This window comes from Triturus cristatus, chromosome 7 (genome assembly GCF_964204655.1).
Source record: "Triturus cristatus chromosome 7, aTriCri1.1, whole genome shotgun sequence".
NCBI lineage: Eukaryota > Metazoa > Chordata > Amphibia > Caudata > Salamandridae > Triturus > Triturus cristatus.
Genome location: NC_140590.1, coordinates 1,017,284,793 through 1,017,356,881, shown reverse-complemented (window position 1 = coordinate 1,017,356,881; position 72,089 = coordinate 1,017,284,793). Strand labels below are relative to the sequence as shown.

Here is a 72,089-nt window from a genome sequence, read left to right as displayed (position 1 = left end):
GTCAATGATTTGCAGTAAAGCCACTACAGCATCTGGGGGTAACTTGTATTGTCGCATTCGTGGTAGTACCACTCCTGCCTTTAGTGTGACTCGATATGGTGTAATGTTCATGCAACCAACATCTGTAGGGCCTTGTGCCCATAAATGTGTGGGTAAAGTCTGCAGTCGGGAATCCATGTCTCGGGACACATAGTGCCCTTTGAAATCACGTAAAAACAATCTTACTCCTTCCGGAGAACAACATATTATAGCTCCTAGAGCTTTCAAAGTTTTTATACCTAACAAGTTTTCTGGGCATGATTTAGTAAGCAATAAATCTGTAGTTCGCGTTAAAGGACCAATCGTAAGGGGAAGAGGCTGTGATACTTCGTTAACGATAGGTTTTCCTGAAAACCCAAGGGAAATATTCTGTGAGCCTGAGAGGGGTGCCCCTGGAACTTCACTACGTTTTATGGTTGTTCGGCTTGCCCCTGTATCAAGTAAAAATTTTCTATCTTGGCCTAATAGTTCACTGTGTACATAAGGTCCTTCTTGATCTACAGGGACCTCAATAAGGGGTAAGCCAACTTCCCTCTCTAGGCTGTTTCATGAGTATCGTTGATAATCAGGATAGTCATACTGTGCGGTCTGGTACATCTGTCGTGTCGTTGTTTGTGTGGCAGCAATAGGCTGCTGTGGTAGAGCTGGCATGGACTGTTGCGGAGCTGGCATGGACTGTGCATGCTGCGGGGCTCCTTGTGTGTTCTGATCCTGTCTAGGTGGCCGTGGTCTTTCTTTAGTATTACCTATGGCGATATTATGTTTTAAAACTGGACAATCGTGTACATAATGACCTGGCTGTTTACAATAGTTGCACGTCCCTTTTACAGGACCTGTTGAAACACTGGACTGTGTCATACCCTTTTTATGACCGTCAGCTGGAACTGTCTGGGAAACTAGCATTTTCATTTTCGTGTCTTTCATACGTCTTTGTTCATGTTCTTGTTCCTCTCTAATTCTATTGTGATGGTACTGTAGCATTTGTAACATTTGTGACGGAGTGTTACCTTGCCAGGTACTCTCGAATTTCAATACTCTATTCTTAACTTGGGGCAAAGAATTTTCATCTAACTTTGTCACAAACAGATGTGGATACGACTCGCTACTTGCTTTTATTCCACTATTTATACCAAAACATTTTTCGAATCGGGCGTAGAAATCACTAGTGTCTTCATCTTGCTTTTGTTTACAGGCTGAGATTGCACCCCAGTCTTCCTTTTTCGTAGTTAATAAACGTGGCAGTACCTGTACTAGTAAACCTGGTAGTGTTTTGGTCTTCTCCCCAAGCCCTGCACCTGGACCTCGAGCTTTTTCCTCGTTTTCTAATGCTGTCCAATCTATCTTTTGGTCTCCCACTTCCCAATCTTTTTCCTTGAGTTTTTCGTAAATGCCCGCAGGCATTAATACCTTCAATATCGTCATAATGTCTGGATAGGTATACTCTCCCATGAGCAACATGTCTTTAATTTCACGGTGGAAACCCGCTGGGTCTTTGTCATGACTGGGTACCACCTTCTTCATTTCCAATAGTTCTATTTTAGATATGGGTGTGTATACAAACACACGTTTAAACTGATTGTCCTCACCTTTTATCGGGTGCACTTCACGTAAGGGATTCTGTCTATCCATATAGTACGTCGTTCTTTCCTTGATAGGCAGTGAAACATGTTCGGGACATACAAAAAGAATGTACTGCTTTCTGGATTCTAGTATTTCTCTAATTAACTCAGTACCTGAACCTCTCCATTTATTCGTGAGTAATTTAGTCAATATATCAGGTAATGGACCAGGATCGGAGTGTTGGCCTTTATATAATATAAGGAGTTGTTGAATCATATAGGTACCAGCTAAACGCTGTTCATCTGGAGCGAGGTTCAAAAACGTGTGTGCTAATGTATCATCACTATATTTTCCGGGACTGTCAACCCAATGAACGGCTGACCTGGCTAATTCTTGTTCGTCCATAGAATCGAGTATATGATAACCCCTTCGTTCTCGGAGTAGGTTGTCAGCGGCTTGGAACGAATGTTCGGGGGACCTTATATTTATTATAGGAGTTTGGAAATGTCTGCTATTATCTGGACGTACCGGACGTATCGGATCAGTGAAGCATCTAGTATTATTGCAAGATCTTCCTCTACCTACATAGGCCATGGTTTCTAACTGTCCTGTGGGCAGTTCTAATTCCTCCTCCTCCTCGGTTTGTTCAGGTTCGTCTACTGCTAATCTTTCTTCGTGTATTCGTTCTATTTCTTTGCGGATTTTTCGGCACATAGCTACTATACATGATCGTTTATCATGTCTCCCCTCTGATATATTCTGACTCCATGTGGTAAGAATTTGCATTTCTTTCGGATTTACCCCTGGTCGGTCTTGATTTCTAATCACACAATTTATGAGGAAACGTAACAGTTCCCCCTCTATTTCCACTTTTTGGTACTCCATGGCTCTGTCAATACTTTCGGAATCTCGTCCTGACTGGACAAAGTGATATATATTTTCTAAGTGCGTAGTCATTCCTGGTAGCTTCCCTAAATATATAGCAGCTCGTCGGATACGTAATGATGCTAGCATCATTTCGTCCCCTTTTCCGGGCACCGGGTCATATCTACAATCTATTAGAAGTTCCTTGAGCGTGTTGGGAGTTACTAGTTTGGGCGTACGTTGGTGAGCTAATTCTTGAAAGGAAAGTTTATTTACTCTGGGTGGCGTGGAAAAAATGTTTGATGCACCTCCGGTAGCCCCACCTGGGGTGCTGGAGGTGAAAGGATTCATCGAACGTGATATAGCACCTATAGGTGTGGATACAGATGTCGAAGCAGATGTGCTTGCCTGAACTTGTGTCGGAGTTTGCTGTTGCGGAGGTACAGACGGAAGAGGGTCTTGGCGTTGAACCCCCTCTGCAGGCGGTCTATGTGGCGCAGCATTAGCATACTCGGGAGCTGCGTCGTCTAAATACGAGGAAAGAAAAACATCTTCTGCGGTTCTGGGATGTCCTTTGGGATGTACCTTTATCGGAAACAATGGGGTGGCAAGTCTTTTGGTATCTCCGGCGTAGCCTTAGGTAATCCTTCGGCCAGGAGAGGATACATACCATTCATAAGGGTATTTCGTTGTCTGTCTACTTGTTCTGATTTTACTCGAATACCTTCTTCAATTAATATATTTTCTCGAACTTTATTTAAATTCTCCTTACTCTTCTCTTCCTGTCTACGTGCTTTTTCTGTACGTCTATACGATTCTTTACGCCATAATTCAATGGCGTCTTTCTGTGATTGTCTAGCTTTCTTTTTCCATAATTCTTCCTCTACTTTCAGGATGCACTCTGCATCCCAGGTCCCAGCTGCGGGCCACCTCTGACTTTCTGGTAATTCCTTGGTGTAGTCTACCCATAAATCAAGAAATAATATGGCGTCTAGGCCATGTTTATGATACATAAAGTACCCTGGAGTGTCCCTAGGAGGAATGGGAACAGCTTCTTCGAGTAACCCTTTTCTAGTTTTGATCTGTCTTAATTTCGAAAAGAGCGGCATTTTGAGAACTGATCTGATCTGATACCTAATTTTGAACACGTTTAATACAACGAAACACAATAATGAACAGTCATTCACACCACAATATGCAGAACATATTTAAAACATTTAACATTTAATGAACAACAATGATGGCCGTTCACTAAGCATAATACTCGATACTAACTAGATAATTCTGACTTCATATACTAGACATACTTGATATACTGCTAAACAGTACAGATACACTGCTGAAACAGTGCAGACCGGATTTGTGTACCCAAACCCGTCTTGACCGGCACAACCTATGTGCACGTCAGAACGCCTCCCCGACAATGGTACTCACCGGGTAGCTCGGAACGGAAGGCCTCGGAACTGAACTGAACTGGACTCGGACCGGACTGGACTCGACTCGATACTTCGGAACTTCGGAACTTCGGAACTTCGGAACTGGTGGGCCTCTGTATACCTCGGATCTTGCTCTCTCAGCTAGGCTCTGGTCGGGATACTTCGCACTTCTCACCGCCTCGTCTGGGTGTTGATCGCAGCCTCAGTTACCCCCGCTCGGCAGGAGGGAGATACAGGAAATCCTGTGGGTACGCGTTGTTGTCCGTCCAGCTGTGACAGGAGACCGGGCCTGCAACGCACCTCCGGCGCGTGAGATGAGAAAGTGTCCCTATTCGGGCGCCATTCATGTGGTAAATAATTTAATTACCGGGACTTAATTTGATGCGGAAAATCTATAATAATAGCTCAGTAAAATAAGAGGCAGAATCCGTGGTATTAGAGGTTCGGAACGGGCTTTATTCCAGAATCAATTTAAATTGAGGAGCTCCACATTCCATCACCACGAAGGTTCAGGAAGTGAAGGACTCCCTTTATTGACAGATAATCATTTTTATACAATAGGCATTACAGTGAAACAAATGCAGGAGGCGTAACAGTTGATAGTAAAGATAAGAACATACATGCGTCACTAAAGTAGGTGTAACTGGGCGTAGCTTAAAGAACGTCATTGGATATGACGTCATAAATGGGTGGTTCCATGAAAGAATTTCGCAATGTCAGCAGAAATACTTAGCAGAGATGCGCACGCAGCAGCATGACGTGTGACTGACGTGTAACTAGGGAATGAAGGGGACTTGACATTTAGCTCTACATGTGGAGACAGAAGTCTGGGGTTATGTCAACCTAATCCCAAATCATATCTAACATCCTATGTTTAAAGAACTGTGTTATCCAAAAAGAAAGGTCTTCTTAGGATAGAATCTTATTCTATACTGACTATACTGACTGTTAGTGCGTGTACAAGCGTCTAAGTGTCTACACTAGATGCGAGGGCAGAAATCGTCCATAGTAACAGGGCTATGAATTACTTGCATGAAGACAGAGAAGCCGGGCCTTTTGCTCGGTAGCTGAGAGAATGTTTACTTAAACTACTAGACAGGAATGCATTGGATAGGGAGCGGAGCAAAGCAGATAATCTTGAAGGTGAAATACAGTTTTTGGCAAGCAACAGGCTGGAGTCAGGCACCGTTAGCCGCGCAGGGAGTAGGACAAAGTTCATGGGTACAGATGCGAGCTCAGACTGTAGCTTTCAGAGGCAGAAGGCAGAAAAGACTTGATGGCAGAATCAGGGCCTACTTGTCTGAACTGTAAAATGGGATAAGTGAACCATATAAAAGCCGGTGGCCTTTCATACTTAGGAATAGAATATCCGGCCCATTCATGGCGGATCTGAAAGAGGACATGTTGACGGTGGACGCACATGTGTTTGCGTCTTCATAACTGGAACTGGAGGGAACATACATGTACTTGTGATTTATACATGAAACCGTTGGGGTCCAAGATAGGGGACATAACTGACTATAAAAATCCATATTTCCACAGAGCCCTGATATGTTCACATGCCTGCTGCTGAGCAGTGTGAAAGAAAATGCAATGCGCCATCATCCAAGTATCATAGCTTAGCAGGTTCATGTGCTTGCTGCTGTTATTCATGCATAGCTTTCATACCACACAAGACATACAGTTTAATCTTTGAGGTGCTACTTCAAGTTTTCATTGATTTCAATGTGAGTACTAGTGAGTTGGAAAACAAACACCACCAAAAGTGTAAACAATAGTGTGGCCTGAACATCTACTTCTCCACATGCAGAAATGTGTTCTACAACCGCTTTACTGACCCCGAATGATAATTAACGTAAACAAAGACAGAACGTTCATGTTATATGAAGTTTTTCGTAAGAATCCCGCAAGGCCTTTGCAGAATGTTAAAACATGAAGAGATGATCAGTACTTTTCTCTGGGAAGGTTGGCAATGCTAAGCAGAGTCAAGAAACATGAAATTTAAAATATGAGGCCAGCAGGACGGAGTTGTCGCTACTTCGATTTACCTGATTTAAAAGCAGGAAGGGGGAGCACAGGCTCTTGCAGCACCTCGGAGTGCAGTGGTGATGGAAACAGCCTCTGAAGGGCAAGTTATATGCTTTACTAGCACAGCTCTTCAGTTTGGAGTGGAGTCTGGTACACAGAGCTGTACGTGAAAGTAAATTGTAGCTTCAGATCATCCACAGACTAGGGAGGCCAGGCCACATCCACTCCTGAAAGGAAAAGCCCGGGCCTCCTGCCTCACGAAATAGACACATTTCCACTCCTGAAATAAAAACCCAAGTAGGGTCCAGCGAACTGTTTTTATATTCATTTTGAAATACACAATCCAGGCTGAGAGGGTCTAGGTGACCGGCCCGCTTTTACTATTCTTGGAAATCTCCTCACCGTAGCCGGTTCCTCAATAAGTTGCTTGCCGATTTAGGATCAAGCGGCCCGGCACTTCTTTTACTACCATTGGGCCCAGAAGTGAAGCATCCCCTCACAGCTCGATGCAATTATCTCACTAATGGCTATTCTTTGACTAAGGTATTCTCATATATTACCACCACCCCCGCACTGCAGGGCCTTATGTTACACCTATGCATCCAAAAAATGCTGACAAAACGGACCAATGTTTTCTTCTCCCCCTCAGTTAGCTCGGCCCGAATATGCATAATGCCCGGCCCGAGCAGCAGAACTTCTCTTTCCCTCTCAATCTCACGGGAAGTAACCAATCCGCTTCTGCTTCCGTTCTGAGGCGGAGACACTACAGTGGAATGCGAGAGATTGAAAATGAACAATGAAAACATTTAGCGTACCTTAGCGGCCATCAAGCATTGGCAGTCACAACATGTCTTGAGATTCAATAGACCCGGCCCTGTGAAATAGGTGCCGGTGCTGAGCACCGGAAAGCATCAGCACAAATTAAGCACTGGCACCCACAGTCGCCAATGCCAATGCTGACAGAACCCTTAGGTTCTAGGTCAGTTCCTCAGCCCTATTATGAAGGGTTAGGAATGGAGGAATATTGGGAGGGGTCACTGGACCCTTTACAAGACCAGCCTTCTCAACATCTGGACTGGTATGAGTAATTGGGTGAAGCCAGTGGACTGAATACCTCTCCTGATTCTGGTCTGCTTTCTCCCCCTCCTCTGGCTATGGAGGAGGAGGGAGCTTCATATGCTATGGTGGTGAGAAGGGCAGCTGAGGTCCTGGACCTTCAGCTCCTTTCTGTGGCAGTCATGTTGAACATCTTGACGAAGGTCTTGCAGCTGGGTGTCTCCTACTCAGAACCCCTCCTACCCTTCAACTACTGGGAACCTGTTCCAAGCCCAGTGCAGGGGTTCCTGTGAATAGGGAAATCGCCTGCGGCCATTGCCCTGCACTGGACAACCCAGATCTCATCACCAACCACCCTACCCCCCGAGAGCTTGGTGGTCCAATCATCTACGTCACAGTGCGTGTGCCCTTCCGCACCCCCGAATAGGGATTCCAAAAGATTAAATAGTTGGGATAAGAAAATGTTTTCTTCTGCCATCCTTGCATTGCGGTCAATGGGCCAAGTCCCTTCAGGAGGCTTATGTTCCGGCAGCCTGGAAGCAGGCCAAAATTCTACCTCTATTAAAAAAAGCCATCACTTGATCCTCTAAGCCCAGGAAGTTATCGTCCGATCTCCCTTTTGCCCAGTGTGGCAAAAGTATGTGAAAAAGTAGACACTAAATAGATGACTGAGTTAATTGAAAGCGGAGGCCTACTACATCCGGCCCAGTCGGGGTTCAGGGCCCCATATAGCACAGAGACGGCGTTAGTGGAAGTTTCCGAGGCAATCCGAAACTGTTTGGATGCTGGCAGGAGGGCAGCCTTGATTTTACTTGACCTCTCGGCGGTATTCGACACTGACCCTCATTCGCTGCTGCTTACCCGACTCGCCGAGATTGGCATATCTGACACTGCTTGGGGCTGGCTCAAATCCTTTTTTGGAGGACAGGATGCAACAGGTATGGCTCCCCCCTTATCGTCTTCACCACAGAGGGTGTCTACGAGGGTCCCACAGGGGTCCTCCTTGAGCCCCCTCCTTTTCAACATTTATGTCACTCCCTTGGTCCAATTGGCGGAGGATTTGGGGGCCAAAATCATTGCCTATGCTGATGACACCCAGCTTCTGTTCACATGGTGGGAAAATGAGTGCTCCCCCTCCTCCGTTGAAAACTGTCTGACCAAGGTCTTTCAGTGGATGTCCTCTGCACAACTAAAATGTAATGAGGAGAAATCCGAAATCCTCCTGAATGGAAAGTTTACCCCTCAGTTTAGAGAAACACTCTGGCCGTCGCTATGCCAGCCTCAACGAGGCAACCAGCCAAGAATCTTGGGGTCTGGTTTGGGGAGAATCCCACGTTCGTGACCCATATCAAGAAATTAGATGGGAACTGTTTTGGGCTACTTAAAAGCCTTCGGAAATTCCTTCCACTTCTTCCTAGGCCCGCTAAAGAAACGGTCACCCGAGCCCTGATTTTATCCCGGTTGGATTACGCCAATGCCCTGTATGTTGGCATCTGGGAACATCTGCTTAACAAACTGCAGGTTGTTCAGAATGCGGCAGCCGGGCTTCTTCTCAACGTCCCCACCAGAAGTAGCGTGAGACAACATCTGCTCGCCCTTCACAGGCTGCCCATAGCCGAACGGGTTAAATTTAAGTCCTTAGTTATAGCTCACTGCGCTCTTCATGCCTCAGGCCCTATCTACCTTCAAAAGAGCTTCTCTTTTTATACGCCTGCAAGACATCTGCGCTCTACCACACAACTCTTGGCTCATGTTCCGCGTTTCCGGCTGCAAAGGATGGGTTGCAGTTCCCTTGCCTTGAAAGCCGCTTTAGCCTGGAATTCCTTACTGTTCGTTCTCCAAAGCATTCAGGACCGCATTCTGTTTTTTTTTTAAAACTGAGAACATTTTTCTTTGTTTAATTTCATCCCCGCTTTCATCAAGGCTCTCTCCGGGACACTCCTCGGAGTATCCGTGCGCGCTACAAATATAAATAACATAACATTACTCTCACACCCTGTGGCAAATGGTTGCCAAGTGCTGCCACAGGTGGCCCAGGCCATCCTCTCCCAAGCCGTATCAGAGGAGAGATATAGGGCAAGTTAGCCATTTGTTGTGGTCTTGAAACGACCCACTTGCTGGGTAGAACAATTTTCTCGATGGTGGCTATTCAACGCTATGCCTGGCTGGGAAATTCTGAGTTTTCTGGGGATGTCCAGGCTTCTCTCATGGAAATGCTCTTTGATGGCACCCTCTGTTTAGAGACAAGGCTGACATGGCCCTGGAGAGCTTTAAGAACTCTCAGGCTACATCCAAGTTCTTGGGCCTTTCAGTGACCACATGTGGCTTGTCTGCCTTTCGCCCCTTTCATGACTATGGAAGGGGCTTTCACCCACGCCAACCGTATCCCAGCCACAAGGCTTTAAAAATTCAACAACCTCAGCGCGGCCATGTGCGCAGCTCGTTCTGACCCCATGGGTCGGGCAGCCAGATGTTGGGTCAGTCCACCAGCTCCTGGCAGCCTCTGCCTCCAAACCCTTCTAGTCCGGCCCTTCAAGATCATTGGCAGCCAGTTGGTGTCAGGATCTGCCATCACCTCCACCACTGGCGAAACATCATGTCCGTCAGATGGGTTCTTCAAATAGTCTCAAGGGGCTACTCCCTCCCCTTCGATGCAACCCCTCCCTCATTGCCTACGACTGGCTGACGGAGGATCATCTCACTTTGCTTCAGGTGGAAGTCATGAATATCTTGGCCAAGGAAGCCATAGAGAGACCCTGCATCTCTTGACATGGCTGGAACAGCAGGTCATAAACCTGGTGGTTCAAAACCTGGCAGGTACTCTGTATGCCAGGGCAGACAATCTCAGCCATCGATGCCTAGCAAATTATAAACATGCGTCTCCATCCGGAGGTGATGAAAGGTCTTTTTCAACACAGGGGAGAGCCTTATTTAGATCTGTTTGCCTTTGTCGAGAACGTACAATGTCAGTAGTTTTGTGTGATAAAGTTTCCAAGGTGGGTCATACTGAGACTCTTCATCTCAAGTGGAGCTCAGGCCTTCTATATGCCTTTCCGCCCATACCACTCCTGCTCAGAGTGCTCAAGAAGATTAGGAGTGACTGGGCCCAAGTAATTCTTGTGGCTCTGGACTGGCTACAAAAAGTTTGGTATCCTGAGCTTCTCCAACTGAGCATCAATCCTCCGATCAGGCTGTGCCTTTGGAAGGATCTTCAGTTCCGCAGCAGGGGAGGGTTCTCCACTTGAACCTGTCAACTCTACGTGTTCTTGCGTGGAGATTGAGTGGCGTCGGTTGATAGCATTTGGCCTTCCTCCTGAAGTTTGCAATGTTATTTTGGTGGTCAGGCACCCTCCACCAAAACCGTGTACTCCTGCCACTGGAACACATTTGTAAAATAGTGCACAGAAAGATTTATTGATCCTCTTTCTGCTTCCCTCTGTCAAGTTCTGCTTTTTATTTTGACCCTTGATCAACAAGGCTCTGCTCTAGGCACTCTCAAAGGGTACCATTTGGCCCTGTCTGCCTTTTTGAGGCTGACAGACCAACCCTCATTATTTAAATCCTCTATTGTAAATAGATTCCTTAAGAGGCTTGTACATGTTTGCACCTGCCCCTTTCATCATGCCTCAGTGGGACCTTAATTTGATTCTCACTTTTCTGATGTGTGCTCTGTTCGAACCTCTGCACAGCTGTCTCCTTTGGCTGCTTACCATCAAAACAGACTTTTTTTGTGGCAATAACTTCTGCCAGGAGGGTGAGAGAATTGCAGGCTCTGTCATCCAAGCCGTCTTACCTGACCATCTTCACTGATAAGTTGATGCTTCGCACTAGGGCATCTTTCTTACCAAAAGTGGTACCACCATCCCACGTGGGGCAATCTGTCACCTTGCCCACTTTCCAATCTCCTCCGCACCTCTCTACAGAACAGGAGCAACTCCACCGTCTGGACCCAAAAAAAGCGTTGTCGGTCTACCTTGAAAGCACTAAGGAGTTCCAGTTGGACAGTTGCAGAAGAGGACTATCTCACAATGGTTTATCCTCTGCATCAAAATGTGCTACACTCTGGCCAACGAGCAACCTCTTGAAGGCCTAATGGCTCATTCCACCATAGCTAAGGCTGCTACCATGGCGTTGCAACATGGAGTTCCAGTCCTCGACATTTGTCAGGCATCAACAGGGGCATCCCTGCACACGTTTACCAAGCACTACTGCCTGGACAGGAAAGTTTGCAGGGATTACCTTTTTGACCGCTATGTCCTGCAGGACTTCCTGGACTAACTTCTTCACATTCCTTCTGCTGAGGATGGTATTGCTTGGGTATCTATTCAAAGGGAAGAAATCTGCGGCTAGATGTTTCTATCAGATGGACAAGTTACTTACCTTCGGTAATGCCTTATCTGACATGATCTAGCCACAGATTGCCTACCGAGCCACCCGTCCTCCCCGTACTGCAGGTAGGTTTTTAGAGTCAGGGCTGTTCCCTTTCAGGGCCCAAGTGGTTCAAAACACACCAATGTCGGTGCACTTCATGCCTCCGTGCTTCTGGCTTGGAAAGTCGTGAAAAGTAACGGATGTCAGTGCGCCGCAGTGGCACTTATATAAGTTGAGCGGAAGTCTCAATGGTGTAGATGACGACGTCATGCGGAGCCGGCCAGCGCAACCTATGGGCATGCAGGGGTATTGCTCAAAAAAAATCTTCCGGATCCTGTCTGACGCCTGGGAAATTCAAAGGTAAGGAATCTGCAGCTAGATCATGTCTCTAACAGATAAGGCATGACTGAATGTAAGTAACTTGTCCGTCAGTACACACATTCACAAAGCACTATGCCTTCTCAGCCAGGTTCAACAGGAAAGGTATTTTGCCTGTTAGGTCCTGCTGGACATTTTGGTTTAAGCCATTCCACGGGCCTACTACCTTGGGAGATAGTGCTTTGCTATGTGTTCTAAAGGTGAGGCATCCGCTTTTAGAACTATCCATCGGAAAAACAAGTTACCATCATTAACACTCTTTCTGGTGATTTTCTGTCTTACAGCAGATTGTTCACCAGCCTCTCTCTTCCCCATTCTGTGGATGATTGGTCCTAATTTAGACATCTGTACACTAGTGCCTCTGATTGTTGGGCTCTGTATCCTAGGGCGTGGCCAGAATCAAAACTGATGTTGACACAATGGGGTGGTGCTTATATACGGCTTCATCGCCACTTCAGGGGTGGAAGGACATCAGTGTGGAGCCACATGGCATCACCTATCAGCATGCTGGGGCATTGCTATTTGAAATCTTCCAGATCCAGTCTGGCAACAGGGGATGTTTTAACGGCGTGGAATCTGCGGTAAAATAGAGTATCCGCCAGAGAGAGCATTACGGAAGATAAGTAATTTTTTGTTCTGCTTGTGCATTACAGATACAAGTGTGGTGTTTCGAGTTCAGTCCTGTGTTCTAGCCCAGAGGTTTTTAATGTTTATTGGTCTCGTGGCCTTGTGTATCCTGCTTGTGCAATTATGCCCATAGACATGTGAACACGAGTTCAGCACCGGTGGTGCTTCTTGGACAACCTCCATGACGAGGTAGCCAGGAACCGTCAATTGTGGAGAAAGGATTCTAACCAGACATACAGTAGGGCCTTCTGACTACCTCATCCAGAGCTCACAGTGGTGACTGCTACATCTGCTCTGGGCTGAGGCGGCCACTTGGATAAGGTTGAGATCAGAGACACAATATCAGTCTTCTGGAGCTGTGTGCCTTCCAGCTGGCTTTCAAGGCCTTTCTCCCTTCCAACAAGAGCAGCCCTGTGCAAGTTCCAACTGGCAGCACAAACGGTGTGTGTTACTGCAACTAACTGGGACTGTGGTGATGGGGAAGGTCACTTGTGGTGTGCCAGGAATCTCATTGTCTTTGACTGGATCTTTCTTTAACTATCAACCATCTGGCAGGGTCCCTAAATGTTAAGGCAGATGATCTCAGCAGAGACCATCTGAGCGACACGCGTGGCTTTTGAAGCTGGAGTTAAAGGCATATTTGGCCAGTGAGGTGTTCCTTGGTAAATCTTTTCGCCATCTTTTAGAACACTCATTGCCAAGCTTTTAGCTCTCAAAGGTTTCTGCCTCAAAGTTCACTGGATAATGCATTCTGCCTTCTGTGAGACACTGGTCTCCTTTGTGTTTGAGCATTTGATGCTGTTTTCCAGTGTTATGAAGAAGGGCAGGAGAGGCTGGGCTCAGTACCATCTTCAGTCCATTAGAGCCCCCGAGTGGGCTTGGAGGGTCTAGTGCTCCATCCTTCTGAGTCTGAGCGTCTGCCCCTCGTCTGCCTACATCTTCAGGGGGACCTGCTTTCCCAACAACAGGGCAGGATTCTGCACCCAAACATCCACCGCCTATACTTCAATGCATGGGGATTGACCTGGACCAGCTGAATGCATTCAATCCGCCTGGGGAAGTGCTGGATGTCATCTTGACTGCCCACCGCCCGTCCACGAAGTCAATCTATTCTGGATGCTCAGCAGAGTTTATGGCCTGGTACAAAGACAGCCTGGTCAATCTACTGAGAGCTGAACTGCAAAGCTTCAATGTATCCTGTCTCTGGACCTGCAAGGACTTGCTGCGGACACTATTAATGGTTCTCTGTCAGTCCTCTCGGGCGTTCTAAGATCGCTGATCAACCATCTCGATTTAAGTAACCAATTGTGATGAGTTTTGTTTGAAAGGGCTTGCACATGTTTCCCCCATTGCCTTTTGTAATGATGCAATGGAACCTACATTTGGGTACTAGCTTTTGAATGTGCATGCCTTTCAAGCCAATGCACAGCTTTTCTTTGAGGACACTGGCCCTTAAAACTGTCTCGCTCACGTCGATTACATCAGCGCACCATATCAGTGAACTGCAGGTGCTGTCCGTACAACCACTATATTCAAGTTCCTTCCTGAAGAAGCTGATTGTTTAGACTCTGGCACACTTTTTGCCACATCCCTCTAAGATGGGGAGTAGAGAGTGCAACTTCTTGGACTCCAAGAGAGCCTTTACTTTTTTATAATGAGTGGACTAAGGAATACCGAGTGGATGGCAAACTGTGTGGAGTTCTGTGGTGTTAAGAGGGGAGGGCAGGCCTATTCTTTACATAAAAATGTGCTGTGCCTTGGCAGAATAGGAGCCTCCATAGGGCCTTGGTGTTCATTCTACCAGAGCCAAGGCTTCTACTCCAGCATTGGCCAGGACTGTTCTGGACACCAGTCTGGTTGTTACATGGGTATCTGTCCACACCTTCACCAAGCATTACTGCCCTGACTTTCAAGACAGTATGGAGTGCCATTGTGACCTCTCGTCCTGTGGGATTTTCTTGTTAAAGTTCACTCCTCAAACCCTCTCCCATTAAGTAGGTACTGCTTTGATATAGTATCTAAGGGTGTGAAATGCGTTTAAACGGTCATCGCCATGCAGAGGTGGCACCTATGTACCGCTCCGCACTGTCCTTCAGGAGAAGGGAGGAGGCCACCATGGAGTCGGATGGCAACTCTTATTGACATGCGGGAGAAGCTGAGGACCTGCAGTTAGAGTATCCACCAAAAAGAGCGTTACCTAATGTATGTAACTTATTTGTTAGTCTCTAAATATTTTAAGGGAAAGGGCAGAAGCCAAACGTACTTATGAAGTCTCATGTTATGATGCCATGGCTGTCCAAGAGCGTGAGTCACATTGAGCTCTAAATTAAAGGAAGGGCTGTAAGCAATGTAAATCCGCCAAAAAAACAGGAGCCTAAGTTGTAGGTGACTTAGTTGTTTGTGATTCCCAGAGGGTGCACAATCCAAATAGAAAACATAAAGGCAAAAATAAAAACAGAAATCACTAATCTTAAGGGGTTGGAATGCTAACCTGCTGGCCTCAAAAGTGTTTCCAATAACAAAACATTACATCAGAGATCAAAAATCACTAATGCTGTCAAAAGGAAACGGTCCAAGAGGAGGCCAGGACACATGACTACCTTAAGGCACATCCTAATAGGTTGGGAATATTAACCAGAATTGTTCCCACTAGACAATGACTCATTTACAGAACCCACGAACAGCACAACAGGTAAAGATATATTAAGTTTTGTTCCATAGTGAATAGTGAATAATAAATCACATTAGACAGATGTTTACTAGACATGGTCACTGGGGGATACTGCATCCAGTATAATGCCAATGTACCTACCTCCCTAAAGTAAGAAGGGTAATACATATGCCTCTACTTTCAGAAAACACAACACAAAATAGGTGCATTCTGTAACAAAGAGTCACATAATCTAGCAACAATTTATGATGGCCAAGAAATAACACTTGATAAGTGGGCACGAATAGACGTTTCAAAAGAATAGATTACATTTTGATGATGAGGAAAGACAAATTCATCACTACTCTGCATGTTTCCACATAGAGATACATTAGAGTCACACAAAATATTTTTGGCCTAATTAATTTTAATAGTGAGGGCATTCACACACACATGAATTCACTAGATAAAAAAATTTAAATAATTCAAGGCTAAAGATTCAAAGTACCACACAAGGTGTGCAAAGGAAATGCATCTATTGCTCGTTGGTACAAGATGCACATAAGGTACTTTCTGATGGATTCTCTAACTGAAGGTTCTTCACCTTGTGAGAATCCCCAGGTGCCAGAGTGGATCTGGAAAACTCCGAAGCAGTGCTCCTTTGTGCAGGTAGGTGGTGCTGCATGAATCCGTGTTGACACTTCCGCTCCAGAAGTGACAAGGGGAGCCGCATATAAGCACTACCCAGGTGCACAGTCCTTTTTTGCTGCGCCTTCTGATGAGCACCTGGAGTGCTAGTCCTCTTTTTGTTCACTTTGTGAAGTTTTTTTTTCCTTTAAAATTTCCCAGTTTGCAAGGGAACATGTCTCCCCATACAACTACAGGGTTTACACCTTTTAGGGACCGTCTCAAACAGATGTGTGTGACAGAGCTTCACGAGCTATGTCTCTGGTTTTTGGGTTCGGTACACAATACCAAGGCTTGCGACAACTGAGCCCAGATTAATCCAAAGGCCATCTGCATATTCGAACCTCTACGTGGCAAGACTCCATGCTGGTCCTGCTCCTGTTCGAAGTAGAAAGTATGAATCCATTCCCATGGTAGATAATTTTTGTGATTGAAGTCCTCGAGAAAGTCAAAGAAAATAGAATAAGAAGTCCAAGTGGGACTCAGGCCCTTCCCACCACTCTTGTTATCGGGGGAAGAAGTGTGAGTGCCACCGTGCCCCTAGGTAAAATCAAGGTTTATTCCCTGGAGTCCGTGCAATTGACTGTTTCCATGAAGCACCCATTAAGGATCTTGACAAATTAAGAGTATCTGGGGGTTCACAAATAATGAAGAAGAAGAAGAAGAAAATTCAGTCTGACCAAGGAGAGCATGCAATCATTACTGCATTGCAAAAAGGTCCAACCCTGGTTATCAAGACTTCAGACAAAGGCGGAAATGTGGTGTTGCTCAGAAAAAAGAGCTATATCAGGAGGAGGCACAAACACTACTGGGAGACTCCGAAAGATATGTACGAACCAATAGAGCAACCTACAATGCAAACATCAGATATTTCCATGCCCTGCTAGATGTCTAGCGAGACAGAGGAATCTTGGAAGAAGATGAATACGAGTTTAATAAAGTGAATTATTCTGTGTTACCTATGTTTTACTTTTTGCCGAAAGTCCACAAAGATAAATAGAGACCACCAGGGTGTCCAATCATATCATCAAAAGGGAGTCTCTTAAAGAATGAGTCGATTTATGTGGACTCGTTCCGATTTCTCATGGTTAAAGATCGCAGCTCCTTTATTCAGGACACCACTGATTTTATCCACCTTATACAGGACATTCAATGAGAAGAGGATTTTAGTTTAATTACCATGGATATTGCCAGTCTGTACACTTGTATTCGACATGAGAAAGGGCTTGCCTCACTAGAATATTTCTTGAAAAGTAGACCGCTGGAATTTCTGGAGCATAACCAAATGCTACTTCAAATGGCCGGTTTTTGCCTAACCGTGATCTGTAGTGGCAGAAACAGGGAACGGCCATGGGCACATGCTTCGCTCCCAGCTAAGTGAACTTGTTCGTGGGCTGGTGGGCATACATGGGTATTTCTAAGGTTTTTAAAATTCTGTTTCCTAACTATAACGTCCATGTAACCTCGCTTGCTGCTCCTGCCCCCCTCATCCCTGCTTTTCATTATCCATGAACCTGCTCCCTCATTACAGCTGTGTGCGGCTGTTGTTCTACCCTTGCCCTTCTTGCCTGCCCTAAACAGTTAGCTTGCTGCCATATCCACCTCCTCCCTACCCTCTGCTGTCCAAATCCATGCACCAGCCCCTTTCTCCTGCCCTGCATGGTCTGATGTGCTGCCACTGCCTTCCATTTAGCTCGATGTCCCTGCCCACTCCTCCTTATTCTATGCAGCATCATTGTCCTCCTGCTTAGCCTCTGGGCTTAGTTTGCTGTCCCTACTCTCCTTCCCCCTGCTCTCCGATGTCTGTGTGCATATCCCTGCTCTCTCCTTTATGCCCACCATATTCCATGGACTTGCCAACCTTCTATCTACTCTGAGGGTTGTGTTGAGCTGCCACTGGCCCTCCCACCTGCCTAGCATGGTCAGATGGCTGCTGTCAATCCCTGTCACCTCCACCCTGCCTGTCTGAGTTTCAAGCCCCTATCTCCTCCCACCATGCCTCCATGGTCCAATTTGCTTCCATTCACTTCTGCCCTCCATGCTCTGTTGTGCTGCAACTGCTCCTCCTTATGAGAAGTTAGCCTGGTATGTGCTGTCCACTAATTATAGTGGGCACCCTGTACCAGTCCAAACAACCCTTTATTGATGATAGGTTAAAGACAACCTTTATTGAAAGCTATCCTAGTGGTAGCTATGGAGAGCAGCCTTCAGGCTAAGTCTTGAAGGAATGTAAAGCATCTTGTTTTACCAGTATATAATCTCTTGAATGGCTAAATGAAAGACAACCACACCAGGTATATATATAAAATATATGTATTTATTTCTAAACACACCCTCCTAGTCTCTTTATGAGGCTAGAGGTCAAAACACATACGTTACACTTCAAATAGTACAGTAAAGCACAAATACATGTTAGGCCCTAGGGGCGAGCCACACCATATACTAAAATAGTGGTATAAGAACCACGACTTAACTAGACACAAGGCCTAGAGCCTGTAGAATCGCCGGGACCCCAAGGTAGTGTCACAGGGGAACCCACAGGGGCCGTGTTCAGTGTGAGAATACAGCCGCAAGCTCCCGTTAGCTTCTATGGGGAAAGTCGCGGTTAGATTTTTAAAGATTAGGAACACTTAGAAATGAGTCAGGACCAAACCCTTTGGGACTTAGGAAGTTCTAGGGTCAACACCCACGGGAGCACTGGAGTACTTGTGTTACCTCACCCAGGGAAGCCGGGTGCATAGGGCTCAAATGGTGTTGGGTTGCGTCGTCATTTTCAATGGAAGCTGGCAAAGAAGTGCTGCTGCCGGGAAGATGCGAAGTGTCTGAAGAGATCCAAGCCTGGATCGAAGTCAAGAAGAACCTGAAAGCAGAGGGGACAGAGTCTAGGTTACTTGCCAGTGACCAGGGGCACGATAGGCGAATGCCCGCCGAAGTCGGGCAAACAGGGGTTGCTTTTACTCATTTCAGGTTGGCTTGATTGGTATTTTACCAACTCAAAGCTGTAATACTGTGCCTGGAGTGGTAATTGGCTTTTGTCATTTTACAGCTCGGCAAGGACAGCACTGTGCTAGTCCTATGCTTAAAGACTTTGCTGTACAAATGGCAAAAGACTTTGTCCTTTTCTATCTCGGCGTGGATGGCACTGTGCTAATCCTATGCTTAAAGATTTTGATAGAAAAACAGACATTTGAGGTGAGCAGATCTAGAGTGTCGCTGGTGTTGAGAGTGCTCCATACAGGAGCTGCTTTCCACCTAAACTTGAGAACTACCCAGAGTTCTCTGCTTCTTTTTTGCATAATTTGTCACTCTATGCCTGAAAGGGTATTTCTTTGACTTATACTGGGTGCTCCCTTGTGTCTGGACAAAGCTATACCTCTCTGAAGAGCTCTAATTAGAGCGAAACACTGTGTCAGGGGTTGCTTTTACTCATTTCAGGTTGGCTTGATTGGTATTTTACCAACTCAAAGCTGTAATACTGTGCCTGGAGTGGTAATTGGCTTTTGTCATTTTACAGCTCGGCAAGGACAGCACTGTGCTAGTCCTATGCTTAAAGACTTTGCTGTACAAATGGCAAAAGACTTTGTCCTTTTCTATCTCGGCGTGGATGGCACTGTGCTAATCCTATGCTTAAAGATTTTGATAGAAAAACAGACATTTGAGGTGAGCAGATCTAGAGTGTCGCTGGTGTTGAGAGTGCTCCATACAGGAGCTGCTTTCCACCTAAACTTGAGAACTACCCAGAGTTCTCTGCTTCTTTTTTGCATAATTTATTCGTCACTCTATGCCTGAAAGGGTATTTCTTTATATATATATATATATATATATATTCACTGAAAAAACCATAGGTTTCACACATGTTATAGTTAGCTGGACATTTTACTGATAAAAAACCAATGAAATTCCCCCGTTATAGTTACTGTAGGCAACTATAACTCACGCGACCGCAATCCTCTGCTGATGCTAATACTGTATTTAGACACTTATTTGCCCATATCTTCTTCCATTAAATTTTAGCTATACATATATTACAAATATTTTTTTTTCATAAAGACACATATGTCATCAGCAGAGGATTACGGTCGCGTGAGTTATAGTTGCCTACAGTAACTATAACGGGGGAATTTCATTGGTTTTTTATCAGTAAAATGTCCAGCTAACTATAACATGTGTGAAACCTATGGTTTTTCAGTGAATTAGCAAGGTTTTTTAAATGCTATTTCCTAACTATAACGTGTGTGAAACCTATGGTTTTTTCAGTGAATTTGTACGGTTTTTTAAATGCTAAGTTACTTTACGCCATTTGTGGCGTGCGCGCCCACTTAACGCAGTTCGTTCCATGCACGGTTTTTATCAACTTTAATAAGCCCTGTACATTTGGTGGCCTTCGGCCACCAAAAGCACAGGGGGTGAGGTCAATGTGGATAGTGTTTTTTTTATTTCGATTTTATAATTTCATGTTGCCAAAATTACGTTTTTTTTCTCTATTAATAAGCCCTGCACATTTGGTGGCCTGCGGCCACCAAAAGCACAGGGGGTGGGGTAAGTGTGGATAGTGTTTTTTTTATTTTATTTTTTTTACCGTAAGCGTACGGTAAGCTTACGGTAAGCGTACGGTAAGCGTACGGTAAGCGTACCCCGCGAAATTGCCGAAAAAAAAATAAAACCGTTTTTGCTCTTGGGGGATGTTTGGGGACTCCCTCAACATGACTATGTGGGAGGGAGTTGTCAAAACAGCCCCGTAACATGTTTTTGGCCATCATGTTTGATAAACAACACTCAGTGCGAGAGACAAAATGGCGGACGCCGCTTCCTGGTTTCGGCCGATTCGAATGTTTACTAAGATCTAAGAGCCAATCAGAATCGCGCTCGCGCACGCCACCGTAAGCTTACGGTAAGCGTACGGTAAGCGTACGGTAAGCGTACCGTAAGCGGGCTCAGATATATATATATTGATTTAAAGGCTATTTTCTCAGAATCTACTGAACAGATTTACACCAAACCTACAAAAGGCACTTCCTTGACCTAGGGACTACCTCTCTGCCAAATTTCTAGTAATTCTGTTCAGCCGTTCGGGCTGTAGCTCGTTCTAAAGGTCCTATGGAAAAATGCATGGGAAAAACGCGTTTTGGGACCCCCCTTTTATCTCAGCCCCCGCTTGACGAATCCCCCCGAGACTTTCAGGGTAGGAGCGGAGCGTAGCGCCCCACCTATTTTGAGAAATTCGCGAGGATTCGTCGACCGGCGCCAAAGTTATTCAAAATAGAATGTTGAGGTTTTCCTATGGAAACGTGGTCCTAACTATAACTACCTACTGGCGACCGCCAGTAGGTAATATATATATATATATATATATATGTTTATTGCAATCAATCAAAGTAACCTTTTGTTTTTTAGTGAATCTATATTCACAAAAAGACCAAAGGTTACCGAGATGTTATAGTTAGTTCGGTTTAGATTTTGCACACACAAAACCTTTGAAATTCAGCAGTTATCATTAGTTATCTCAAGTAACTATAACTCGTGCCCAAAGGTAACTATAACTCGTGCCCCACCAAACTCCACTTTCTCATCAATAATTTTCCAGTAAATGTTGCAGTGATAATAGCAATGATGTCATAGGAGATGTCATGAGTGATGTAATATGTGGGGTAATTAGCAGAGCATGATGAGTTATAGTTACCTTAGAGTTATCTCAAGTAACTATAACTTGTGCCCTAACTTGAATTCTATGGTTTTGTATATGTAAAATCTGAACCTAACTATAACATCTTTGTAGCCTTTGATTTTTTAGTGCATATTCAAGTTTTTTTAATTCTATTTCCTAAGTATAACTCCCCTGTAACCTTTGTTTTTTTGTAGTGGATTTCTAGGGTTCCCCCTCCCCAGGATGATTTTGACACTGGTGACCCCATCACCTGGGGCCCAGCCAATAAAAAGGTGGATGCCCCGGAGCCCACCCAGGGCAACCACTGCATCTTTTTTGGGAGCTGCGGGGGGAGCCCAAGGACCCCTGGGCACCAGCCGGCTCCTTACCTCCAGTGGGAGCTGGCATTGTTCCCGCCCACAGGGAGCAATTAAAAGGCTGCTCCCGCCCGCAGGGAAAAATATTTTCATCTGTTTCTCTGCTAGCTTCAGTGCGGGCAGGGAAACTGATGAAAAGTCTGCTCCCAGTGTGCGGGATCATTTTTCATGCTCATGCTCGCTTGGCAGGAGCTTTTAAATTGCTCTCCCCAAGCGAAAGTGAACACAGGTTTCGCTGCCGGCTACTGTGCAGGCAGGAAAACCGCTATGTCCTGGGGGTGGCCACCCCGGGACATGACTGGAGCCGGCCCTGCGGTATGGGGTCTCCAGAGCCATTAATAGCTCAGAGAGAGGGGGCTGTTTTGCCCCTGCCCCATTACTATCTCGACTGGGCCCTGGGTTCTAGGGCCGAAATCGTCCCGAGATGGGGGCTGCGTTACTCCATTCCCCCCTGTAACCTACGGCCGGGCCCTAGGGGATAGAGTTCCCAGGGATAAAACTGGCCTGGAAGGGGGCCAGATGCCCCCTCCTAATTATTCATAAATCCGGGCCCCTGGGAATGGGGTCCTGGGGCTGAAATTGACCTTGGGTGGGGCTGTGTGACCCCCCTTTCCCATTACTATCACAGCTGTTGGATCCACCGAGGCTCTGCATCCCCAGGTATACATGAATCTTTTTCCTTTAATAACTCTAAAACTACTGAATGGATTTACACCAAATTACAAAAAGAGATATTTCTGGACAAAGATCTAACTTTCCACCAAATTTGGTGTAATTCCGTTCAGCAGTAGTTGTGTTCAGAACCTCTATGGGAAATTGCATGGGGAAAACATGTTTTGGGACCCCACCTTTTTCTCGGCCCTTGCTTAACAAATCACCCTGAAACTTTCCACATAGCGGCTAAAGTGAGTGGCAAACTAGTTTTGAAAATTTTGTGAAGATTCATCAAACGGCGACAAAGTTATCAAGAAAATATAAACCGCTTTTCCTATTGAAATTCAGTCCTAACTATAACTACCTAAATATCTATCCATCCATCTATCTATCTTCTCACATACACACTCACACACCTCTCTCTCTCTCTCTCTCTCTCACTCACTCTCTCACTCTCTCTCACTCTCTCTCACTCTCTCTCACTCTCTCTCACTCTCACTCACTCTCACTCACTCTCTCTCACTCTCTCTCACTCTCTCTCTCTCACTCTCTCTCTTCCCTCCCATTGTGAAAGGTCAAGGAAAGGTATTTTGCCATGAAGGAAAGTCTACTTTTATACCTAACCTAAGTAACCTTGAAAGTGTCCCTTGGATACCCTGAGTGCTTAACATATAAAAGTAGGGTGTGCTAGCTAGCAAAGAATAATAGGTCCCCTCAGTGAACTTTTCAAAAGGCTATTAGTCACTGTAGGTAAAATTATATTTTTCAGCAGCAGGCCTAATTATGAAGAAAGACTTATTTTTCTGCCTTCGCTTGGGAAACAAATAGAACTTTGAATCAAAGTTATTTAACCATTGGGCTAGCATTTTAGTAGCAAGTGGCAAAGTAGATTTTGATAAATTGATTAGACCCTTTAGGAAAGTGTACTTAGTGCTGCATGAGAAAAAAACTGGTTTAGAGTTGTCCAGTAGCCCCTCTCCATTGAATGCATACATATTTCCAGACTGGCTGTTAAAGACTGTACTTCTGGGGCGTATTACTGTACGGGTGCATTTTCCTAGCTAGCACTGGGCACACCCTTCAAAAGATGCGCTCAGCGCTAACCAGGAAAATGCAACACATTATACTGAATGCACTGCCCCTAGGGCAGGCGCAAACTGGCAGCGCATTCAAGTGAAAAAGAGAGCAACTACTTTGAAGTCGCTCCGTATTTCACAGTGCAGGCGGCGACCCGCCTGCACTTTGAAGGGGGATTAGAGATCCCCTTGCAGGCGGATGCAGTGAGTGACTGCACATGCCTGCAAGGGGATGTCTGGGTGGGTCTATTGGACCCCATTTTCCCCTTCCAGAGGGCTGCTATCAGGGGGCGCACTGACAGTGCATCACTTTGTAGGTGGTGCGCTGTCATTGTGCCTCCTGACAGCTTCTTTGCCTCTGCGCCAGAGTCAGTAATACGGCAAGGGAGCAGAGGCAAAGAGAGTCCCTCATGTGCATGGGGCCATGCCCCCATGCAAATTAGGGAATGCCCTATGATGATATCGCTGGTGCTGCATGTGCGCTAGCGCTATTGGCATTACAAAAGGGCACACACAAGTGTCTACGTCCCCTTCTGTAATACCAAAGTGCACGGGGGGGTCGCTCAAAGCAGGTGCAAACGCCAGTTGAGCCCCCAGGGCACTCTAATAATACAGCCCTTGGAAAACAATGAGCTTACCTCTGTGAATTGAAAGACAAGAATGGTGTTAAGTGGCCTCTTAGCAGGTATTAGCCATATGAGAAGATGGCAGTTGGCAATAGAATGAGCAGCTTACACAGCTCTTCCTTTTCAAGTGAAGCTGAAGATTCCAATGGGGATTTCATGAACTGAAACCTTTCAGGCCCAAAGCCAACCTATACTTTCTATCTGTGCTCCAACCAAGAAAGAAAACCAATTCTTACCCTGGCAGAGGGGAGGAAACCTTATGTCATCATGGGAGAGGCATGAAAGAGGGACAAGGCACCTGACTTGGAAGAAAGCTACAGCCATGTTGAATAAAGAACTCTGGGAAGGGTCGCAGTAAACTTAGAAAGCACGTGCTACAAAAAGAGGTTGCGTTTTGGCTGGAAAGTTGTCAAGATTGGGCATAGAAAATCCTCGAATCATTAAAAAATGCACAGGCTAACTCTGGTGCCTCAACACTACTACCTAAGACCACTACTGTACCTGGGAAGAAATGTTTGGAGAAAGAAGACTTTTCCTGACAGTTGAAAAAAATATCTAATTCTAGCAAATTCACCTTTTCATGCATGATCACCTCAGATATTCTGCCTTTTTCTGAACTCTGTTTTTGCTGGCTTTTAGACTCTGTGCACTTTACCACTTTTAAACAGTAGTAAGGTGTCCACCTTTCCATCTAAACATGTGCTTTACATTGGAACTACCTATTTAACCTCACTATAAGTCCATTATAAATAGAACTTAAAGTGCACCTAAGGCATGAAAGGTTAAATGACATATGTGAGGTGCAGTGCATATCTACACCCCCTACATGTGACAAAATCATACTTCTGTAAGGAGCATCACTGTTCTTAGGCTAAGAGGCAGTTTAAAAGCACGGCAGCCACATGTGGTTGAGAACACTGCCTTTGCCATGAAGAAATAGACTATTTTTATATATTCATGTCACCCTTAAAGTGTGCCTTGTAAGCTCACAGGGCATGGTGCTAACATGCAAAAATAGGGCATGCCATCTCACAGTGCAATAAAAGCCAAAAACCATTTCAACCTGTAGGCCTGTCTAGATGTTTCTTAAATAGGCACAGGTGCATTTAAAATCCTATTTTCCACCTATGCTGTTGAAGGGTCCAGAAAAATGCATAAAAGTCATTTCCTGCTTAGTTTTTAAAGTTCGATTTGGTGATAAAATCAGGTTTTTGATAACGTAAGTAGAAAAGTAACTTTGTAAAATGACTTTAGGCTGCCTTACCCAGAACTTTACTTTTAAGTAGTTTACACCCTGCATCATTAAAACGAAATTTACCGCTCTCACAGTTTATATGCATCAAAAGAATTACTTCAGATCAAGAAGTTTGCAGTCAAACTATGTTGACATATAACTCCCAGCTCAGTCAGCGAGGTTATCCTGAACATGTATTGAACCTAGCGCTACAACGAGTTCAAACTATGGATTGTTTGATTTTGATGCAGCACAAAACCACAGAAAAACCTTTGTGTGAAGTCTTTGTGTCAAACGTTTCCACAAACTCTCCATCCATAAAACGTATTATCAGTCAACGCTGAGAATTACTTCAGCCTGAACTCGATTTCAGAGGTCTTTTTCATAATAAACCATTTTTTGCGCATTCATGTACCCAAAACCTGAAAGAGATATTGTTACACACCAGACAAGTAAACCCCACAGCTCATGAAGGAATGAAAAAATGTCAGAATTGCTTTCACTGTATTAATGTAATAGTTGGGAATACTATATTACATCCAAAAACAGAACAACTGATCAAACTAAGACATACATCGGATTGCAACACAAAAAATATAATATATGCCATTAAATGCCCTAGCAGCTTGTTGTATGTGGGGAAATCAGAGAGGAAAGCAAGAGTGTGAATCACGAAACACAAAAGTAGGATGAGGAACAAAACAAGAACTCTAGATTAGTTGCAGATTTGTTGGATCAGAATCATAATATCGCATAGCTATGTTTCACAATACTGGAAGTCATTAGGGTTCACCCCGAAACTAACACACAGAAAGTTGTATCTCAAATGAGAAACATTTTGGATAACATATTTTGACAGCCTTTCACCCAATGGCCTTAATGACAAATTGGAAATGGCCTGTTTCTTATAAAGTCTGCTGCTTTTCATAGATTCCCTCACTTACAGTCTCAAGTTAAGCACCATACATATTCAACTTCTGAATGACTGTTTCACGTTGTTAATGTTTCACCTTTGGTTATTAGGGACTATTCAGTCTTCGTAACAAGGGGCATGTGGTCAGATCTGTTCTTTTTAATTATACACACAATTACTGCAGTTTATTTTAGAATCTTTTGTAAAATTTAGTTAATGTATCAATGTGCTACTGCAAGAGCACTGTACAATTAATTATTGTATTTTTTAAGAACATCACAAGGATAATGTGCCGCATAGTTTGTTAAATAAGTGTGATCATATTGTAGTATAACAAATCAATTTTCTGTAAAATGGAGTGAATCTGTTATTGAACTACAAGAAGAGTTCGGCATAATTCAAGTATTGTAATTTAGGCATCATCTTAAGGGCATCACTAACAGTTATTACCCGTCATTTACCCTGGCAGGATTTCCCTAGATTTCACTAAATTTGAACGTTGTTGACAGTGAGTGTAACCAGTGTTGCATGATTTCATCATGATGCATGCTGGGTATTGTAGTTGCGTTGGTAATCAGTACCTCGCCTACACACTAGCAATTGGCTCAACGTTAGCATGCATGCTGTCATGCTTTGGGATCACAAATCATTACAAATTTACAATAGAAGCAAGAGGTATGATTCACGGGTGTTTTAAAGCGAGGATTATTGCTGGGTCCTTTGTTGACGTTGCACACGAGCGCATCTGCTTCTCGCTTGGTCTCTGTTCTCACTATGATGTGGATCATAGTCCTGTAATAGGACTTCTTGTATCTTTTCCAGCATGAATTCTTCACATTCTTTTACACTTTCCCCGCATTTTCTGCTGTTCTTACTGTAGACTGCTTTTTACCTGACTTCCATGATGCTTCCTTCCAAAACACATTTTTTCTTTATTCAGAGTTACCCCGGCTGAAGGGTGCTTCACCCAAAATGCATTGGGTCATACTAGCAAAAAAATGTCAACTTTCAGTCTCTTATAATGATATTTTAAGCAACTTTCATCTACAAGTGTGGAGCAACATTTGTATTGAAAACTTGTAACTGAAATGTTTTGAACAAACTGTGTAGAATAGTATTATCACTACTCTTTCTAGGAATATTCGCAATTTGTTGAAATGTGTATACGGCTTGTAGGATTCTGAAGCCCTCTGGCACACAGATGTGTGTTCTGGGTCTAGTTCACCTTCGGTGGACTAACTTACAACAATTTAAAGCCAGTTCTGCCACTCATTGCATATCCAGAGCTTAAATACACATCTTTGGCTGGGAGAGTTAACGACCATGGCTTTGAGGACAGTGCCTTGCCTCTTGGCCCAGGAAAGACCAACAGCTGTAAACTGCTGACCACTTAGCATGGATTAGCTATCGTGGAGTAGAAAGGAACAGTTGGCACAAAAAATGCAGATTTCTCACTACCTCTTTTGACTTGGAGATGCCAAAGATTGCTTCTTCTTTTCATCCCCCGGACCCTCCTGGACAGATTCCAACTACAGTAGGAGGGAAAGCCACTTATGGACCTGTCAGGTAGGAACGTTACCAAGAGGTTGAAGACAGGTCTGCCTTGTGGTAGCTGGGTTGTGCCATCTTGAAATGGGGGGTTCTTTGGTAATTTTATACTAAAGCAAAGAGGAAGTGCTGCAAAAGGAAGAGGTAGGACTGCAAAGCAATGTTAGGAGTGGGTGGTAGAATTCCTCCAATAACTGGCTAGTGCGCAGGATAAATCTCGCACCTCAATAGTCAGCGCTTCAGAACATTTTTGGACCTGAGAAAGCTCCATCTGAAGCATATGGTCATGCTGGAAGATGAATCTTGATTCTTGGCTCCAGCTGGAAGAATAGGACTCACACAATGAGTTCTGAATCTTCCTGGCATGCAGAGACTGGATTTGCTCATTAAGGGTCAAGTGGTGGGCCTTCTGTTTACATCCTTGGGACACAAAAAACAGAAGGACTCCTGATTCCAAGAGAACCCAGCTGACCAAAGAGGACTAGACACTGCAGGAGACCAGACTGGAGAGAGACCTGGGGCCCATAAGATTGCCCTTAGGAGCTAGATACTGCAGACCTGATCAGAATAAGCTTGCCCAGTAGTTGGAAAATAAGTCTGAAGGTAAATTCTTTGACCTGCACAACTCAATTCGTGTGTCTGACTTCTGCTTCATCGTGGTCAGCCAGAAATTGCGCCTTGGTCTCTGTTCAGTCACCTGTTCCATACAGCCTGACTTCTGTCTAGGCACATTTTGCCATATTACTTTAAAAATTCACCTTTCAGGTTCTCCTTTACCTTACCTGATGATCTTGGTGTCTTTTTGCTCATTTCATTTTTTGCTATTATTTTAATTGTTTGGGAATTTTAATGTTTTGTGTTCTTGACTTTAAAATTGATGTCTCTGTTTGAACTTAGCACAGTCTTTCCTGCACAGTGTCTGCTAATTGTGTCATAGCCTTCAGGGGTTGAGCAGAGATTCTCTCAGAATTGTGTTTCAACCTTCCCAGAGTGGATTTATTGAGCTGGCAGGTCTGTCCCTTGCCAAATTACTCCAATTGCTGACACCTACTGATACGCAGGGACAGGACCTACTGTCAGATGGTCCACCTGTTGGTGCTTTAAGGATACAAAAGTTTAGAATATACCTGAGGCTACCCTGGCTGTTGAGAGACATGGTGATTAGAATCCTGCCCTGATGAGCTGGAAGGTGCAGTGTGAATAGGGACAACTTTCCCAGGGATAAGAACTTTTGGCTGGACAGGTTATCTAGGTTAATAACAATTGGGTGTTTTAAAAAAAAAAAAAAAGGTTTTAACAGTAAGTTGCTCTGAAGGTATCTAGTCTCGTGGATCGTTGCCTTGCAACAGCTTAAACATTTTCCCTGCTAGAGGATTTCAAAAACCAAAAAAGTCACTAAATCTTCCCCAGTTTCAAGTGATCTTGGTGGCTACAAAATCATGCTATTTCTCACCTGGTGCTTTTGTCACCGAAAAGGAAGGCTTCAGCAGGTGCTTGACGACAATGCATTTGACTTTGATGGACCCTCGTTGGCCTGGGGACTGTCATGCTGTGAGGTATAAACTTTGACTGACGTAATCCGCTTTGTGTGCCTCTCCCCTCCTGCATTGGAGTCGATCTGAAATCTCACCCAGTAAACTGCGAACTTCAGTTGGTGCTTTGTGGGTTTTCTTTTTTGATGTGAACATTTCAATATTCCAACTACATTTCCCCTTATCTGCTCAGTTTTGAATTTCTTTTGCTTATTCAATTGGTGTTGATTTTATTACATTTGTTTGGGATTTTTTTCATGGTGTGGGCTTGATTTCAATATTGTTTGATAATGATTTAACACACATTTGTCTGTGGAAATGCATGTTTCTCTTACCATTGCCTCCATGGGTTGAGCAGAAATTCTCACATTCTTGTAACGTAACCTCAACTGTTGTGTTTACTTAGTTTATAGGGGTGTCCCACTACCATACTTAACCGAATTTATTCTAAGTATCTGTATAGAAAGTTTTTTGCAAATCTCAAATACTTTACAAAATAAACTGAGGACTTTGGAGCAACTACATAATGAAGTTCACTTTTCATTCAACAGTCATATATTTGCAACAGTATAACAAGCTTGGTAAATACTACAGACTTTTTACACCATACATGCGGCATTGGACTTACAACACAGTAAAGCACCATCTTACAAGAAGAATCCTCTCATTTGCCTGGAATTATCCCCCAGAAATGCAACAGAACTGGAAATCTTTAGGCTTCGAACCACATCGCCAGTGGCTCAATTTTGACTGCTGCAAAGGACATTGTGTAACATGTAGATCACAGATTTGCATTTTATGTAGATAGGTAGGTAAGTAGGCCACTACTTTTGATACAAAGATCCTTTTGTTATTTCCAGTTCATAAGTTGCAATACTAATATATCACATTAAGATATGAATTGGTACATAGGAGCTGCATCCGAACTGCAAGTCATGGATTTAGATCTTAATTGTTTTTCTCCAAATTTGTTATTCTAATTTTGCAAAGAAGGGTTTCTTTGAGTAGTAATAAAGTCGTGTTAGTGCAGACAAACCCTATCACTGTGCTACAGTCTAAATCCTGGCTTTGTATTTCCCTCACCATGCACTCAACATAAAATGTCTACAAGTATGGGTGATATGCGACTCCTACACCTTATAAGCCTCATTGTCTTTTTAAACATTTTCTTTAAATGCATTTACAAGTTTGTTTGATTTATTGTCTTTGTATGTAATGTAAAGCTCTCTGACACCCTACACTGGGATGAGTAGTGCTATTAAAGAATTAAATAAAAAATAAATTAGTAAGTGCCACTGAATCGTTATCTGTGTAATACTCATACACACAGATACAACTGCCACATGCACATCTCTTACATTGGGGGATTGAACAAAGTCTAAAACCTGCCTCCAACTCATAGTTTCTCTAAAGTACTTGTTAAATGATAAGTTGTTTTTTCCTTCCATTGCATTGGCCTCTAGGTGTTGGGCTACAGGTGGCTCCCAGCCAGGATGACATTTGAGCAAAAGAAGCGGCGATGGCCCTTTAACTCCGGCCTATGTTTTAGAACTAGCTGGAAGTAAAAATAAGAAAGCCTTCTAACTGTCTGCACGCAGCTGTGGTGAAGAGAAAACTGAAAATGTGAAGAAAATCAATGCCCTAGTACCGGTGAGCATCACATAGTACCTCTTGAATGCCCACCTCAAACGCTGAACCTCTTCAAGCAATGTCAAAAGCACCCCACCCCGTCCAATGTCCTCACGGTAACTTAAGTTGTATAATACTAGAGTGACGAAAAGAAGATCATTTGTAAAACGGAAAATACTCCAAGAGTTTCAGGGACATGGGAGCTACTCTCAGACCAGACAACTCTAAAAATGAGGAGATGGTTTTTGGAGTACAAAGGTAATGGAATACCACCTCAAGAAACTGGAAAAGTGGTGGTACAAGGAAATTCCCAATAGTTATTTATGTCACTGTAAGGTATTCACAATGATGGATGCAGCCAAGATGTAGTGGGCCTGATTTACAAGGCTGTTTCTCTGAGTTTCTATTAGTTACCCCAAGCGTAGGTGTGACTTATTCATGGATTTTCAGGGGTCTGACAAGCTTAGTCATGAAAGAGAACTGTGATTTGCAAAGCTATTTTGCATCACACCAAAGTCACCAGAAAGACACAACAACTACATACAGAAAGAGCTTTGTAAATAATACCTGGGTGATCAAGGATAATTCACTTCTAAGTCTGGAGTAAAACATCACTATTCTTACAAAAAGCTTTCTATATCAGACTTTGTGGTTGTAAACACTGTAGCCTCGTATTAGGTTCTAGTTTCTAGATCACTGTGTAACATGTTGGCCTTCCTCTCAACATTCCTTATTGGGCATGACAGCTTCTGCACAAGGTCCATCGAAGTGCGTTTTCTCTCTGGATTGAAAATCATTCAATCTAACATAGAAATACTTTAGCTCAGCATTTGATTCTGGAGTAAATTTGTTCTTCTACCGTATTGAATCTTTCATAGATTCACATGTTTGAATCTTCCCATTTGTTGAGGTGAGAGTCCCACAGTAATTATAATTAAGGCTCCCTGTTTTCCGTTTTTACTAATTTTTCAGATAAATACGGACAGAAACCTATTTATTTTCTTGTCTGTATTTATTTTTATATGTGGATAAAAGCTGAAATTGGGTCGTTTGTTGAGTAATTCTAAATGCTGTCAATCATGGCTGCCAAGCAAATAGCTGTGCGCAATGACAGGCAAGGGAGTTAAAAAAAGAAAGGAACTTTAGTAAAGATGCTTAAACAGCAGTAGAGAGATGAACAAGGTTGCTAGTGATATATGTGTGTGTTTTCATACAAGTGCATTGATTTATCATATGTGGGATTTCATATCATTGAAGTCTCTCAGGCATTTAAGCATGAATACAAATGTATTGGTTAAATACATGTGGAAATACACTAGTTTGAGCTTCAGTTTTTCACATACCCCAAACTATATATGGATAAATACAGATATACAGATAAAATTAGCAAAAAACAAATATGGATAAATAGAGATGGAAAAGTTTTTTTTTAAGTTATCATAAAACTGGGAGCCATAATTATAATAAGCAGTAGAAGGCCAAATATCACTCAGTAAAGCCTACAGGAGTGACATTGTTAACCAATTCAAATCGTTTTAGGAAGAACCAAAGTCCAGCCAATCAGAGAACAGTTATTGAATCCTCATTCCTCTCCAGGATCACCACACCTCAGATTTCTAACCACACGTGTGTGAAGTGAGTCTCCCTGAGCTCAGCTCAGTTCTTTGAGAAGCTTCTACTTTAACCGTTTCCTGACCTTAACCGCCAGGTTACATTGCATGTGTGATTTCCCTGACAGTTTTACATCATGTCCGAAGGGTCCAAAATTGAGTTATTTAGACCTTATAAAACCTGTGCAAAACTGTGGCTTTTCTCAGAGGACCCTCACAAGGAATGTCTATGTTGCCTACACCCTACTCACAATAAGGCCGAGGACTAGAAGTATTGCAGAACCTTTTCGGCCAAAAAAACCTAAAGGATAGGGAGGCAAGACTTATTCTGTGGCTACAGTAAAGAAAATTAGCAGGCTCTCCAAGCTCTGGAGAGGATGAGACCGAAAAGTCAGCAGAAACCAAGAATAGAGAAGGATATGAGGCAGCATCCGGCATCAGAAGTCCACAGCACAGATTAAGTCATCTATCATCTCACACTAAAACAAAGACAACAAAGTCATAACCATCTAGTCCTTTTGATGTTGCTTTGGCCTCTTCAGTTATAAAAAGATCTGACTCAGGATCTGTAAGTAGACATCTCAAGTCTACGACAAAACCATCGACAAGACCCACAACAACGGAATCGTCGTCTACACTGACCACACTCGCCACCTATGATGCAGGTCCCTGTAGTTCTGTTAGCAGATCTTTGGCAGATACTTACTGATTACTACAAAACATTTCCAGATTGGGAAAATTCAAACCAGCAGCACCGTGTGCACCAAAACCCTCCACTGGTATTTTCCCACAGTCTCCTAGGCTGATAGGACAAGGGAGAAGCCCAGCTCTATATAGCAACGCATTATGCCTCAGCCACGACAGCTTGACCCCATTACCATCGATAATAATTATGTGGAGTAAGTCGATGAAAATGGTGACAAGCCTGAAGAAGGCGAAATACCTAATGATCAGGCTACTAACACTGGAAATGAATGCGACAATTATATTGCACCTGTGTCAGACCCTCCAATACCTCCAGCTGCAAATTCTGCACCTGAAGACATCGGGGGTTTCCATACAATTTTGGAAAGAGCGGCAAAATGTTTTGGCTTCCCGGTGCTAGTGCAACAAATGGATTGCTTTCTCTATGATTTCAAGGAAATGGTTAGAAAATCCTGCAAGTCGATACCCATTATAAAGCACATATAGTCAGAAGGACTAAAGTTAATTAAAAACCCTGCAACAGCCATTGCTGTAATACCTAGAATGGAAAAAAAATACAAAGCCCCTAATAACTCATCAGTTTGCCTGATAGGACCTCCTAAGCCAGATTCTGTGATAATGCAAGCGGCTCAAAGGAGATCGAAAAACCCCACTACCCATGTTCCACTCCTCCTGGAAAGGAGGGCAGAAGATTGGAAAATATTGGTAAATGTTTCTCTGCAATATCTGCAATGACAATAAGAGCCTCCAAAGCCCTTGCAATGCTAAGCAGGTATGACCGACAAATGTGGTCAGACTTAACACCATTCATTGATCTTCACGGATATCCCTCAGGAAGGTGAAAGGACATCTTCAGAGGTCATAGATGCAGCAATGGGTGTAGCTTTAACTGGGTGCAGCAGTCTTAAGATGCCAGGGATGGCTGAGGCAACCTTTTTCAGGCCCGAGTTTCAATCTGAAGTACTAAATAGGCCTTACAATAGGTAAGAACTCTTTGTTAAGCACATGGATGATGTAGTCCAATCAACTAACACTGATACGGAAACAGCGAGGTCTCTAGGAGTGCTCCAACAATGTTGGTTCCATACTTTTTGTGGTGGCAGGAGCAGAGGGCAATACCCCTTTTTTTTCTTAAAACATTTTATTGTAAACATAAGTTAGGCACAAATAAATCACACAGTACATATAAACATTACATCCAGACATCAGTGGGTTTTTGGCAAGTAGCATAGTGATATCGAAACTACTGTAACAGTGGACTACTTCCCCCTCCTTTAAGTTCCCACCTCCCTGTAATTTTCTTCTTTAGAGTCCCCCTCCGCCCGTATCTCAGGAGGCTCGCAGATGTATCCCCTGAATCTATTCCAGGCCCCCAGACTCTACTCCACTTCTTAGGACATCCTCGATTGATGAAAACTGCTTTTTCTGCCACCATGGCAGTATCTAGGTCCCCGCACCATGTAGTGAGCGTTGGCGCTTCTCCCGCACCCCACTTTTGTGCGATGTTGCGCTTCGCTATCAGTATCCCCAGTGTGGCCCACTCCTGTGCCGGTCGCGTAAGATCGTTTGGTTCCCACACGTTTAACAGGCATCTCCTGGGTTCCGGCGTTAATGACACCTCCACCGCCTGCGATATGGTCCTCATTACCTTTACCCAGTATTCCCTAATCCTTGGACACTCCCACACTGTATGGAAGAATGTACCCTCCTCCCCACATCATCTCAGGAAGTACGGGTGCTGTGCTGACCCTATTTTGTGAAGAGCGTGCCTCGTGTAATAGGTTCTATGTAGAATTTAAGCTGTACTAATTTAAGTCTAGAGGGTATTCCCACCTCTCGCGGGGAGGCTAGTGCCTCCTGCCAGTCGGCATCCCCGAAGTCGCCCGTGTCCCGGGACCACGTTTCCCTGAGCGCCACGTGTGGGTCGGGTAAATTGTTTACTAATTTTCGATAGGTAAAGGAAGTCGCCCGCTTCGGCATGTATTCTGTCAGAAGTCTATCTTCCAGGGGGGTGGCCTCCGGAACCTCAGTGCCGGACGGTAGAACTGCCTGCAACGCATGTTTTATTTGCAGATATCGGAAGAGTTCTGCGGGTGCTAATTCATACTGCATTTGAAGGCGCTCAAATGTTCTCACCTCCCCCTTGTGCCACATGTCCCCCACCATGGATATACCAATTGCATCCAATTTGTCAAAGCCCTTGCATTGTCGTAGGCCGCCCAGACGTTATGTACCCCACAAAGGGGTAAGTTGGGTTATCGTTCCCTTCCAACCTAGTTTAGCGTGAGCTTCATGCCATAGGTCGATCGTCTGCCTGATGGGTTCGATCACCGCCGGCGTACGCTTCCTGCTGTAAAGTGCGGACATCATACCCCCAGACCCTAGTCCATGCCCATCTGCCTTGAAAGCGGGATCTGTCTGTGGGGGACATGTATCCACTGATTGATTACTTTCAGTTGGGCCGCCCAGTAGTATAGTTTTATGTCTGGGAGTGCAATGCCGCCATCGTACCACCCTTTAGTTAATTTGCGCTGCGCTATGCGTGCCGGTTTGTTCCCCCACAACAGCCCGGAAACCTTAGCCGCTATCTTTTTGAAGTAGTCAGATGGCACTGGGAATGGTGTATTTTCCAATGCATACAGGAATCGAGGTAGCGCCATCATTTTAAAAAGTGCCGCCTTTCCCAGCAGAGTCAAAGGCAATGTCCCCCAATGAGTTGAATCCCTTTTTAAACGCTCTAGGGGAGGCAAAAGATTTCGTTTAATAAATTTGCCCGGGTTAGCCGTAATGTAGATACCCAGATACTTGCAGAAGTCCCCAGAGATCTGTAGAGGAAAATCCCTTGGGAGTTGCGGTGGCGGGCCCCGAAGTACAAAGAGTGTCGACTTGGACCAGTTTATAGTGTACCCAGACGCTCGACCAAACTTGTCACATATATTCAGGAGCACTAGAATGGATCGTCTGGGGGAGGTCAGGTATAGCAGTACATCATACGCATATAACGAGATGCGGTCTTCCCAGCCGACCGTCCACCTGAGGCCCCGGATCATTGGTTCCCACCTGATCCATGCTGCTAACGGCTCCAAGACTAGGGCAAATAACAGCGGCAACAGGGGGCAGTCCTTATGCGGGCCACAGGACAATGGAAAGTCATGGGATATGTGGCCCTTAGCTGTCACGTGTGCTAGTGGTTTTGTATACAGGAGACGCACCCATGCACAAAACTTTGGGCCAAAGCCCAAGTGTGTGAGCACAGTGAACAGGAAGGGCCACTCGACCATATCAAACGCCATACAGGCGTTGAGCGATAGAAGAACGGCCGGCTCTTGAAAATATGGTATGCAGACCATCACTCCGTGCAGACGTCTCAGGTTCAATGCGGTATTTCTATTGGGCATGAATCCGGACTGGTCCGGGTGAAGCACGGTAGTGAGGTGTGGAGTCAGCCTGATCGCAAGAAGTTTTGCTAGAATTTTGGCCTCAGCATTGATTAATGAAATGGGATGATAGGAGGTGCAGTTTTCCGGGGGCTTCCCCGGCTTTGGGATCGTCACCACAGTGGCTAGGCGCGGATCTGGCGGGAGCTCGCCCATCTGCAAGCTGTCACAGTACATCTTAAGCAGGTGCGGGGCCACCGTCCCTGCCAGCCTTTTATAAAGTTCTACGGGTATGCCATTAGGCCCCAGCGCTTTCCCCGATTGCAAGGAACCAATTGCCACCTGAAGCTCCTCGGTTGTAAGGTCTGCTTCCAGCGTGAGGGCCACCTCCGGTGTAAGTTTGGGCATTGTTATATCTTTTATTTAAGTCAGCCCCTCTTCCATGGACATTTCAGATAGCGACGCGTAAACCTGCTGAAAGTGCTGTGCCAACTCCTGCACTATTGCACGCGGATCGGTCACAGTTAGATTTTCTCTTGTGCAAAGCTGTGCTATCCACTTTCTGTCTTGCTCCCTTTTATCGAGCCATGCCAGAAGATTTTCTCTTGTGCAAAGCTGTGCTATCCACTTTCTGTCTTGCTCCCTTTTATCGAGCCATGCCAGAAGCATCCAGGCTTTTTCACCGGTCTCATATAGATTATGCCTCGTAGCCATGAGTCGGAGTTGAGTCATCTCTTTGAGATATTCCCTATGTCATTTTTGTTGAAGGTGCAGGTGCTGGGTCATGGTCGGAGTTTGGCTGTGTGAGTGTAGGGTGTCTGCCCTCTGTAAGTCTAACTCTATAGCAGTGAGTTCTTGCTGCTGTTCACGCCTATATCCCGTTATGGATGCAATGGCCTGCCCCCTCAGTACGGTCTTATATGCCTCCCATAGGCTTGACGGAGAGTGGACGGACAAAACATTTTCCTGGAAGTAATGTCGTGTTGTGGTGACCATAGTTTTCATGATCCTGGGTACCCCCAAGTATCCGCCCCCTTTGATAATATGTGTATGTTAAAAGAATTGGAGAGTGGTCCGAAATGCCCCTGGGTCTAATTTCAATCTTGTCCACATTTTTCAAGCTATCTGGGGATGCCAGAAAGTAATCTATTCGGGATAGGCTGTTATGTACCCCAGAATGAAAAGTGAATTGCCGCGCCACGGAGTGGCGGTATCGCCATATGTCCATCAGCCCCATTGCTTCCATAAAACTCCCTAGGTGTGACACCCCCCTGGTCTGTTCCCTTGCATGGTGTCTGTCTAGTGTCCCATCCACCATGGCATTGAAGTCTCCCCCTATTAATAGCTCTCCCTCCGGGAGGTTGAGGAGGAAGTCGCTGAGTGCCGGGAGTGTGATTGCATGTAGTGCCGGGGGAACATAAACTGATACTATATTGATAGGGTGCCCTTCCCACTGCTCGATGATAGCTGCAAAGCGACCGCCTCCGTCAGTCTTCGTTCTATGTATTTTAAGTGGGGACTGTTTTCTCACTAGAATACCTACTCCTCTAGAACCCAATGTGAACTCCAAGTGGGCTATCATCTTGAACCCCCATCTGTCCAACGCCCGACAGGCGGTACCAGTGAGGTGCGTCTCCTGCAACAAAACCACCGCCGGGGAGCATCGCTTAAGATATTGTAGGACTAAACCTCTTTTAATTTTGTCTCCCAGACCATGTACATTCCACGTAACTAGTGACAGGGTAGCCACCTGTGTGCTGGGGACCTGCTCTCGCTCAGAGGGCTGCGAGTTTGGTGTTGTCAGTACTGGTAGGGTGTGTAATGAGGGTAACGAATTCACATGACCAGTGCCACTGCCACCCCATGCCTGGGAAGGTGCCACCTACAAGTGCCTGTGTGTTGCGTGCTAACAAAACAAATCATAACCATAACAACGGTCCCATTCCCTCCACCCCCCTCCCTGCCTTCCTGCTAGACGGATTTAAAACTACCCGCCACCCCAACATTGCAGAGCGCTTAATACCCAGTCCCTGTAACAGTACTTGCGTTTCGGGGGTGAGAAGTCCGGGGAACACTGCAGCAACCCCCCCTCCTTGAAGAGCACTATTCATTCGAATCTCGCCGCGGCCTCACGGTTAGTCCCTCAGCCGTGGCCCACCCTCCCAGCTGATAAAGGCAGTCCCAGCAACCGGGTGTCGTCTGGCGGCGCAGCCCTTACTTCCTTATTGGTGGCCCGTGGAAACATCCCGGAAGGCCGGCACCGTCAATTAGCGCCGCTTCCCATTTGGTCAGTCATTAGCCTTCGATCCTTGTGTGCTGTCGTCTTCCTGTTCCCGACCGTGATCCCCGAGGTTCCCCTCCGCCATCTGCTGTTGCTGGCGTCTCTCCGACCGCCTGGATCCGTCCTTTCGTCGCCATCCCTCGAGCCAGTGATGGGCCTCCTCCGGAGTGTCAAAAAACCAAGTTTTGCCCTCCACCACTACACGTAACTTCGCCGGAAATAGCATGGAGTAATTGACTTCTCTGCGTCGAAGTTCCTTTTTTATCTCCAAGACGCTCCTGCGGCGTTTGGTAACTGCAGCTGTGTAGTCCGGAAAAAAGGATACCACTGAGATTTGGATGCGAATCGGTGGGGCCACTCTCGCTGTTTGCAGGATTACATCCCGGTCGCGGAAATTTAAAATTCGGGCCAGGATTGGTCTGGGAGGCGCTCCAGGCTTAGGCCTACCGCCCGGTACCCTGTGCGCCCTTTCTACAGCGAAAAAGGCGGAGAGAGCCCCCTTGGCTGGAGTCTTGTCTTTATAAGTTCCTCAAGATAAAGGTCCATGGCCTGGCTCCCTTCACTCTCTGGAACGCCCGTGAGGCGGACATTATTGCGACGAGAACGCCACATTCAGTTTCACCACCAACAGCTTGTTTTCCGCCTCAAGGTGGTTGCCTTTTTTAAGCAATGTGGCCATGTCCCCTGCCAGGGTTTTCGTCACCTGTTCCACCTCCGTGACCCTAGCGTTCATTTTCTGGAAGTCGGCTCGTAGAAATTATACATCCATTGAAATGGTGCCCACCGTCGACTGTACCTTAGCGAGAGCGGCCATGATGTCGTCCAGCGTCACTTTAGTTGTACCTTCTGCCTCTGGGGCTTTGTCAGGTAATTCCCTGTGGTCCGGCAAGGCCAGGAAATCTTTGGCGTAAGCGTATTTGTCCAGTTTGCCCTGGGTGGCCGTGCGTGGGCCCCTGCCCCCCATTTATGCCTGGAGAACTTTGCGTCGGCCGGTGATCGCTGCCGCTAGCCGCTGGAGGTGTCGTCCACGCGCAGCCTGTCGGTTTTCCCTCCGCGCAGTTACCTACGAGATGACGGGTCTGAGGGCCCGGGTCGGCCACACCACTAGGACATGGCCGGTTCCCGGGGAGGGGGCACTTCACCCGGCCGGATGATCCTTATCAGCCACTCCTGGCGCACCGACATTCAAAACCCGGTCCACAGGGATCACGACTGGGAGAACCTAGTTCATCTGGTCAGGTCTTTAATGGACTCCGGGCGCCAAGCCAGCCGGTTCTCCTCGGGGCGGTGCCCTTTTATTCAGTCCTGGCAATCGGGCCCCACTTGTCCCAGGGGTCGTCTCCTGAGTTCCCTACCACAAGATCCCAGTGTGCTGTGGCCCCCGGAGGAGAGCACTTATTGAAGGGGCACTGGGGAAGCGAAAGCCGGGTCTCTGCCAGGCCTACTAGGCCCTATATCTCATGAGGCGAGCGCCCACGCCGTCTCTCCGCCTCTCACATCCCCTGGTCGTAGGTCGTACCCGGAGCCGCGGTCCGATTCTTCCCCCGATAGGCTCCAGCTCATCACAGGGCTCCGCAGCAACCGGCAGAACGATCGTCCCTCCTCCTCAGCACCTTAGGGCCCATCACAATGCATGGCGAGCAAAGCCTGCGCCCCGGGCGTCTCCTCGCCGGCCGCCCCTCACCATTGAGTCCGGGGGGGGGGGAATATAAGGGGGGGGTGGAGCCAGCACGCTCGTCTGCGAGCCCCCTCTGCACCACACAGCCCTCCAATACCAGTTGATGTCGCTGCCGGGCGCACTCAAGAAGCCGGGTGCCGTCCGCCGGGTCCGCGTCGCAGGCCAGTCCCCGGCTCCAGCCGCGCAAGTAGGCCGCACCGCCTCCCTCAGTCCCTCTGGCAATCCGGTCGCTGCAGACGCCCGGAGGGCAGGTTGATCGTTGCACCGGCGATTCCGGTCGTTGCTAGGCACCTTCAAGGCAGGATTAATATACGGATAGTGCGGCGGATAGTCAGGGGAGTCTACCCCGTCCCCGGAGCTCCTCTAGGTTGCTGCCATCGCAATTGGTGGCAAGCCACGCACCTCGACAATAACCTTTTTGGAGAGGGTACCAGTCCAATAGGTATCAACACTATGGACAATTTCAACAAGAATATTGCCAACAGATTCCACAGCAACACAGACCTCTGCCGATGACAGCCTACATTAGACAAACTTCCAAGACAAAATCTACCGGTACAGGAAAGGGGGCATGAGCCTTCCAGAAGATCATGACAGTCATATGACTTCAATCGCCTCTTTACGGACAGCTTCTTTGGGGAAACAACCTTCACAATGCTGTATTCAGCACGCAGTGCCTTTACCATGCTTGGAAAGAATTTATGATTAGTATAAATGTTTGTATGTGTGTGTGTGTGTATATACACACACACACACATATATATATGTGTGTGTAAATATATGTAGATATATACATTTAAGGGTTTAGGGTTGATAGGGGTATTGCATGGTAAAGGTATTTCAGGGTTTAAAGGTGGGTAGAGGTATAGGGTGGTAAGGGTATTGTTAGGGTTTAGGGGGGTGTAAGGGCATTGGGTGGTAAGGGTGTTTTTAAGGTTATGGGGTGGGTAAGTGTATTGGGTGGTAAGGACATTTTTAGGTTTTAGGGGTGGGTAAAGGTATTGGGTGGTAAGGTTTTTTTTTGTGTTGGGCAAGGGTATTGGGTGGTGAGGGTATTTTTTAGGGTTTAGGGGTGGTTAAGTGTAATGGGAGGTGCAGGTGTTTTTTAGGGTTATGGGGTGGGTAGGGATATTGGGTGGTAAGGGTGTTTTTAGGGTTTTTGGGTGGGTAAGGATATGGGTGATGAGGGTGTTTTTAGGGTTTAGGGGTGGGTAAAGGTATTTAGTGGTAAGGCTGTTTTAGGGTGGGTAAGGGTATTGGGTGGTGACTGTGTTTTTAGTGTTTAGGAGTGGGTAAAGGTATCGAGTGGTAAGGGTGTTTTCAGGGTGTATGGGTGGGTAAAGGTATTGGGTGATAAGGGTGTTTTTAGGGGTGGGTAAGGATATTGGGTGGTAAGGGCCTTTTTACGGTATTGGGTGGTAAGGGTGCTTTTAGGGTCAGTAGGGGGTATTGGGTGGTAAGGGTATTTTTTGAGTTTAGGGTTGAGTAAAGGTATTGGGTGGTAAGGGTAATTAAACAAGGGGGGCTTTTTTTCCCCTTTTTACTTACAGCCGGTTCCAAGAGATCTATAATCAAGGGTTCGCTTTTTAATGTGACTTTTTTACTTGTCTCTTCTTTAGGAGGTGGGTCCTTGGGTCCACACTGATAGAAGATTGGATAGAAAGGAATTACTTTGAATAGCTTTCTGAGGGAGAACATTTTTCCATTATCCGTTTTTTTGATCTTTCCTTTTTTCAAATTCCAATATGGTTTGGGTCGCCTTATATATATATATATATATATATATATATATATACACAAAAGGACATCCATCCGAGGAAAGTAAAAGACTGCATAATCCAGAATGCAACGTGTTGCCTCATTACGAGCGGCCCAATCAGGGCGCACGATAGCGCTATTTAGGACGCTGCAGCCTCATGCTCCTTTTTAACCGCTACTACCTTTGAAAAAGAGTAAATCTCGAAACGTGTCAGGTGGCGGCTAACTGCTTGTAAAGGACTGGAGTGTGTTTCAACTTGCACCAATAAATGCTTTTATGGGAAAAAAGCGTCTGTGGCGGCTCAAATCGTTGGACCCCCACGGAGCTTTAATTATATATATATATAAAATTAACCTTATAATAAGAATGTTTATATGTATATATATATATATATATATATGGCTTTGCACCGCCAGTGTGGCATTCTGGGGAATGGAGTCGACATTGTCGTAAATCATACAGATTGAAGGGACAACGGATATATGCCGTCCCCTGCTCCGTGAACCGCAGTGCCGTATGGTTGGACGAAGGGGTGTTCAGCAGTCACACTAACAGTGTGAAGGGTACTTTTGAATTGCTTCGCAACAAAAGGAAAATGAGTACATGCTCCCTATACTCGTGAGAATGCCCAATTTGTGGCGGGATACAATGTGACATTTAGATCTGCAATGGATTGTCCGAGTATATGTGAAACTTTTGTATCAACTTGTACTATAAAAGAACTGACCAATCCCTTCCCTTGGTTGCGCCAGTGTCCAATGAGAATCCATCTCTGTGTTCAAAAGCACCCTTACGCTGTGTTGACTGCTTTGTAAAACGAGCTGGAAGAAGGCAGACACGCCGAAACGCGTCCTCGTAATAAATCGAATGAATGCAAACCCCAGGAGTGCAGTGTGTTTTTACGAACATGTGAGCCTTGATATATATATATATATGTATATGTGTGTGTGTGTGTACCACTTACCTTAATTATACTTACCTAAGTGATAAAGGCATATGTGTGGTAAAGATATGCGTTGTAAAAAAATCCTTGGTAAAGGCATGCATAGTAATTGGCAGCGTTGTAATGTCATACAACCTTTCCTTGAATGTAAGCAACACTCTTTCCGTCTGTTACGAGCACTGGAAAAACATTTTCAAACCGCTGGATGCTGGACATTATCCAAAAGGGTCATACCCTAGAATTTATGCAGAAACCTCAGCGAAATCCACCCCACAAGAGTTCACATCAACACCTTTGTCTGTTAAGGAAGGAAATAAGGTCGCTCATACTCAATGGAGCAATAGAAGAAATCCCACGAGAATATCGAAACACAGGTTTCTACTCCAACATTTTTTTCTACAGAAAAAAAATGGAAAATGGAGGCAGATGGGAAATCTGAGACAACTAAACAAATAGCTCAAAAAACAATCGGTCACAATAGTTACGCTTCAAGATATACTCCAACGTCTGCAGCCAGTAGATTTTATTGCATCTTTTGACCTGCTCGACGCCTACTTTCATATTGCCATCTTTGTCCTACACAGGAGGTATTTCAAATTTGAAGAGCCAGATGTCACTATCATTTCAAAGTCCTCTCTTTTGGTTTAAAGTCTGCCCCAAGAATATTTACCAAATGCATGACTCCAATGGCGGCATACCTGAGAAAAAAAGGGTCACCAGATTTTCCCATACTTAGATGACTGGCTATAAAGGCTCCATCACACCAGGATGCTCTTTCTTCACAGAAGAGTGCCTTCAGATTTTCAAGAAATCAGACCTCAAACTAAACTAAGAGAAATCCTGCTGTATCCCGAGCACTTGCAATACTTTCTTTGGCGCGATTCTGGACACGAAGAGTGGAAGGTCTTTCTTAGAAGGGGAAGAATTACTGTTGAAGGCTTTTACACTTTCAAGAAAAAAGTCAATTACATTCAGGAAATACAAATCGTTCCTGAAGATGATGTTGTCTTGCGTTATTTTAATTCCAAACTGTCAACTGTTCATGAGACCACTGCAGGAATAAATCGTCAAACAATGGAAGGAGATAACAGGAGCATTCGAAGACGACATCACCATAATGCCAGAAATGAAAACCACTGTCAGATGGTGGATGAAGAAAAATAATATTTATATGGCTTTAGCATTCCAAGGCGCACCACAAAACTTCACAATGACAACAGATGCCTCAATGAAGGGACGAGGAGCCCATCTTCAAGACCTCAAAGTAAGTGGGAAATGGTCAACCACGGAGAAGAAAAAGCACAATCATTTTCTGGAGTTAAGGGTGGTGGCTTTGGGACTGCAGGCCTTTCTGCCAAGGAGAATAGGATCTTCTGTCCTGGTACGCACAGACAACACCACCACACTGTTTTACCTGAACAAACAGGGTGGAACAAAATTGCGCCTCCTATCCCCAGAAGCACAAGATATTTGGAATTGGGCCCTCAACCACAAGATTTTCTTGAAGGTATTACATGTAAAAAAGATGAATAATCAGTGGACAGACGATCTAAGCAAATCTTCAAAGGAATACTATGAGTGGGAGCTGTCACATTCTCAGCTGTCCACAATCTTTTAAAATGGGGACACCCCTCACTAGACATGTTTGTTACCCCTCTCAACCAAAAATGCATATTTTACACAGACAGATTTCCCCACAAATGATCATGGGAGAACGCCTTACAGATAGCATCAATCAATCAGGGTTGTTGAAGCGCAACTACTCACCCATGAGGGTCTCAAGGTGCTGGATAGCATGGATGGGAATATTTGCTTATGCTTTTTCGCCTATCCCTCTGGTTCCTCGACTTCTCAACAAGAAAAAAAAAACGTGTCGAATCATTCTAATAGCCCCAGCATGGCTTATCTCAGAACTTGTCATTCTGTCAAAACAGAAACACATTCCACTTAGACCAGTCCCAGAAATGCTCTCCAGGAACAATGGCCAAGTGATTCACCCAAATCCAGTGTCACTTTGTTGCCTGGATTCTGAATACAATGAATTTCACAAACTGAAAATACCTAAACAGTGCAAAGGAATCCTTGCTATAGCAAGGGCAGACTCTATGAACAAACCATACAGAGCCAAGTGGCTAGGATTTTGCAACTGGTGTTATACCAACTATTGCCATCCTTTTTCCTCAACCTCAGTGCATGTTCTACCATATTTGATGAATTTGGCTCATTCGGGCATTTCACATAGCTCAAATTAAAGTTCACCTTGCAGAAATTTCAAAATTCAGATGTTCCTGGGATCAGAGGTCCTTATAGGCATAATAAAGGAATTCTTACAAGGACTATTTTGAGTTTACCCTCCGATCAAGAACCTGCCAATTGCATGGCAGCTCAATACAGTACTAGCCCAGCTAATGAGAAGGCCTTTTGAACAAATTCATAAGTCTGACATCAAATACCGCTAATGGAAGTTAGCTCTCCTTCTAGCACTGTGGCCGTCAAAGACAATTAGCAAAATACAGGCCTTTACAATTCAGAAACAGTACATGCAATTTAGAAAGGGTAAGGTTATTTTATGAATTAACCCTTGATTCATTCCTAAGGTTCCATTCACCTTAATGAACCAGTTGTCTTGAAGATCTTTTTCCAAAATGTGTCAAATACAGTTGAAAGAGCACTGCATTTTCTGGTCATTAAATGGTGCCTTAAATTCTGTATCGACAGAACTAAACCCTTCCGCAAGTCTGACCAGCTTCTAGATGCTTTTGCACCTCTAAGGAAGGGACAAGCCTTGTCGAGGTCTAGCATAGCCAGATGAGTTTCAGCAGCTATAGCTTTCTGTCATGAAAAGGCTGGAAGATCCCTGGACTCAAAGGTTAGATCTCACATGACTAGAAATATTTCAAAGTCTATGGCATTGTTTACTTGAATATCATTGCCTAATATCTGCAGAGTGGCCATGTGGACAGATCATCATACGTTTACCAGGCATTACTGTTTAGACGCTACTTCCAACCAAGATGTGGCTGTGGGACAAGCAGTTCTATGTAACTTATTCAATGTGGTGAGCCACTTTTACTCGGTTTTGTTTTGCTATAAAGAAATGTTTACATGTTGTACACAGTTTTACTCCCACCTCCACGTGTTCTTTGTATCTGTCGGGTTGATTACTAATTCAAGCATGTGAATCTATGAAAGATTAAATACTGGAGAAAAAACAAGTTACTTACCTGTACACTGTGGTTCTACAGTATTGATATCCTTCAAAGACTCACATGCGACCCTCCAGCCTACCTTTGGGGGCTCATCATAGAATATATACCTCATTTACTTCCTTTGCACGCTTGTGCTTAGAAATCTGAGGTGTGGTGATCCTTGAGGGGAAAGATGATTCAAGAACTGTTCTCTGTTTGGCTGGAATTTGGTTCTTCCTAAAGAGATGTGATTTGGCTAATGATGTCACTCCTATGGGCTTTACTGTGTGATATCTGGAATCTACAACTTCTTATTATAATTATCACGGGACTCCCACCTCATTGATGGGTAAGATTCAGGCATGTGAATCTATGAAAGATATCAATACTCGTGAACCCGAGTGTACAGATAAGTAACTTGTTTTTTCTCCTCAAAATGTGATGCTAATGATCAATCCCAGTCTGAGAACACTAGCGCCTGAATCAGAGTTCCCCATGCGGTGAAAGTGGCATGCACGAGTAATCTGCTTCCACTAGTTGCAATCTTTTTTTGTGACATTGAGTTCATATTTAGTTTTTTCCTATTTCAGGGCTGAGCGGTGGCTGGGTGTGCACTTATCCAGGGTGCTGCTTGTGTTTAGCTGTGGTATCCCATTGTTTTTATTTCATCTTGTGGTCTACTGCTTCTGTTGATGGTTTCGTTGAGCTGTCCACTCATAATGAGGACCGTCTGGGACATGTTGCGAGGGTGTGGATATTAATTTACATTGGTGAATTCAAAGGTGAACACAAAGTCAGGCCCAAGTGGTGGATGCGCCAATAGGTTGGTAACTACAGTGTTAGTGTGGTCAGTGAGACCTTTCACCCTTTGGACATTGCCCATGGTTTCCAGGTCACTATCAGTTAGTGTCCTAGCTGTCTGGGCCAGCTGTTTGTAGGTATAGTGCTAGTTTGAGAATAGATCCAAGTGAGCTGTCCCATATATGAGTGCACGTCATCACTGCTGTAGCAAAGCAACGGTTTGCATTAAAAGTATTGAGTAGATACTCTATTGACCTGTACTGTGTATCAGTGATATCTGTGGTAGTATAAATAATGCACTATTTATTGTTAATCCACTTTCATAGCACCTTGATGGTACTTTATTGTACTACCCTGATTTTCCCATTTGCTGATACTATAGAGATAGCGTTTACATCTAGTCTTTCCAGCATAACTCGAAGCAGACTTCAGTGTTCTTTAAAGCAATTATCCAGTGTGCTTGGTATATAAACATCTTTATTCGATAATAAATATGTGCCAGTGGTGCATATATTCAAAAAATGTCAGTAGAGAAGTGCATTTCTTTTGTAATAAATACTGATGGAGGTGACAAAGTTGATTTTGTTGCTGTCGGAGGGAATCAATCCACGAAGGTTCTCAGGGAACATCGGCTGTTTCTGCAAATAGACAGCAGAAAAAAAGCACACATATTAAAAAACAGTTTCGAGTATTTTTCATCCATAAACTTTAATCGATCGTTGAAGAAAGTAATTTCGTGAAATGATCAATCAGATTCATTGTGAAAGAATAAAAGTGCTAAAAGAGACTAACCTATATATATCACAAAAAGCAAGACCGCAGCGTAATGAAAAGTGGCATGAAGGCAACCACTGTTCAGATCTCAAGATCTTTTGTAGTCTTTCACATAAAATATTAGAAAGTCTCGAGGCCCTGACAACTTGGTGCACTCTGTCACGGGCTACTCCATGAACCCTTACAGAGTAGAAACTTTGCAGAGCAATCCTACACCTCAAGATAGCACCATAGCCTTAGTGTATGTGTACAGTCTGCAAGAGAGTGCAGCTGAATCTTGCTTAATAAGAGACACCTCTTTTAGAAGCACCAAGGAGGGTAGCAGGTTTTACTCTACAGCACTGATGGCTCCTGGTCATTGGTATCTCTCTTGCTGTTTGTGTAAGGGAGTAGGGACACAGAGACGGTCTCTACAACTGGCTTCTACTTCTCGCACGGTCTATTGGGCGCCGGTGATCTACCGCCTTATAGTATTAATAGCCGTCTTCTCTAAAACCTCACTACGCATTACAAAACATAATGGTTCCATTGGATGATTTTCAAGGTGTACACGAGTGAATAACACACAAAGGATTCCTTTTTAAGCTAAATTAATTAGAGTAAAATATCTATGATGTATAGAGGCATTAGTGAGAGATAAATCTGTATTCCAACTTTTTCATGCGGAAAATCCGATCAGTTCTCATAATACGATGCAGTGCTCAGATGCTCGTGAGGGTGCAGTGAAAAAATAAACAAAACATCATCCAAAATCGTGAAGGAAGTGGTCAGAAAAGCAATTCAATTAAGGGAATAGTTTTTTTCTGATATCTTTTTAAATGGGGCTCTTTAAAGATATTGACTCCTCCATTATCCACTTGACTTTTTTCAAGACTACATACATTATTTCTATTTGGAACTAATTGATTTGGCTAAAACGAAACCTGTGCTCTTTATTAACTATTGTACACACCCTTCGCGGTGGTATAGCCACTTGCCCAGACGAACCATCGTGTTTTTTGTAACGCTAGCTTACCCAGGTCCATTTCTGACACTGGACAGCCAGGTCTGTTTCTAATACTGTCCCTCGCTTAGGAAAGTAGAGGCCAGTGTGCACGAGTCTATGGCTAATCAACTAAATCAGTCTGAAACCTAAAAACGGAGACCTCGATTTTCTGATTTATTTTGAGTGCTTTAGCAAATAATTTAATCAATGTTTGAGCATCTGTTTATCTTTTAATGGAGGTCAACATGTTTCATTATCTTCATTGTTTGGACATGTCATAAGGACTAAAAGTGTTTACTAAGACACTCTCTACAGACCCAATGTGTTTAGAAAGTAGTATCTTAGTAGTGCTTGTATGTTCTGCTTGGATACTGTGCCACCATTTTCAAATGTTCATTTGATGTGTACACCTCAGGTAATTTATGTAATAAGGTAGTTATTGTGATACCAGTCTTCTGCAAATAATGCTAGTAAGACTGCTAGCAAACTCCAGTACTAGGTACAGATAAATGTTCTCTTGTAATGCGCTGTATGTTTATGGAAACTTTATTGTGCAAACCTAGGCTGTTGTTCGAGGTCTCTCTAAAAGCCGTGTTAGCGGTAGAGTTTAGTCGCTGCTCCGCTGACTCACCCTCTGCTGTGAATGCAGGCACAATCAGCCATTCATAAAAAAAACACTGCATCCTGCCTCACAAGTATTTTAATATGCAACTAATGTTTGGTACGTTTAATTAAGTTCTATGTTTTGTATTAAAAACAGGTTAATATTTTTTTTAATTTTAAAATTTTTATTTAATCTAACTTTATAACAAAAAATATATATTAAATTTTAAATCGCAATATTTGAATATATTATTTACTATGGAGGGTGTTATATTAAGTCCTCGCCTCTATTATTATTTTATATGAGCGTGAGATGCTACAACTCTGAGTGGTGAGTGACCATGTGTGATGCTAGACTGAACTCCGAGGCTGAGTTGGAGTGCACATAATACTGTTTCTGACCTTTTGGTCTGGAATTAGATTAGAAACGTAGGGGCATATTATCAAGCACGCCGTTTAACATTATTGCCGCTTTAGCGGCAGAAAACTGCCACTAAAGCGGCGATAATGGGCTTGATAATATGCCGCAGAGAATTCCAATAGAAGCCCATGTTGTCATCAAAACATGGGCTTCTATTGGAATTCTTGAGGGCATATTATCAAGCCCATTACTGCCGCTCTAGCGGCAGTTTTCTGCCGCTAAAGCGGCGATAATTTTAACGCCGTTTCTTGATAATATGCCCCGTAGTTGGTAAATAGCAATGGTCTGGGTCTTTTGTGTAGGGGTGATTGTATTAGCATGTCCCTCTCTACACTAATCCTTACTCCTCCCTAAACCCTCTTTATTCCTTCCTAAACCCCACCCACTTGATAGTGTTTCCCTTTTTCCAGCCGCTCTCCCTTGTCCTTCCCACATTTAAATCTAAATTGTAGGCTTGCGTGTCTGCATATCTCTGGCATTTTAGTCGAGATCTCTCCGTAGAAAAGATAGGTGAGGCAGTGGTCTCAACATGTACGTTTGTTTTTAGCATTTCGTTGTGTGTGAGTAGTGCTACGTTAGTGCAGTACTTTGCATACTCCAAAATGCAGTTTGTAAATAGGCCATTAAGTTTACAATTGGGTGTAAATATGTAGAATTAAACCTTGGTGGAAGAACAGATTTACACACGAGTAAATCTACATGTGTAAACGTACCGTTATGAATTGGGCCCTATATCTTCATTTACTGCTAGAGGAACTGTTAAAATGTCCTTTTACTACAACTAATACATGTACTTCTAAAGCTACTAGTATTCAAACTAATAGAATGTCTAGAAGATCTAATATTATAAAATATATTAGTTGCAGTAATGATGCTACTATTACCGTTGCCAACACTGCCGATGTTGGTACTACCACCCAAATATTTGCAACAACCATTCAGTATGGGTACTCCGCATATTCTCCTGAACAAACCATATATGTTCTCTTCTTCACAATTTTCACAGTCTATAGAAAGGTAAATGTATTCAACTCACTTACTCAATTCAAAATGTACTCAAAGAGCTTGAACTCAGTTTGGTTAAATATACTACAAAAACATGGTGTAATAAGTTTTTAAAATGGGGAATGTACTCCTCCACATTCCAAAGTGTTGCTCAGTCTTGTTATTGAAATGCACGGCTATTTTCTAATTCATAGGAACTTGGAGAGGAGTCTTTCACAACTTTTCAAAATTACATTTAGCTGCTGATAAGGAATCACCATTGGAAGGAAGAGTATATTCATTGAGATTATAATCTTAATGTTTTCTAATCTATCCCAAACGGGTTAACCAATTACTAATTAGATTCTTAATTCTCTTATTTTGTGTTAACAGATATTGTCACTTATGGTGGTTGGGAGGTAGAGGGATGTAGAAAGACAACTGTTTCTGTAGCCTACACACTTATAGTCAATGTTACCCTAATTGCATTTGGAAACCAAAAGGGATGCAAAGATTTCAATAAATCAAATAAGATCAGAATGGTAGCAAAAGATCCAGTGCTGAAGAACATAAAAGTCTTTAGCTTAAGCTGAGATATTTTGTTTTTAAATAACACATTGCAGTATTGTGGCTAACCAAAAATGATAAAAATGTCATGGCCAGAATAAAGAGAAAGATGACAAACCTGACATATACCCATTAAAAGCTGTGAACAAAGGAAGGAACACAAATGCCAAACCCCGAAAGCTGTACCATTAATGATCATTTATCTACCCTGAATGGCTAGGTGTCGAAATAATGTGTCAGGGACATTTTATGTACTTGATCAGAACCGTCACAAAAAAATATTCTTTGCAGGTGCTTGTTGCAGTTTCAAATTTCAACTGATCCATGTTCTTGTAGATTGTCCCAGGTTGCAATGGATATAAGTGATGCATATTCTGCAACTCCCTGTTTATTTATTCATCGCTTAGTGTGGCCTTCAAAGATCTTGTAAGTGATCCCTTCTGTTCCTATAGAGTATCTTTTGCTCTCAGCATGGGCACCGAAGACAAGAAAGTAAGCTGTATGCCACCCGTCACCTAGCCACTCAGACTTTTTACGGTACTATGGAGTCATTTTATACACGAGTCTCAGCTCATCAGTCAAGAGGTTGAATGCACCTCACTGTTAGCTGCAGTATACTAACCAACACAACTACTAACTATCACACTCCTACAAGTGTAACAATTCAGACTACTCGCGGCCATCCAAAACCTAAAAATCATCTGGACAGCTGGTATGAATTTTTAATGTATATAGTGTTATTCATTAATTTGTTGATGGACTCACCTCAACCATAGACAAAGGAGGCTTCCATGTGACAGACTGTCATAAGTGCAGGTGTTGAGAATTAAGTAGTGGTTCCGAGCACTGGCAAACACTGACTCAAATTAAGCACTGATGTGACCAGATTGTGATAATTGAATATCCATTGACATATTGCAATTTCCCTTTAATTTAGTCCTAACTGAAAACATGCAGAGAAATTACAGCTTGACCACTGTTTTGCAAAAATACACTTGTCTTAGTCAAAAACACTCATTTCATTTTGCTCAGGTGAGTTACCTGCAAAGCCGGGTGCTGCATTCTGTGGCATCCCTACACGAGGCCCCAATTGGCCTGAGTGAGAACCCTCTCCAGAAAGGAGTCATCCTTCTCAACCTCACAGCTGGTGGAGCATCTGGAGCCGGTATGACTGCACAATTAATCTGAAAAACATGAGAGTATCAGTGGAGCAGTCCAGTTTTATGATGGAACAAGTGTAGAGTAGACAAACACAACGCATGTGCAAGAACCTTCTGGTGAAGAACGAGATGATCATCCAGCATGGATGGAGAGCATTGGTAGATGATACTTGCGGTCATAAATGTCCCCAAAGGTGGCCCTGCCTTGAAGAACAGAAGGAGTCTTGAATGCCTGAGTGTACGAAGGCAGGGTCATTTTAAAGCTTCTAGCTTGGTCAGGATACTGCTTACAAGGAATGTTGCGAGGATGGTTGAATGAACTAAATACCAGAAGTGGCTTTCTCTAGACCTTCCAAGTTTGAGGTCTTCATGTTTCAGTCTCAAATGAAGTGGCAGGGAATTTAACAGAGAGGAGCCTTTAATTGGAAATGATCGACCACTGAATCTTTTACATCGAGTCCATGTGCTAGTCAATAAACACTTGTTGCCAGGGTTGTCAGGGATATCATTATAGCAAAAACCAAAGGAAATGATGGACGGAGTGTTGAACATTGCAAGCACTCACCCCCAGTCAACTGATCTGGGTTTAATCCATCACCGTTCTTTAGCCCACTCTGCCACCCCAGTTCAGACATGGCCATATGCAAATCAGTCTGACCCTGTGCCTCATGGGAACAGTCCAGCCCGAACTGCCAAGCCATGTCTTCCCTGGACCGGAAACAAGCTACCTAGGACCGGTTTCTGGCATTTCAGCCGTCTTCAGCCAGGCTTGCTTGAATCCAGTGGCAAAGTGAGCAAGGGACTCACGTCTGAGCATACCCTGCCAACTTATGGCGAACAAAGCAAAAACCAAAGGAAATGATGGACGGAGTGTTGAACATTGCAAGCACTCACCCCCAGTCAACTGATCTGGGTTTAATCCATCACCGTTCTTTAGCCCACTCTGCCACCCCAGTTCAGACATGGCCATATGCAAATCAGTCTGACCCTGTGCCTCATGGGAACAGTCCAGCCCGAGGCACAGGGTCAGACTGATTTGCATATGGCCATGTCTGAACTGGGGTGGTAGAGTGGGCTAAAGAACGGTGATGGATTAAACCCAGATCAGTTGACTGGGGGTGAGTGCTTGCAATGTTCAACACTCCGTCCATCATTTCCTTTGGTATTGCAGGGTTATCATTATATACATCTGGACTCATACAATGTGGCCACTACATCGTAAGTCCCTACAATAGGAGTACCTTACATCGCACCTTTACAGGTAAGTTTATAATTTTGTTATTACATGCCAAAGATCATGCTCTCCATTTAAAATGGTTATCGCACTCTTATAACTATGGAGGCATTAACTCTAGAGAAAACTTCTGGATTTTAACTCCAGTGGAATTATCAAATTAAGTGGTAAATAAAAAGTTTCCCCACTGGCCCGCCAATACTCTGCATAGACAAGTGAAGTATAATTGTTTATGTCCTAAGGAAGCAACAAATTAAATCCTAAATGTCGCAAAACAGGTTTTGGCATGATTTACACTTCATATCTTAATTTTTTTCATGGCATTTTCACTTAAATATAGGTTTCTAATCTTTTTTTTAAACAAATAAACTTTGCTATTCATAATTATTCATTTTCTAATAAAATATAGTTTTTTCTTTTTACAGAAATGCGACGAATGTCCCAAAATTTGGAAGATGTCTTGAGGTGGAGAGTTTTCATTACATTTGATTTATGCCAACTTGAATATGTAGTGAAATAAAACAAAATGTGGATGTCTTAGAGAATTATATGATAGTGAATTATATGTAAACTCATTCATGTGTTTTACAAACAAATGATATTTCACAACAAGACTAGCAACCAATACGTTTTATGGGGATAAAATCGGACTGATTTTGAAGAGAGACTAATGGGATTCAAGGCATAATCTATCACTGTTTGTTGTGACATTTTATAATGTGACACTTGTTTCAGCCCTATTTTCTGCCCTATTTTGACTACTAGTTGCTGGTGTCATTGCTCTGAAATGTTCTGAGCCATGCTAAACAGGACTCTCTGCATGTGCTCTGACCCTTAAAATGGTACATCATTAATTGGCTTGTCCCCAATTGGCATAGCTCACATTGCTTGTAAGTTCCTAGTATATGGTACCAGAGGGACCAAGGGCCTGTAAGGTGAATTTTGACAGGTTTGACCTATAGAAATTTACCTGGGAAAAAAAGCAGGCGGTGCAGTGATTATCGTATAATACACAATTGCTGTTTGTATGTTAGCAGGAGTTACTGAACATATCACAATTAATTGAGCTGACCGTAATCATAGCCAAAGTGTTTGTCCACTCCTCCTTTGCCAGGAGCCAGTGCAGGAATATATGGGCCGATGTGATCATGTTTTTATAAACCAATCAACAGGTAAGCTGCGTAATTTTGTACTCTGGAGTTTTGAGAGAAATATTTTGGGGGTACCAGTGTAAAGGCTCTTGCAACAATCCAAGCTGGATGTGAGAATGATGGAACAACTGCAGAGCCACTTTTAGTAGGCATCAATAATCCAGTTAACACAAGAAACTCCATTTGGATATGTCCAGATCCTATATCACTGGATGTGAAGCATGGATAAATGCGCCATTTCAGAGTTGTAGACATCCACTGATAATGTGTGCTTGCGGTCTGGAGAACCCATGCTTCAATGCGCTGTACTTTGTGGTCCCTTGTTGCGGATGACCCTGAGGCTCGAAGTTATCTTGAGCCAATCTGAACTGCAGTTCATTGAACTGCAGGAAATTGATGGACATTTGCCTACTCAACAAACTTCCTCTTTAACCCCCTGCAAAATGTGAACCTATTTTAGTGATTGATAAGGTCCCATCATGGGAGCAAAAAGGATAATGAAGTTCGAGGCAGTTCTTTTACAACAGTAAAACATGCAAAAACGCCCTGGAAACCAAGCATGAGGCTATCTAGATAAGTCAGACAGTGCTGCATGCTTTCAGCAGACAGGTTCTGCTATGAGAAGCAAACTCTTTTTGAGGGCTTTGAGTGGAGGAAGTTATGAGTGCGCGAGAGAGGATCTGGATAGCGAGGATTGGGAACCATTCATGGTGCAATGTTCCTTCAGCTCCTGCCTCGCTCCCTTTTCCTGTTTGCTCTGTGTGTCCGCACACAACACTAAAACATTACAGCCACGGTATGCCATCGTTTCTCAAGTGAGGCAAAGGCCAATAACATCATTGCCAATATTTGAAATTACTAGTACTAGTTTTGTGATTGGTTGGCACACTGTTGTAGATTGCCACAGGGAGCCAGGCTGAGAGTACAAAACTCAGGGGTCCAGGGTACACACAGGCTTTCCAAGACTGTAATTGCTTGAAGGTTATTAGTGTAGGTTTGCCAAAGTAGATCCTTTTAACAGGGCCATGCCCTCGCTCCTCAGCAGAAAGATGGTTACAGTGGAACATTTAGAGTGACTAATTAGCTTTCCTGTGCTTTCACCTACTGGGGATAGTAGTTCATAAATTAAAGTAAAATGAACCACAAGTCAGTCTGACTATTTCCTAAGCCAAGGACTTTGCCTTGTGATTCCCCGCACCACCCTCTTACACCCCGATAGGTTCACAAAGCTCCTGGTCAATTATGCTATTGGCCAGTAAGTCAAATGAACCCCGCATCCGTAAACAGATAAATTAACCTGTTCCCATTAAGCCAAAAGTGGTCTTGGGATTGGACCAGATCCAATGCTCCTACTATCGGAGACCCTCTACACACCCGCCAACATTAGCCATCACAAAGAAAGAAAGCTGATTTCCTGCTTTTGTCCTACCACAAAAGCTTGCACATCCGCTTACCCTCACGCTAAGCCATTTTGGTAGAACTCCTTTAAAAACTTGCCTGCGGTACCCAGTGTGTAAGTATTCCCTGATGTTTCCCCTTCAACAAACTCCCATCTGCTCTTTACCCTCTCACTCCCCATAGTGGTCTGCCCGTTGGCCTCATTTCACACTGTCAGCCCCACCTGGTTTGCAAAATTTCCCATCCTAATATGGCCACTCACCATTCACTTACTTGAATGTCAGTGCAGGATATATTTACTATTTTTAACTCCACATATATGTACCTTAACTATATGTATAATATATATATATATATATATATATATATATATATACACACACACACTCGCACCCTCACCGTGTACTGCTAGTTGCCCTACATATTACAACACTCACAACATTGTTGGTATTATCACTTACATTTGGCGTAAAACTATTGAGGAGAAAACTGTATATATGTATTACCTACTGGCGGTCGCCAGTAGGTAGATATAGTTAGGACCCTGTTTCCATAGGAAATCCGCAACATTCTATTTGGAATAACTTTGGCGCCGGTCGACGAATCCTCGCGAAATTTTCAAAATAGGTGGGGCGCTACGCTCCGCTCCTACCCTGAAAGTCTCGGGGGGATTCGTCAAGCAGGGGCCGAGAAAAAAGGGGGGTCCCAAAACGCGTTTTCCCCATGCATTTTTCCATAGGACCTTTAGACACAGCTACAGCCCGAACGGCTGAACAGAATTACTTGAAATTTGGCAGAGAGGTAGCCATAAGGTCAAGGAAGTGCCTTTTGCAGGTCTGGTGTAAATCTGTTCAGTATTTCCTGAGAAAATAGCATTTAAAAGCATATATATATGTGGGCGGAGCCTAACCACACATCTCATCCTGAGATCTGATTGGCTGTCAGCACTTCATCCAAGAAGTGTTGGCAGCCATCTTGGGACCAATATACATGATAGCACCTCATTAAAAAGCATTGCAGTTAATAGAAGGTTTTAAGACTTTAGTTACATTATAAATCATTTGTTGATGGTACCATACTCATTTTAGGAATTGTGGTATGTTCTAAGGTGATTTCACCATGTGAAAAAGCCTTCTGCTGGGATATCATGATTGAGAGAAAAATATTTTCTCATGCTTTTACCACAGAGGTTTGGAAGGTGATCTATAGGCTAAACTGAGAGCTTATTTTCTGTAAATTCACATTATCTTTCTCAGTCATGTGAGAATGAAGTCTGACATTCTCAGTAAAACATGTACATCCAACAAGGGCAGAGACTGTCAGTTGATTCATTTGTGTTCTACTGCAGCTTCCCAGAGTGTTCCAAAGAACTACTAGAGCGCTAACAGTCCTACTTATGATAAACGTATGGCACACCTTAAGCCATCTTGCTTGGATTAAAGTGGTAACTCTTAAAACATTTAATTTAAAAAGGAACAAAATGAGGGGGTTCATTTTTCCATAAAAAGTATGATTAGTGCTGCAGAAAGAAAAATTAGGGCACATTTTGAGTGACTTCTCAAATCCTCTTCTATTTCATTAAAAACTTCTGACATGCAGACTGAAACATGCACTTTCAATACCAGCAGCAGTTTTCCCTGGTGAGCAGTAGCTTTACTACAGTGATCTAATGAGCAAAAAGAGTGCTAACATTCTGAATTTATGGCAAATGTGTGACACATCTGAATGCCTTCTTGATGGAATCAAAGTAAAAAACTGAAAGTATTTCCTACTGAGGAGACTGCAGTAAATGAGGAAATTAGGAAACTTCATAACAAATAAGTCTCCCAAGATGGCCACCAGAGACAAAAGAGCCCAAATGTAGCCCAAATATCACCCAGGTGTAGCCCAAGTATAGCCCAATGACAGAATGTCCCAGAATGTTCTTAAAAACAACTAGAGCGCTTACTGTCTTCATTATGACAAAAGTAAGGCACACCTGAAGCCATCTTGATTGGAATAAACTGGTAACACTTAAAACATTTAATTTAAAAAGGAACACAATGAGGAGGTTCATTTTGCCATAGAAATTATGATTAATGCTGAAGAAAGAAAATGAGGGCACATTTTGAGTGACTTCTCAAATCCTCTTCTATTTCATTAAAAAATTCTGACATGCAGACTGAAACATGCACTTTTAATACCAGGAGCAGACTTCCATGGTGCAGTAGTTTTACTACAGTGATCTAATGAGCAACTAGAGTGCTAACATTCAGAATTTATGGCAAATGTGTGACATATCTGAATACCTTCATGATGGAATCAAAGTAAAAAACTGAAAGCATTTCCTACTGAGGAGACTGCAGTACATGAGGAAATTAGGAAACTTCATAACAAATAAATCTCCCAAGATGGCCACCGGAGACAAAAGAGCCCAAATGTAGCCCAAAATCACCCAGATGTAGCCCAAATATAGCCCAATGACAGAAGTGTGCAAAACACTTATTATTTTGTGTTTTTGCAGTGTTATATAGTGCAGACTTGTCAGGTATTGGAGTGCTTTACATGAGCATTGGTTACATCACACAAGAACAAATTCATTTTGGTTGTAGACATGGGGAGACTAAGTGATTTGACCAGAATCACAGAATGTCGAGCTGAAGCAGAAACTTCAACCTGGTTCCCCAGTTGCAAAGTCTGCAGTTCTGGAAGTAACACCACATCCTCTCCCCTAAGTGCAACATTTAATCAAGTGGTCAACTGGATAAAAAAACATAAAGATAACAAATAATTTAAAAGTGCTTTGTCGCTATTTGAAAACTCAGAAAATATGTCTTTATTTTAGTCTTTTAGAGCACTAACCATAATTTTGATGCCAATAAGACCCTCTCATATATGTAATTTCTAAAGGAAATGCTCTAGGTATTACAGTTTTGATTACATCAAGATGATGTCAGGCGTTCCACACTTTTGTAATAAATATAGAATGTTAGCAATCTAGTTGTTCATTAGGATACTGTTGAGAGGCAGAGGCCAGGGGCACGGACTCTGAAAATTGAAGGCAGGTAGGAGGGTGCAAAGGCAACAATTTAACCACACTGAGCAGGCAGGAAGGGCCGTGGAAGCACAACAGACTATGGAGGGCAGTGGAAAGGGGGGCAGGGGCAACACACCAACAATACAGGACTTGCAAGAGAGGCTGTTGGAGGGAAGATCTATTACGGGTCAAGGAAGCTAGGGGCGGTCCCCAGATCCCCGGGAGCCACCACAGAACTGAGCAGGAGAGTGAGTCAGGGACAAAAGGGGCACCTTAATTTGAGCCGGGGTGCCTAGGAACGCTTGCTCCAAAAATGAAGAAAACAGACATATGAGACATGGAATTGGAGGCAGAATACAATGGCAGTTTAATGAGAAGATGCAACTTCAAAGAAACCGCAGAATAGAGACATAAAGTACAAAATACAGAATCCAGATAATCATACAGCTGTCATAATATTCTCTGTATCTCAATTAATGTACTGACAGAGAGAGAGAGAAAACACATCTATAAATGCATCATGAGAAACAAGTTACACCAAGGAAAATGTTACCTAGGAACACTCACGTTTACTCTTAGAGCAAGCATTCCTGCAATTACAATACAAAATCTTTTAAATGCAAAAGTAAAGAGAACAATGGTTAAACATAACATGACATTTCATATAGGTAAAATAGAATAAGATACTTCAAGCAAAGCAGAGCAAGACATTTTAAGCAAAGGAAGACAAGAGCTCCCAGCTCTTGGGGAAAACCTGCACTGCCTGTTAACCTACATACAGACGGCGAGGTAGTCCGTCGATATCTGTGGGTGCTCCCTTTTTATATCATTTTGTGGGCTCCTTTGCACGCTACATCTACCTACGTATGCTACCCAAAAGCTTCGTCTGCAGATTTTACCAGACATTTCGTCATTTACCCACTTAATGCTGACAATGGACTGGGTGAAAAGGTCAGTCTCTCAGGCCAATCGCTTATCGTAAGTTCCATAGAGCAAGCAGAAAATAATGGGTATTGTACGGGAATTCAATATATTCATGTATAAAATCTCCTCAGTTCTCCTAACTTGACGCTCTGCGGTTGCCACTTCCTTAAAAGCGGGAAACCTGCCCAGGAAGCAAGTACCAGTCCAGGATGCAGCCTACTGTATGTCGACAGCTTCAGGGGGATGTTGAACTTTGATACCGAGCACGGAGCACTCGGGTAGGGTGGGGGCTACTAGTTTGGATCAGAAGGCCTCGCAGACCTGCCTTCAGACTGCTATACACTAAAATTGCAGAGCTATGGTCAATTTAACAAAGAGGCCTACATATTGAACAGAAGGGCCTACACAGGGGTTTTATGCTGGCTGAGTGGTAAGGATGTCTCAGGATAATTATATAGCAACACAGGACCCGCTGGTCAATTTAATACGGCCTACAAATGCAGCTAGCAGGGCAAGGACAAGGGTCTCATACTTCAGGTGTGGACAGAACGGGCCAGGGGCCCCCTGTGATACAAAATCTACCCTCCTTCAAGGCTGTGGCAATGTAATAGACCATTGTGGGCAGAAGGAAGAGGCAATGGTAGTACAACCATACATGCCAACAGACCCGATTCAGCCAGGAAACATCCAATGTTTTTAAGCTCAAATGGGCTTTATTTGATCTGTCTCCTGTCTACAATATCCTCTTTTTCAATGTAACTCAAAGGGGAAAATCAATACCCCAGTTTTTTTTCAAAATCTCCCTCTTACCAAGTTCAAAATGTTCGCAAGTATGGTACATTGGATCATGGAAGGAAATGGGATAGGGACATGGACTTGGATAACAGAGGACAGGAGGGACATGGAGAGGTGCACCAAACTGACCCTGCAGGGCAGGCATCAGGGTTTGCAGCAGCACAATACACCATACAGGGCATGCAGGACGGGAGTGCAGCACAACAATCCATAGAAAGCAAGAGGGAGGGGACAGGACCATGCACATGGACAACAGAGAACAGAGGGGCAAGAGGCAATGGTAGCTAGCTGACCATAATGGACAGACAGGAGAGAAAGCTGCAGTATAACAGACCATAAAGGGCAGGAGGGACGGATCAGGGGCATTACAATGGAACAGACAAGCCAGGAGGGAGGGAGTAGGGCTGGGGGCAAGGGGGCAGGGCAGGAGCAGCAAGATAGCCATGGAGGTCAGGCAGGATGGGCACTAGAAGCAAGACACACCATGAAGAGCAACAGTGAGACTGTGATGGCATACACACAGACCATGGAGGGAAGGTGGGAGGGGGTCAGGGGCAGCTAACTGACCACACAGGGAAGGTGGGAGGGGCCATGGCAGCACAGAAGACCATGCATGGCAAGTGGGAGGGTTAGTGGCAGCACAATGGCTATGATGGGCAAGAAGGAGGGTGGAGGGGCATGCACAAAGGACGATGGAGGATAGAAGGAAGGGTCAGGACCTGTGCACAGACAAGAAAGTTCAGGGGAAGGGACCTCACAACAGACCACACGGGGCAGGCAGGAGGAGCAGTTGCAGCACAACAGACCAGGGAGGGCAGAAGGGTGTGGCAGTACAATGGACCATGTAGGACAGGAGGAAGAGGATAGGGGCATGGCATGTGGACAGGCAGGGTGGAGGTGGCAGGGACAGGTTACAGTCATCTGACAATGCTAGGCAGGTGGGAGGGGAGTGGCAGCTCAACAGAACACTCAGAGTAGATAGGAGTGGCAGGTCCATGGGACATGGTGGGCAAAAAGGATGGAGCAGGGGCATGCACAAAGACATCGGAGGGCAGGGGGAAGGAGAATAGGGGCAGCAAGCTAAGCACAGAGTTTAAGCAGGAGGTCAATGATGGGGCATAGAATTGGGCAATGGAGGGCAGGAGGAGTGGACTGGTACATCATACTAAATTGAGGGCAGTGGCAGCACATCAGACCATGCATGGCAGGAGGGAGGAGGCTAGTCCATGGATTCACACAACAGAGGATAGGGAGGAAGGGGATGGGGCAGCAAGCTAACTGTTCAGAGAAGGCGGGTATTAGGAACTTTATTGTTTTTAAAACATTGTGTCTGTGCGAACTACTTAAAATATGAACAAGTATGCAGCATAATCTCACTTGTATTCAGGAAGAAGAGGACGTTTGTGACTGTGACTCCGGGCTCACTTGGCAGAAACACCCCCTGACCCTCCACCCCCTATCGCAAAATGTAATGCCCGTGAAAAGGGTAGGTGAACACAGTGTTATATAGAACATAGTCCTGAGAGCACGATTGAAAATGAAAACTAGATATAGTGTATGGTATAAACTATGCACCAAAAAGTGTGATATAAGATGAACCGGGCGTGAAATATAATATGCAATACATTGTGCGCAATGACAGATTCATGGGAGAGCGCGAGATAGCACAGGCACTAGCGCGTGCTATGCGATATGCGCCTTGGAGTGTAATATGCACAGGGCAGTGTTGTGTAACCTAACTAGTCTCTAAAGTTGTAATATAAAATATGTGCTGGGGAGTGTAACGTTGCATATGCACTGTGACAAAGATATGGATCCCAGATTGTAATATGTATGGCATAGCACTGTGCGTTATAACATAGGCATCGAGAAAGGCACGTTAGATGGGGCAATATAACCCGTGCGAAGACAAGTGTGGCATGACATATTCACGGGGTGGTGTTACAGTGCACATGGGCTAGAGAGTGTCATAGCATATGCACTAGCTAGTGGAATACAACACAGAGGTGTGTGGCACTCGGCAGACAATGGTGGGTGTAACACAGCATTGGGCTCTGTCAGGAGCATGCTGTGACTCTCAAGTGATGTTCGTCCCCTTTCCAGAGAGTAAAATAAAAAGTATTACACATCCGGCAGTGGATGCGTGTTTTATTAACCGTGAGGGGGGTTTCTTGCATAGTTTTGGTCGAATTTTTGTCGAATCCCCTTTGAATGGCTTGGTGTGCATGTGTATTAAATGTGCCCGTCAATAGCTACCCATGTTTGTATAAATAAACGACAAGGGTGTCTACCAGGATTAGGCACGGCAGGGCATCAGACATGTCAGAGCTTCACTAGTGGTGTAAATACATTCCACGTGGATTCATTGCATGCATAGTCGCCTTTTAATGAATATCACGCAAATCGTCATGGTGATAGGTACGTACGGTTTGTCCAGCATGTCCTAGGTGTGTCTATAAATATATATTTTTTTAAAATAATAAAAAACAGTGGCCGGCCCTGGGGATTGGGGTCAAAAAAATATAATTAGGAGACTGGCCCTGGGGGATGGGGTCATCAGGGCCAATAAATTAGAATAAGAAGGGGAACCAAACAGCCCCCCTTCTTAAAAAACTAAAATAAATAAAAGACTGGCATCGTGCCGGAGGCCATGCCCCCTCCGTGCAGCACTCTGCAAACGCGCCCCCAACAGGCATCTCCAGTATGCGCCAGGGAGCTGCGCTGCAGCCAGGTGTTCTGAGGCCAAGCCCCTTTTTACACCTCTCTGCAACGCAGCTCTGTGGCGCTTACTGGAGGTACCTAGTGGTCTAGTTTGACCCTAGGGACCCTTAGGATTCAGGGGGACTTAATCTCTCAACTTAGAACAGCCACAGGGCGCGTTTACACAGTGGTGAAGGGAGGGGACGGGGCCTGAGGTGACGTGTGCAAACACGCACTATGGCACGTTTTAAATTGGGGATATAATTTCCCTTCAATACTGAGGGCCCCTGGGGGCTAACTAGCCCACCAAGTGCTTCCAGTAAGCGCCACTGAGCTGCATTGCAGAGAGGTGGTCCAGGCCGTGCCACTTTTTACACCTCTCTGCAACGCAGCTCTGTGGCACTTACTGGAGGTACCTAGTGGGCTAGTTGGACCCTAGGGACCCTCAGGATTCAAATGAACTTAATCTCCCAACTAAAAAGGGACACAGGGCGTGTTTACACAGTGGTGAAGGGAGGGGACGAGGCCTGAGTTAACGTGTGCAAAAACGCCCTGTGGCCTGTTTTAAGAGGTAGTTTTAATCCCCATGCCCTATTATACACTAGGGGCTTACAGAGGAGGTCATGCTAATCACAGGGGGACCCCAACGCATAATGTTCCCTAGTGTATGTAGGTGTTTTCACTGTATTCTAAGTGTCTTTTAACATAGCACTGGCTCTAGGACTGGTTAGTCAGACTCAGTTACCACCAGTATCCGTCTGAAAAAGTTGAGGGTACAGGATGATTTTGCAACAAGGCTTCTTTCTGCTCTTCTTTTTGTTCTTTCTGCACGTTATCCTTCTTCCTGCACTTATCTTCGTATTTGAGGACTTCTGTTGCTTCTTTCTGCACTTCTTTTGTTTCTTTCTGTGCATTTTTTCTTCTTTCTTCACATGTCCTATCTCTGTAGGCATAGTTAGAAATTAGCATTTAAAAAACCTTTGAAATTCACAGAAAAAACCATAGGTTTCAGGCACGTTATAGTTAGGAATTAGCATTTAAAAAACCTCAGAAATTCACTGAAAAAACCATAGGTTTCAGGGGTGTTATAGTTAGCTGGACTTTTCACTCGTAAAAAACCAATGAAATTCCCCCGTTATAGTTAGTTCAGCTAACTATAACTCGCGCGCCCGCAATGCACTGCTGATGACGTCACATATTACATCACTCATGACATGGTCAGTGACATCACTCATGACATCACTGATGACATCTCAAATGACATCACTGATGACATCATCCTTGTGATAGAGTGGCAGACCTCCTCTTCCCCTAATATAACCTTTGATACACACATTCAAAAATAGAAATTAAAATTTTAAAAACAATGGACATACCAATACCAGTTACAACAACCTATACAGTAATTCTAAGATCCACATACACATCCACTCATTCACCAACAGTCCTATACAGTCACTCATACATGTACTCACTCATCATATGTACTCATACACCTATACATCCTGTTACACAATGCCACTCATCCATAGAGGTACTCACACACATAGTCACTCATGCTAATAAAGAATCAAACATACATTTACTTGCATATACAGTTATACACACACCACCACACTTACTTCTACGGAAACTTACACATACTTAGTCTTTTAAACAATCACTTATAGAAACACATACTTATTCATATAGGAACTCTTTCAATCTCTCACTGTCACATATACTCGCTTATATACACCAATAGTCACATATACTAGTTTAAAACATATGTAGTTACTCATAAAGACACTATTGAGACAGTCATTCACTCACTAACACACCCATACACTCACTCATCCACCCATAGAGTCCTGCACACATGCTGTCTTCAACACATACAAAGAGTGAGTCATTCATTCATGCACCTATGCACTACGTAATACCCCCACCGAACCATGCAGACACTCAGACTGATACTCATAAAACCAACTAATAACCTATATAAACACCCATGTAGCTACTCACCAACCCATGCAGCCACTTATACACAAAGTGAGAGACTGATACAGATATTTACATATTTAAACATTACTCACTAAGCCATGTATTCACTATGAAACACTTAATCAGTCAGTTACACAATCAATTTTTCAAAAACAAATCATCCATTTAGACACTTATATACCCATTTATTCTTCCATCGACCTTGAGATATACATATATAAAACATATTTAATTTTCAGAAACACACACATTCACTGGATGATGTCATCAGTGATGTCATCAGTGATGTCATTTGAGATGTCATCAGTGATGTCATGAGTGATGTCACTGACCATGTCATGAGTGATGTAATATGTGACGTCATCAGCAGTGCATTGCGGGCGCGCGAGTTATAGTTAGCTGAACTAACTATAACGGGGGAATTTCATTGGTTTTTTACGAGTGAAAAGTCCAGCTAACTATAACACCCCTGAAACCTATGGTTTTTTCAGTGAATATATATATATATATATATATATATATATATACATATACATATATATGTATTACCTAGTGGCAATCACAATGGCGTTAAAGCATGTTGCACGATATGCTGAACGGGTCCCCCATACTCACATCAGTAGGTGCTGAGGGGGACCCCTTCAGTATGGTTATGCCTGCCTCCCCCCGCACTGTGGGGGCCTTTTTTTACACCCCTGGGCAGTCGCCACTAGCTAGTTATAGTTAGGTCAGCCATAGGAAAAGTGTGTTTTCTTGTTGCTAACAACTTTGGCACCGTTTAACGAATCTCTATGAAACTTTCCATTTTTAATAGTTTGTGCATGGAACATTTTGGGGTGATCCGTGAAGTGGGGATTGAGGAATAAAGGGGGGACCCAAAACGCAAAATCCCCATGCATTTTCTGTAGACTTCTCTATGATGGGCTACCGCAAAAACTACTGAAAGGAATTACATTAAATTTGGTAGGAATCTAGAACTTGGTGCGCAGATTGGGATTTTGTGACTTGGTATAAATCTGTTCATTCGTTTTTGAGAAATTAAGGGTCAAAAATAATTGTTATCTGGACGGTTGTGTCCGTGAGAGGCTTGAGACTGTCGCGAGAGCGCCAATTTAAAAATAGAGTGTTCGGATTGGCCCCAGTGTCAATTTAAAAATAGAGTGTTCTGATTGGCCCATGGAGCTTTATTTCCCTTGGATCGTCTCTCTTCCACTGTGCTGTGATTGACTGCCAGCAACATCAGAAAAATGTTGCTAACAGCTATTTCAGGATTTGGGGACTTAGTCCCGTCTGAAATAAAAAAAAAAAAAAATTGTATAAGGGGGCAGGGTAGGGATCCCCTGACCAGCTCGGCCCCATGGTGGGCGGGGGCAGGGTGACCCAGAGGGAATCTCCCCCCAACCCCCACCCCCTCCCGGACAAAAAGAAAAATACAACCATCATCTGCCTCCAATCTCCAGCCTGTTTCAATAAAGTCTCCTATACCACACTCTAGTCGGGTCAGTCTCACTTTTAAGGAACTAGACATATTCTCTGAAAATTCTTTCCTTTTTCACAAATTCATCCTACTCTGCGGGGACTTAGATATTGACACCAACATCCTCACCCAGGCTATCAGTTTGCTGCACAGCTTATCCAACCGCTCACTCATTCACTCACGGATAGCATACTCGGAGAGGTGCAGCCTTGAGAGCTCCGTCTGTCATCCCAAGGCAGCCCTTCAGCCATCACTCCCCTCAAGGTTCCTCAATCAAGTTCACCACCACTCCCACCTGCCTGACCACCTCCCAGCCCTCCCTCCTCTCTCAACATAGACACTTTAACAACTACATCGCCGAATCCGACAATTCACTGATGAGAAAATCATTGCTGACCTCACTCGTCCTCCCAGATAACTTGCTGCCAAGAAGGCCTAAAATGTACATCTAGCATATGGCGGTAGTACCTTTGCAAGAGTAATATCCTCGCAGAGGACGGGCGTAGCTAGTGTAGGTGCAGTAGCACCGGCGCCCATTGAACCCTGGGAACTGCTATATTGTACTAACCCCATCAGCGGTGAAAGAGGTTATTTTCCTTTCCTTGCTACTTACTGTTACAGAGTGGGAACACAACTCGCCCAATAAAACCGGAAGTGTTGCTCGGGAAGTACAGTCAGGCCATTCTCGATCTCCCAAAGCACCACCTATAAATCAGCCGCAGTATCCGGCTGCCATGAAGCACAGCAGGTCCTGATTTTGCCTGCCAGGGCGCGAGAAAGGAATGCAATTTACTCAGCCCTAAAAGTGCATGGTTGGCTGCATAGGATTCGAAAGGCGGTGTACAGTGTTTAATTTAAGCCGGTGGTGGCCACCGCCACTCATTTTTGAGAACCGGCACTTATTTTTCCTTATCAAACATTTGCTGAGAGCAGGGGAGGGAAATATAAACGTGAAAGGAGGCCGAAGAATTGGAAGCAGGAAACCCAGTTAACAAGGAAGGAAGCAGGAACCTGTAAGAGCGAGATGAAGGGGCCGGCCCTGTCTGGCAATGGATGAAAGTGAGACATTGGGTGGGTTCAGGACTGCGGCCTTAGTACTATTCGGCCCGCTGATGTTTAACAGCTTCGGCCGCGAGCTTCTGAGAAGGAGCATCGGGCACCGGCACTCATTATTTTACAAATAAAGCACTGTAACCTGCTACAAATTGCATATTCTCCATTGCTTAACGCAAAATGATGGAAGCTGTCTGCAGAGAGCGACGAGGACCCCCTGAAACTCTCACAAATACACAAACAATGGCTATAGACTGAAAAGGGGGGCACTAAGGGGGTGCAGCCCATCCTTTCACATTACTACTCTGTGGCTTTAGCAAAACATATTCTTATACGTGCTTACCTGCGTCATGAATAATGCGCAAGCAATAAGGAGCGCTGCCACCTTCACCATTTGGAGCCCCATCCTTTAAAATCTGGATTGATTGATTGATGACCCGAGCGCGAGGCCCCTGTGCTGTTGCAGTTCTGTCCCGGGTGAATCCGTGCACAACTTTCGACTGAATTTATGCAGTGAAATATTTGTCCTGGCCAATGAAATGTGAGTGGGTGATTCCTGCAATGCAATGGGCAAAGGTCACTTGCTGAACTCTCGCAGATTCCGCGAGATAACGACGGCGACCTCCGGCTCTGACACGTGGGACGACGCAATCACGTTGAGACAGACTGTGTGTGCTTTTCACCCGGTGATTATCGCGGAAACATTTGCATAATGCTGTACAGAGCATTTCTAAAATGTGGCGCATTCCAGATGGCCATCGACCTAACCTAGTTTTTGAAAATAAAATTTAGACTCCAATTGTGGCAACTGTTGAGAATCCCTACTTCCGGCACAGTGCTCTCTCTAAAGGACGTGATGGTGGAAAAAGAATTCCCTGATTTCCGTCCAGCCATGTCAATCTATCTGTACTCCTACATCTGCCAATTTACAAATTAATGCCACGTTGAGGAGGGGCCTTGGAGGGGGCCTCGTGCTGAGAGCTACATAAGAGGCTCTCTGCCCCTCACCAAGCCCCCCCACGCTTCTCCCCAACAATAAAAACATAGGTGTAGTGATCGTTCTAGTGTTTCAAATGTAGTACCCCACACTTAACACCCACCCATCACAGGCGTCACCGGTCAGGTGACCCTGCAAATAAAAGGGGTGCGGGCGCACGTGCCCTGGGCCAGTTCTGCACCATACCCAACTGTGTCAGCATGGTCATTTATCCTAGTATGTGGGCCTAGGGCCCGCCAACTTTGCAATAGGGTTGTCACCGTTGTCTTGGGGTGTTTTCACACCTTTTAATGGACATCGGCTCGTTACTGCCTCCGAAAATAAGCTGAAAATCCACTGTTTACAGTGTTTCCAAGTCGTTTCCCCTGCCACCCTGTGATTGCGGCTCCTCCCCGGTGACCGGGTGACGGGAGCCGAAATCGTGACACCCGGTGGCACCGTGTGAGTTGACAGGTCTGCTGTCAACACTGCTGATCTTATTCACTCTACTGTGTTCATCTCCCGGGCTTCCATTTGTTCAAATTAGTGCAGTTCAGCCATTATGTCTGTAAGTGAGTCCTAGGTGTTTACTGTATTTCTTGTATTGTACGATTGTATAGCACCTTGTGCCACTGATAAGGCCCAAAGCACTTGCATGTGGTCTTTTGCTGTGTGTGGCTGGTAGAGTGTGGGCTCATAGAGTAGGATATCTGTCTAGTGTTCAGCTGTTGGAAATGAGGGGTTCACCAGTTCTTTCACCGTGAACTTCCATACACGCTTAAACATGGATATGTGCACTGGACATTCACATCATGGCTGAGCCAAAGTGGAAAACATTTTCCTTGTGGGAGCAATACACAGTGAAGGGAAAGACGTGCAACTTCACACTATTGAAGAAATAATCCTACAAGATTTCATCCTGTAAATTTAATCAACACATTTCATAAATTTCATACAGTAAATCTTCATGGTATTTTAATCACTTTTAATTGTTCATTGTCATATATATATATATATATAATTTAGTCACATTAAAAATACAGTTTGCATTAAAAAAATGACTACTCGCACTATATATAATTTTTAAAGAAGCAAATTGGCCTTTTGTGCGAAACACCTTTCATGGCCTGTGGTACATTAATCTTTTTGAGTTACCGCAAAGTATAAGCCCCGACCGTAAAATGAAAGTCAAGGGGAGCTATGAAACTTATAAAGAGGGAAATAGACTAGAAAAGTCCCTTGATATGCCTACAGTTACAAGATATATGCAGATTTCCACACCATCTGATATGGATTCTTACCTAAATTCAATAGAAAATCCAAAGTACAGATTTTATCTCGCTAGGTTGAGACTAAGCACAGTTCACTTCCTTGTGGCATTCCCACTAGTGTGTTCCTGGTCTCCCTCCCTCCCAAGTTGCCCTTGTGACTGTGTTACTGCCCAATCCACTGCTCATTTTTAAAATGTTTTTTTTGTTCTTTATATGACTCCTTTAAATTGTGCTTTTTAGGTCCCGTCCTACTGTATAAGCACCTTAATTCTCATAAAGAGGGTTTGTTCTATTTGCAAAGTTTACAAGAACTTGATGTTTGCACTGCTGTCCTTAACTATATCATTGCTGATATCAAATTAAGAACCTATACACTTTAATGACAAACTGTTTTCTAATGCTTTTGAAGTGTTATTTATATTTTTGAAGATGGTAATCTTTTAATTCTGTGCTTTTATGGTCAAACCTGACCGAATAAAGAGGATTTTGATTTGATTTGGCCTTTAATTGAATTCTAGAACTGTTATAAATCACAGAATCACTTCACACATGTGGCTCGTATGTATCATTAAGTCTGATACACACTTTTATATAATCCCTTACATGGTCATAGCTCATCTACAAAAAATTGAGCTCCCAAAAAACAACCTGACATGTACATTGCAGTTGTGTGTTGTGGGGGGAGGAGAGAGGCGAGAAAAGGCGCAGTGAACCTTTGCAACCATTGATTTATATATCTTTTTCTGCAATCCGTTTTTCTGTTAATGTCCTGATACAGCAGGACATGTTCCTGCACATGCTGTACTTTATCTTCTATCAAATGCCTTTTAATTGAAATCGAACTGCCTCACATTTAGCAATCACTGAAGGGAAGGGTGGACGAGTCGGCAAGATTTGTAGAACAAGGCGATTTTGATTAGGAAGGGCTCGGGAATTGAGTTAATTGCCTCAAAAACTGATAGCTCAGGGAGGTGGGTCTTAGCGACTCTTAGATGTGAGGGTTTAGATATAGAGTGCATAGCATTTTACGGCCCTAACGTGGATGATCCACAGTATATAGTAGACCTGCACTTGATGCTGGCTGAAGTAGCTATTCCCATAAATATAAGAGGGGATTTTAATACCTTACTAGACCCGTCTCTCGATAGATCCACTAGCAGGAGGAGGAGGAGGACGCAGGCTCAGGCACCCAGGACAAGGCAGGCCTTGAAACATATGATCTTTGAGATAGGTTTAGTAGACACATGGAGGCACTTAAGAGGGCAAAAACGGGGATATACCTTTCCTAGTAAAAAATACAGCCACGTTTCTAGGCTTGACTATTTACTAGTGGATAGATTGTGGGC

At 44.1% G+C, this 72,089-nt stretch overlaps 1 protein-coding gene across 1 annotated transcript; it reads right to left on the bottom strand.

Annotated features, from left to right (window-relative positions):
• Nucleotides 1–47,728: 47,728 nt before the first annotated feature.
• Nucleotides 47,729–69,035, bottom strand: LEAP2 (liver enriched antimicrobial peptide 2). Its single transcript, XM_085614484.1, has 3 exons — nucleotides 68,840–69,035; nucleotides 52,647–52,789; nucleotides 47,729–47,909 (listed from the first exon to the last, which is right to left on the bottom strand). Exons 1-3 carry the CDS (start codon nucleotides 68,900–68,902, stop codon nucleotides 47,873–47,875), a joined length of 243 nt encoding a protein of 80 aa, XP_085470610.1. The 5' UTR covers nucleotides 68,903–69,035; the 3' UTR covers nucleotides 47,729–47,872.
• Between the last annotated feature and the right edge of the window lie 3,054 nt (nucleotides 69,036–72,089).

Bases quoted from the DNA above. Each gene is read 5' to 3' on its own strand.
- LEAP2 (XM_085614484.1), bottom strand. From the start codon at position 68,902: ATGGGGCTCCAAATGGTGAAGGTGGCAGCGCTCCTTATTGCTTGCGCA. The intron at 52,790-68,839 runs GTAAGCACGTAT...CATGTTTTTCAG, and splicing joins GCGCATTATTCATGACGCAG to ATTAATTGTGCAGTCATACC. The intron at 47,910-52,646 runs GTAACTCACCTG...GTCTATTTGCAG, and splicing joins TGCAGCACCCGGCTTTGCAG to AAACAGCCGATGTTCCCTGA.